The following is a 72,089-nucleotide window of genomic DNA, read 5'->3' on the forward strand; positions in this document are numbered from 1 at the left end:
TCTCTGTCTTTGGCATTAGTGGCGTGAGCCCAGAGCAGATGAGGTTAGATAACAGTTACACCTCTACCTACCATATTGTGCCGATAGCGCTCTCTGTGAAGCTATATACTAATTTTCCTCTCTTCATCAAGAGCCTTGTGGTTGGGGGTAAACTTTTTTTTTTATTAAATGGAATGAAACTCGGTTAATATAATTAGTCATTGAAACAGTGATTGGTGGCCTTCAAGAAGTTGGAGAAGGTTTCTCATTTTAAGTTCTGTTGATTAGTGTATTTAACAAATGAACTAAAGGTTTCGGGGTGTCTGCTAGTATGATTGTATGTGTTCATCCATCGGAAGCTTTATGAAACGCATCGTTGTGCAGTACTGCCATCATGCAGAATCAACACAAATCAATAAGTGGGTGCCCAGAATACTGTATGTCCCTTCTCTTAAATAGTAATTATTGTACTGTATCGGTTTTCTTACCCGGGCCTTGTCTTTCTCATAATCTATGGTCATGGAAATGATGAGATGGTGAAATTAACTTTTTCATAGGGGTGCTCTTGGGTTGAAGTTGTTAGAAGTAGACCTCTTGTCTGGTTCTTGGCTGTCTCTCTTAGTGTCCTTTTCTGTCATCCCTGCTCTCATCTCCAATGAGTGGACACACAGATAATATAAAATTTCTTTAAAAACAAATCAGCAGAACATAATCAAATCCACTGAACGACAAACCCATTATCCCTTTGCGAAGAAAATGCATATTTCAAGAAAAATTTCAATTGAAGTTTAATTTAACCGAGTAAAAATTAATAGCATTACTTAAAAGCATTTTCGCAGTTTAGGAACAATGGTTTCTACCCACAGTATGTGTTTGATGGGAAATAATAGTAGCCGTGAGCTACACATGGTATTCGCAGTTGCTAAAAATAGTTATGGTAAATGCTTAGTGTGTATTTGTGTAGTTAAGCGAGCAAGTCTGACATCAAGGGGAAATCAATTCTGAGGTGAAAAACTGTCACTTAACTGTATTCATTTCTGTTCTGAAGAGTACATATGCAAGTGTTTGACACCAAAAAATATGGGATTTACTTTGTTTCATAACAATTTTGTTTAAGTGTACTTAAAATGAAGACTTTAAAACCATTGCAAATAACTATGATTTTATATATGTATAGAAAATGGATTACTATATAGTAATGATGATAATGGTATGGTTGTTTTATTTGGTTTTGGTGTTTGTTTGTTTTCTGAAGCGGAATGTCTTCATTTTCATGAAAGGGAGATCCCTTTCAAACCAGTAATCATCATGTGTGTGAAAGGACATATGACACTATTGTTTTTAAGATAAACCAATCTGTCTAAAGCAATTACTATCAGAATGTCAAACAGGTTGCTGTCATACTTTTGTCCCTCATTTATTTAGTTATATTTGGAATATTTTTCACTGTTATTAATTGGACAACAAAAAAGGAAGGTTGGTTGCCAAATAATTTCAATAGAAAATAATATATCTGTCTTGTTTAGTGCAAGCTGTGTGACATTGATGGAGATTACTTAAGATTTTGACAATGAAATAAAAAAAGTTACGTGAAATCATTTGTGTGCATCTGGATATATTTTTTTGCCATTTGGATCAAGCTTGATCTTAATATACCTGGTCCCTCAGTCTCAATCTCTCTCAGGGTGTAGCCCCGCCCTTTTGTTTGTTTCACAGCGTTTCAACTGATGGGTGTTGTGCTAGTTGCATTAAAACCATTTGCAGTTATTATGAGGAAGACAGCGAATGTTGGTACTGTTCAAATGGGTTGGATGCTGGGATGTGTGATGTCAGTCATCTCTGCTCATACACTAATGATTGTTTGTGTTGTATTCCTCACGCTATTTTTCAAGTCTCTCCGATTACAACTGACCTGAGAATCGGATATCCCCCCTCCATGGTCTGGTGGTTGGCAAAAAAGCTATTTGTTTCTATTTAATTTTATTGAACGTGATTATAGTAATTAACTTGATTTGTACGTCTTTTTAATTCAAGTCACTGTCCAGAACCTTTAAAAACAACACTTGATTGAGACACCATTTATTTAGAGGTGTGTAGCCTTTGCAAAGATAAGTTATCACTAAAACAATTTAATTCTTCAGAATTAACTGTGTATGACTATTCTCTATTAATTCTCATTTTACAGGCTCACACCTCTGTCTTTATATTTAAATGACATTTTATGATAAGGCTAGCAATCTCTCCCGACGTGTACTATACAGTATGTAATTCTGGCCTCTGTCAATGCCAATGGAGCAGATTTGCTTTGAGCCAACATTTGAAAGGGCTGACTGGAACCTACCATCCTATACATTGTACAGTGTGTGAGACCCTGCTTGGCGAGGGGCTTTGGAGCAGGCTGACTGGACAGAGCCGTTGGGACCGAGGCTGTGTGAAAGGAAGGGTGGAGTTTCCACATCGCATTGAGTACACACTGCTGTCTGCATCACTGTGCAGTACCGCCAGTCAACTGGAGAGGAGTGTCATAGAAGGGGGGGGGGGGGGGTTGCACAACAGCATACAGGCCGGCACAGGCTACATTACTATTGAGAGGGAGGGATGAGAATGCTGAATCAGTGAAACTGCATGAAAGCCTGGGAGAGGGTGAACCGCAGGAGAGAGGGAAGGGAGAGATAGCCGCAAGGGTAAGAAGTGTGATATATCCTTAAAAAAAAAGAGTAGTTAAATGTATCGTTGTGAAGGACAAATCTAAACGCAGTTTTACCTTGCATCTAAGGTTTCAATATCTGTAAATCTCAATCAAGGTCCAGACATTCAGTTCATTTCAAACCATTCAGTGAAGGTGTGTTTGGTGATTTTGTTATAGGCGAAAGTTCAAAGGTTAAACGTTCACGGTGAGCTTGAGGTGGCCGTACACCTTGCTGCAGACCAGGAAAGGAAGCCAAGGTAAGAATTTGACAACATGATTTCTTATGGATTTCTGCAGCAATGGTGTTTACTGGTATTGTTTACCTCCTCTCTGTCAGCAACCGGAAGTCTTTCATACCTCCAATTAGAGAATGGATGAGAGCTGGGAATTACAACTAGAAGTCACTATGGGGTGTGGGTACAATATGCGTCAAGGCAGCCACGTTTTTTTTTTAACTCGTCATACTGTTAACGCTAAGCTAGTGAGCTACTATATCAAGAGACAGAATGCTAGTACAGGTGACATTTCTACGTGTGTGATACTGTTAAAATGACATACTGTTATGCTGTAACTCGGATTGCCATCCCATAGATGGAAGGAAGGGAGGTGGTGTTGCCGACTGTGTCCCGCGTTGCACTGTGTGGTGGTACCCATGGCAATGAGCTGTCAGGAGTGTACCTGGTGAGAGAGCGGCTGAAGAGGAAGGTGGAAGAGGAAGACCACTTCTCCGTGGTGACCGTGATGTCCAACCCGCGTGCCGTCCAGCAGTGTCGGAGATACACAGAGACAGACCTGAACCGCTGCTTCACCCATGCCACCCTTAGGTCTGATGATGATGATTATGATGATAAAGTATAAGGGAGAAGGTATGGTGGTGATGATAGTGATTATGAGTTAATGTAGTAGAAAAGAGACATGATGATGATGACATTTATGTCAAAAGGTATCATGTTGTTGATCATGATGATGGTCTAGGGGTCTTATGTTGGTAATGGTGAAAGTAAGGATGGAGATGGTGAGAATGAGCGGGATAAAGAGCATGATGATGAAGTCGGAGACAAAAGTTGTATTAGTGATGGTGGTAATGACCATCCATTCATCCTTCTCTCTCTCCCTCTTAGTGGGCCTGTGACAGACAAAACCCCCTATGAGATAGTCCGGTCCCAGGAGCTGAACACCCTGCTAGGTCCTAAAGGTAGTCCAGAGGCCATGGACCTGGTGTGTGACCTCCACAACACTACCGCTAACATGGGCCTGTGCCTCATCGCCTACTCCGACTGCGACTGGATCTCTCTTCACATCTACAGATACCTGCAGGCAAGACAAAACGATCCTCACAGAGACTCATTATTTTGGATACATTTTCTCATTAGAGTAGATCTGCGCTGATTGAATATATGGGATAGTTCAATTCTTAAAGATCAATATGGATGAAGGAAAGTTAACGAGGTATACAATGATTTTTTAGATTTTCAATTAATTTAGGAACTCAGTAGGGTAGAAAATGAGGTTGGACTTAACTAGTCTGCTTCCAACAAGTTGGAATGATCTTTGAATAGTAGCCTAAATTATGCTAAGAACTTTGAACAAGATATATTTTGAGGATACACACAATCATGGTGGAAAAAAGATCTGAGATGCCTATGAATTTTACCCACATTGTTATCTTGAGATGATTTCTGTCAGGTTACCACTGGGGTATTGACAATTTATTTTGTTTTCCAGAGACAAATGTCTGACATACCTGTGAGGTTCATTCACTTCGACCTTCCCCTCAATGAAGCATATTCCCTCGATTCGGTAGGCAAACATGGCTTTGGTGAGTTAGTAGGGAGGTGGGCTTCTTTACTACCAGTACATTTTTCAGTTTTTTTGCCATGGTAGTCAAACATGCTTAGTAGTCCGAGGATGCACATCTCTCTGCATTTAGATTTCTTTCATACTTTTAAAATGGAACCTTCTTTTCCATTTTTAACGGTGCTTAGTTGATTGAGTTTGTTTTGACAATTTAAAAAACACATATACAGCCAGTACATACTGTACATAAACAAATATATACCAAGGATAACATAATAAAGTCAGTCACGTATTTCCATCACAATGGAAATACGTGACTGACTTTATTGTGCTATCCTTGGTATATATTTGTTTATGTGTCTCTCCAGAGAAAGATTAAGGCAGGAATTGTAAAACGAATGTTGCAATACATGCTATAATTGCATACGATGTATTGAAATCATACTATGTCATATGTGTATTTGAAATGCAATTTATGTACATGTGTCTTTTTTCCTCTGCAGCAATTGAGATTGGTCCTCAGGCCCATGGAGTAGTCAGGTCCAATATTTTATCCACAATGCAAGAAGGGGTCCAGCACATGCTAGAATGGGTCCACCTCTTTAACTCAGGTACATGGCCTACAGAATCCTTTCCAACATTCAATTCAGCACTGCTTTCAGATTGAAATAGTTCACTGTCCCACATGCTTGCATTGTAAACCCTCATTCAGATTCATCCCACAGAGCTTTCTCTCCCCCTCTTTCTCTCCCCCTCTCGCTGTCTCTCTCTTTCACAGGTACCCAGTTTGAAGGAGGAAAAGTGGATGTGTACACCATGGTGAAAAATGTGGACTACCCAAGAGAATTTGAGACCCACGGTATTACAGCCGCCATTCATCCTCAACTCCAGGTATACAATGCCCTTGAAACATGAACAACTGGACACTCACTCAGTATGGGATGCACAATGGTTCCTTGCTAAGTAACAGCAAAGCAATCTCTGGGTCAGGATTTGGTATAGCCACACTCCTCCACTCTTTAACTCCTCTGTCTCTCTCTCCCCCCTCTCTCTCAGGATCGGGACTTCTGCCTCCTCCGCCCCAATGACCCTGTGTTCCAGACTTTTTCTGGAGAGACACTAAAGTACAAAGGGACTGAGCCACTCTATCCATTCTTCATTAACGAATGTGCGTACTATGAGAAGGGCATAGCTCTCTCCCTTGCAAGACAAAGGAGTGTGGGGATACCATCCATCCGATCGGAGAGAGAAGGAGAACAGGGAAAGAGGAAGAGTTCAGCAGAAGAAATGGAGGAGGAAGAAGAAATTAAAGGGGAAATGGAGGAGGAGGGCTATCAGAAGCTAATGGAATATGGAGAGGAGAGTGATTCACTAAATGGACAATACAACTGAGAGCTCATTTCAAATTCTTGATATGAATAGTGGATAAAAATAAATACAAATATGTAAAATGAGACACGTTGATCAAATGTAATGAACTTCAAATAATAATAAAAAATCCTTTATTGAAATGACAGCATTTGCTGATAAATGCTTATACACACACACCTCACCTTGTGAGGATAACAGCACTGAGCCTTTCTAAAATGTTTTATGAGTTGGAGAACACATTGGGAGGGATCTTATATTATTCCTCCATACAGACTCCTTCCAGATCCTTGATATCCTTCCTCTGCGCTTATGGACTGCCGTTTTCAATTCAAGCCACAGGTTTTCAACGGATTTCAAGTCTGGAGACTGAGATGGCCATTGCAAAATGTTGATTTGTGGCCAATTAACCCCACTGACATGAAAATATAATTATTTAGCCAGACACCAGTGGTGGGTTTGTTATCATAATGAGAATTCATAAGCAGAAAATAACCCTATACCTACTGAAAAATATGGTGGTGAATCTTTGATGCTATGGGGCTATATTGCTTCCACTGGTCCTGAGGCCCTTGTTTAGGTCAACGGCATCATGAACTTGGCAGCTCTGCTTCTAGCTCCTAAGCAACTTTGCAGTATTTTTTTGTGTGTACTTTCTTACATCTCTAGCCTAGAGCGTTTTCTGTGTTATTACATACAGCCGGAAATAACTTTTGGATATCAGAGCGTCGGTAACTCACCAGAATTCTGACCAGAAAAACAACTTTGCCCAATTGGATCCTTTGTTCGTACCCCCCAAGGCAATTGAACTTATCCCAGAGGCTGGTCCAAGACGCCGCTGGAGGAGCAGATGTATTCGGAGTGGACTTCTAGTCCTACTCAGGAGGTGCACACCATCCACTGCTTCTGAGTATATTACTTGCTAAAGTTCAGTCCCTGGACAATATAGTAGACGAGCTCGGGGGGAGGACCTCCTTCCTGAGAGACATCAGGGACTGTAACATACTCTGTTCCACCGAATCATGGCACTCTCCGGATATACTGTCCCCGTCCATACAGCCAGCTGGGTTCTCAGTACATCCCGCAGGCAGGAATAAAGAACTCTCCAGGAAGAAGGAAGGCGGAGGTGTATGTTTCATGATTAACTACTCATGGTGTGGCGTACAGGAACTCAAGTCCTTTTGTTCACCTGACCTAGAATACCTCACAATCAAATGCCGACTGCATTAACTCCTGTGCAAAGGTCTATTCAACGCTGGTCTGACCAATCGGAATCCATGTTCAAGATTATTTTGATCACGCGGACTGGGATATGTTCCGGGTTGCCTCTAAGAATAACATTGACATATACACTGACACAGTGACTAAGTCCATTGGGAAGTGTATAGGGGATGTTGTTCGCAACATGACTATTTAAACCTACCCAAAACAAAAACCGTGAATAGATGGCAGCATTTGTACAAAACTGAAAGGGCAAACCACCACATTTAACCACGGCAAGGTGACTGGGAATATGGTCGAATACAAATAGTGCAGTTTTTCCCTCCGTAAGGCGATCAAACAGTACATAGTAAAAGTGGAGTCGCAATTCAATGGCTCAGACACGAGACATATGTGGCAGGGACTCCAGACAATCGTGGATTACAAAGGGAAAACCAGCCACGTCGTGGACACCGACGTCTTGCTCCCAGACAAGCTAAACACCTCTTGAGAATAACACAGAGCCACTGACGTGGGCCGCTCTCGAGGACTGTGGGCTCTTGTTCTCCATGGCAGACGAAAGACATTTAACCCTCGCAAGGCTGACGGCCCAGGCGGCATCCTAGCCGTGTCCTCTGTGCATGCTAGAGTGTTTATGGACATTTTCAATCTCTCCTTATCCCAGTCTACTCGCACCACCTGCTTCAAGATGTCCACCATTGTTCCTGTACCCAAGAAAGCAAAGGTAACTGAACTAAATTACTATAGCCCTGTAGCACTCACTTCTGTCATCACACTGCCCTATCCCATCTGGACAAGAGGAATACCTATGTAAGAATGCTGTTCATTGACTACAGCTCATTCTTCAATACCATAGTACCCTTACCCTCTGAGCTCATCATTAAGTTTGGGGCGCTGGGTCTGAACCCCACCCTGTGAAACTGGGTACTGGACTTCCTGACGGGCCGTCCCCAGGTGGTGAACACCGACACTACGCTGATCCTCAACACAGCGGCCCCACAAGAGTGTGTACTTCCTGTCCCCATCCTGTACTTCCTGTTCACCCATGATTGCGTGGCACTCCAACTCAATCATCAAGATTGCAGACGACACAACAGTAGTCGGCCTGATTACCAACAATGACGAGACAGCCTACAGGGAGGAGGTTAGGGCCCTGGCTTAGTGGTGCCAGGAAAATAACCTCTCCTTAACGTCAACAAAACAAAGAAACAGTTTGTGGACTTCAGCAGAGGGAGCACGACAGACCGCAGTGGAGAAGGTGAAAAGCTTCAAGTTCCTCGGCGTACACATCACTGACAATCTGAAATGGTCCACCCACATAGACAGTGTGGTGAAGAAGGCACAACAGCGCCTCTTCAACCTCAGGAGGCTGAAGAAATTCAGCTTTGCCCCTAAGACCCTCACAAACCTTTACAGATGCACCATTGAGAGCATCCTGCCGGGCTGTATCACCACCTGCTACGGCAACTGCACCGCACACAACCGCAGGACTCTCCAGAGGGTGGTGCTGTCAGCCCAACGCATCACTGGGGGCCCACCGCCTGCCCTCCAGGACACCTACAGAACTCAAAGTCACAGGAAAGACAAAAAGATCATCAAGGACATCAACCATCCGAGCCACAGCCTGCAACCTCGCTTTCTGGATGATGGCGGGGTTCAGTACAGCTGCATAAAATCTGGGACCGAGAGTCTGAAAAATGTCAAGGCCATCAGACTGTTGAATTAGCCATCACTAGCCGGCCTCCACCCAGTACACTGCCCTGAACTTAATCACTGTCACTAGCCGGCTACCACCTGGTTACTCAACCCTGCACATTAGAGGCTGCTACCCCATCTACATAGTCATAGTCACTGGTCACTTTAATAATGGAACACTGGTCACTTTAATAATGTTTACATACTGTTTTACTAATTTCATATGTATATACCATATTCTAGTCAATGGCATCCTATTCAACAATTCTATACTATTATATATTATATATTATTCTGACATTTCACATTCTTAAAGAGACATGTCATGCGTTGTCTGGGCTGTGTGCTTAGGGTCATTGTCTTGTTGGAAGGTGAAGCTTCACCCCAGTCAGGTCCTGAGCACTCTGGAGTAGGTTTTCATCAAGGATCTTTCTGTATTTTGCTCTGTTCATCTTTCCCTCAATCCTGAATAGTCCTTGCTGCTGAAAAATATCCCCACAGCATGATGCTGCCACCACCATGCTTCACTGTAGGGATGGTGCTAGGTTTCATCCAGATATGACGCTTGGCTTTCAGGCCAAAGAGTTCAATCTTGGTTTCATCAGACCAGGGAATCTTGTTTCTCGTGGTCTGAGAGTCTTTAGGTGCCTTTTGGCAAACTCTAAGCATGCTGTCATGTGCATTTTACTGACGAGTGGCTGCCGTCTGGCCACTCTACCTAAAAGGCCTGATTGGTGGAGTGCTGCAGAGATGGTTGTTCTTCTGAAAGGTTATCCCATCTCCAGAGAGGAACTCTAGAGCTCTGTCAGAGTGACCATCGGTTTTTGGTCACATCCCTGACCAAGGCCCCTCTTCACCTGATTCCCTAGTTTGGCCGAGCGGCCAGCTCTAGGAAGATTCTTGGTGTTTCCAAACTTCTTCCATTTAAGAATGAGGGAGGTCACTGTGTTCTTGGGGAGCTTCAATGCTGCAGAATTTTTTTGGTACCCTTCCCCAGATCTGTGCCTCGATACAATCCTATCTTGGAGCACTCCGGACATCGTCGCCGAAGGAACCAGAATGTAGATCGTCGCCGGGGACTCCGGACCGTGGATCGTCGCCGGAGGCTCCGGACTGCCGACCGTCGCTGGAGGCTCCGGACTGCAGATCTTCGCTGGAGACTCCGGACTGCCGACCGTCGCTGGAGACTCCGAACTGCAGACCGTCTCAGGAGGTTCCATACTGCGGACCGTCTCAGGAGCTCAGGACTGGAAACTGTCGCCGGAAGCTCGGGACTGTGAACTGTCGCCGGAAGCTCTGGGCTGGGAACTTGTAGAAATATCTCAAGGATGATCAATGGAAACAGGATGCAAATAAGCTCAATTTCGAGTCTCATAGCAAAGGGTCTGAATACTTATGTAAATAAGGTATTTCTGTTTTTTATTTTTAATACATTTGCAAAGAAAATATTTTAAATACTGTTTTCTCTTTGTCATTATGGAGTGTTGTTTGTAGATATTATTTGTAGAAAATATTTTATTTAATCCATTTTAGAATTAGGCTGTAACGTAACAAAATGTGGAAAAAGTCAAGGGGTCATACTTTGGGAATACTTTCCAAAGGCACTGTATTTGACAAATTGATGCAGAAACTATAATGTAATTGGATGACAAAGCTATCTTCTGTCACGCCCTGATCTGTTTCACCTGTGATTGTCTACAACCCCTCCAGGTGTTTCTTATTTTCCCCAGTGTATTTATCCCTGTGTTTCATGTCTGTCTGTGCCAGTTCGTCTTGTATGTTTAGTCAAGTCAACCAGCGTGTTTTTCCAGTACTCCTTTTGATATTCTCCTTTTTCTAGTCTTCCCGGTTTTGACCCTTGCCTGTTTCTGGACTCTGCCTGACCATTCTGCCTGCCTTGACCACTGATCTGGTTTTGACCTTTTGCCTGTCCACGACCATTCTCTTGTCTACCCCTTTGGATTATTAAACATTGTAAGACTACAACCATCTGCCTCCTGTGTCTGCATCTGGGTCTCGTCTTGTGTCTTTATATCTTCCTGCCCTTGGTGACACTGTGGCCCAATGTAGGCACGGTGAGACCACAAGAACACAGCAAGGTAAGTAGAAAAAGAAAGATGGACCTCTTGGAAGTACTTAGGAAGAAAATAATTATGCGCACCAAAGAAAAGTCTAGAGAGGACTCCAGCGAAGATGAACAAGTGGAACCAGAATGAAGCAGAAGACTAAGTGTGGGAAACAAGAATGTAGCCAGGAGCACTCGAGCAGTTGAGTTGGGATGGATCCATAACGGACAAACAGGTTCGGACCAGAAGTGGTGGAGGAATCACGATGGGGTTTAAAAATTGGTAAAAGTTGATTTTCTACAACAGCCATTCCACTAAACGGCCAGAAAGCGATTTCTCCTTCAAAGTCTGGGACATCAAAGAAAAGAGATGCCTCTTGGCAAGAATGTTGGCAACAAAAATTGATAAATTAATATTTTACTTGGCAACTGCAAAACCTTAATGCTCTTTTTCAATTGGTGCATCACTCAATTTGAGAGAGACACCTTTTCTGCTGCTGTGTGTGACGAAGATTAACAGCCAGATGTTCTTTCGAGAATGGGCAGCCATTCCATCCCAATTGAGTGAAACATGAAATAAGCCATAGTCTAGGTGGCGCTTAAGCAGCTGATCCAAGAACCCATGTATGCTTTGGACATGATGGCCACCACAGCCCGACCCACCATGAAGACCGCTCTAGCAAGTGTAGCTGACATAAAACACATGTATGCAGTGAAAAAGCCCACCAACAAGAACATGGTCGACTTACTCTCTGCCAACGTAAAAGATCCAGCTCAAAATCACTTAATGCAGTTCAGGAAGTTTCTGGTCAAATCACTGGACAGTGAGAGGATGACAAACATTTTGCAATTTGTCACTGGCTCAGATGTGGTGTGTGTCAACAAGTTGAATTCACAGACCTGAAGGGACTTCAAAGACGCCCTGTGGCCCATATCTGTGGGCCACTCCTGCAAGTGCCAAGTACCTATATAAACTACACAGCTTTCCGCCGTGAGTGCTCTCCCACAGGCATAGCAACACACCCTACATGTGGGCTATTTCCTTTTTGGTGAGACTTTATGCTAACATTTTGATAATTTAGCTGACTGGAACTTCCTATTCCTATATGAATGTACATTAACTATATGAATGCACATTAGCTGACTGGCGCTTCCTCTTCCTATATGAATGCACATTAACCAAATGTTAAGACACAGTGATGGAGGCTACACTAGGACAAACTATTAAAATCCAGGGTTCGAGCACTGTCAATGTTGAAAGATTGTGCGTCTGAATATGCCAGTATAGTTAGGAGGTACTCACTTTTTTAAATTAATTTAATAACAACCTCTATGTGCAGTGGACATTCTTCTTCATAAATTTATGCAAGGATGTAAAGACATGTTTGTTCCAACACTTTTATAAAGTGGTGTTTTTGCTAGTGTCTGTTGTCATTGCAGTCTCAAACAGTTAATAGAGGTAACTCCATTGGTGGTGCATTGGATGTTCTTGGCATATGAGGACGGAGAGATTTATATTCTGACACTTTAATAAAGGTGTGTTTTTGCTATTGTCTGTTGTCATTGCAGTTTTAACAAGCAAACCATGTGGCTGTAATTTGATGTAGGCTATTACTCTAATCTCATGTTATTATCATGTAACAGCTATTTTACACCGCTGTATCTCAGCAATTTGATAAGATGTGATATGAAAGAGGCTAGAATCAATGGCAGTTTAAGTTTATTTGTTAAGCTTTTGGTCTAAAAGACCTCATTAGAACATACAGCGTACGTACAGCACACCGCCACTTTCCCTGGACTCTATAACACCCGCGGCTATTTACTTTGTGTGTTTGGGATCAGTTTGAATGTGATATCTTACTATATGCTATTAGTACAGTAAACAGGAATGGGTTATTCCTTTTCAGTAGTTTATTCCATCAGTGCACTGGGCGTGACCTACAGGGTGTAACGGACGTCTAAGTCGTTCTCCTCCTCGGACGAGGAGGAGCAAGGATCGGACCAAAATGCAGCGGGTGATGAATACATGATGAATTTATTAGACAAGACGAAACACGAAGTACACTTGAATAAATTACAAAATAACAAAAACGACGTAGACCGACCTGAACATGAGAACTACATAAAACGAAGAACGCACGAACAGGAACAGACTAGACAAACGAAACAGTCCCGTGTGGTACAAACACTGACACGGAAGAGAATCACCCACAAACAAACAGTGAGAACAGCCTACCTTAATATGGTTCTCAATCAGAGGAAACGTCAAACACCTGCCCCTGATTGAGAACCATATAAGGCTAATTAACCATGAACCTAAACAAGAAACAAATAACATAGACTGCCCACCCCAACTAACGCCCTGACCATACTAAACAAATACAAAATCAAAGGAAAACAGGTCAGGAACGTGACACAGGGTGTCATTATAATCCTACAGATGGCAGTATTGTCTCAAGACCTAAAGGAGTGACTCCATACTGCTTTCTGAAGGAAGCTAACGAGATTCCAACATAGCATAGTACTCTATTACATTTAAGTTGGGACCAGCACACAGTCCAGTAGGATAGTGTCACAAGGCTACATAGTCAAAGACTTACATTTGACCACTGCTGGGGGGAATACACAGCCATCCTTGATTGCGAGCTAGAATGAAATGTTGAATGAAATATGTGATACAGAAGAGGTAAACAATGGTTTTCCATCAATAGAATCAATGTAGGGAGGTCATATGATATCAAAAGGGAATCGCTTAGACCACACTTACCGGTAGGACTAGTTATCTTGTGCTCTGGCAGAGAAGTAGCCTATGTGAGCGCTTTAACCGTAGCCTAAACATACAGTTAAAGTATCCATCACCAACAAATTAATGAACTTCAGAGATAATAGGCTGGTTTTTGCTGATATTGAACAACATGCTTTATTTTTTTGTTGTAAGATTTTAGTAACAATATTTTTTTAACAATACAAAACGTACGCATATGCAAACAACATACAGACACACACAAACATCCACAACATCACCCCTGCCCAGACCCACTTGCTCACACTCCAGCGCTTTTCACTTTTAAAACCTGCACACATTGCCCAGACTTGTTAGCAGTTGATGTTATTCAGTGGAAGAAAAATAGGTTTCTTCAAAGAGAACAAAACATAGTTGTTATGCTGGGAAGTAGATGGTCGATGTTCCTTCTTCCCTGTCCTCAATGATTCTCCACAGAACAAAGCGACAGGATGTAATTTATAACCCAACCCTAGCCTGTGGTTGACCAATTAGAATTCCATGCAGTAAAATTTCAGGCTCAATATATAGACCATTTGAACCAATGAGAACTTGCAACATGTAGCTATGAGTCCAGGACTGAAACCCCTACACAGATTCTAAACAGATGTTGAACTGAAAAACAACTATTTCCATTGATCATTAATTTCCTATTGACCTCTAGTCTTCTGTGTTGTGTTTAAAATATTCTTACAAGACTGTGCCACTACCAGTTGGGGAGAGGAAATCACGCGTAACCACCTCTAGCGATACGAAAAGTACAGTTGAAGTCGGAAGTTTACATACACTTAGGTTGGAGTCATTAAAACTCGTTTTTCAACCACTCCACAAATTTCTTGTTAACAAACCATAGTTTTGGCAAGTCGGTTAGGACATCTACTTTGTGCATGACACAAGTAATTTTTCCAACAATTGTTTACAGACAGATTATTTCCCTTATAATTCACTGTATCACAATTCCAATGAGTCAGAAGTTTACATACACTAAGTTGACTATGCCTTTAAACAGCTTGGAAAATTCCAGAAAATGATGTCATGGCTTTAGAAGCTTCTGTTACGCTAACTGACATCATTTGGGTCAATTGGAGGTGTACCTGTGGATGTATTTCAAGAACTACCTTCAAACTCAGTGGCTCTTTGCTTGGGAAAATCTAAATAAATCAGCCAAGACCCCCAAAAAATTGTAGAGCTCCACAAGTCTGTTTCATCCTTGGGAGCAATTTCCAAGCACCTGAAGGTACCACGTTCATCTGTACAAACAATAGTGCGCAAGTATAAACACCATGGGACCACGCAGCCATCAAACTGCTCAGGAAGGAGACGCGTTCTGTCTCCTAAAGATGAACGTACTTTGGTGCGAAAAGTACAAATCAATCCCAGAATAACAGCAAAGAACCTTGTGAAGATGCTGGAAGAAACAGGTACAAAAGTATCTATATCCATAGTAAAACAAGTCCTATATCGACATAACCTGAAAGGTCGCTCAGCAAGGAAGAAGCCACTGCTCCAAAACCGCCATAAAAAAAGCCAAACTACATTTTGCAACTGCACATGGGGACAAAGATCATACTTTTTGCAGAAATGTCCTGATGAAACAAAAATAGAACTGTTTGGCCAACATGACTATCGTTATGTTTGAAGGAAAAAGGGGGAGGCTTGCAAGCCGAAGAACACCATCCCAACCGTGAAGCACTGGGGTGGCAGCATCATGTTGTGGGGGTGCTTTGCTGCAGGAGGGACTGGTGCACTTCACAAAATAGATGGCATCATGAGGAGGGACAATTATGTAGATATATTGAAGCAACATCTCAAGACATCAGTCAGGAAGTTAAAGCTTGGTCGCAAATGGGTCTTCCAAATGGATAATGACCCCAAGCATACTTCCAAAGTTGTGGCAAAATTGTGGCTTAAGGACAACAAAGTCAAGGTATTGGAGTGGCCATCACAAAGCCCTGACCTCAATCCTACAGAAACTTTGTGGGCAGAACTGAAAAAGCGTGTGTGAGCAAGGAGGCCTACAAACCTGACTCAGTTACACCAGCTCTGTCAGGAGGAATATTCACCCAACTTATTGTGGGAAGCTTGTGGAAGTTAAACAAGTTAAACAATTTAAGGCAATGCTACCAAAAACTAATTGAGTGCATGAAAACTTCTGACCCACTGGGAATGTGATGAAAGAAATAAAAGCTGAAATAAATCATTCTCTCTACTATTATTCTGACATTTCACATTCTTAAAATAAAGTGGTCATCCTAACTGACCTATGAAAGGGAATTTTTACTAGGATTAAATGTCAGGAATTGTGAAAAACTGAGTTTAAATGTATTTGGCTAAGGTGTAACTTCTCAAATCAAATCAAATTGATTTATATAGCCTTTCGTACATCAGCTGATATCTCAAAGTGCTGTACAGAAACCCAGCCTAAAACCCCAAACAGCAAGCAATGCAGGTGTAGAAGCACGGTGGCTAGGAAAAACTCCCTAGAAAGGCCAAAACCTAGGAAGAAACCTAGAGAGGAACCAGGCTATGAGGGGTGGCCAGTCCTCTTCTGGCTGTGCCGGGTGGAGATTATAACAGAACATGGCCAAGATGTTCAAATGTTCATAAATGACCAGAATGGTCAAATAATAATAATCACAGTAGTTGTCGAGGGTGCAGCACCTCAGGAGTAAATGTCAGTTGGCTTTTCATAGCCGATCATTAAGAGTATCTCTACCGCTCCTGCGGTCTCTAGAGAGTTGAAAACAGCAGGTCTGGGACAGGTAGCACGTTATCTAGTCACTTTTACCCCTACCCACATGTACATACTGTATTACTTCAATTACGACAACTATCTTGTACCCCTGCACATTGACTCTGTACTGGTACTCCTTGTATATAGCCACATTATTGTTTTTATTGTGTTACTATTTCCATTTTATATTTTTTATTTGTCTTACTTGTTATCTCTGCACAGTTGGGAATGGGCTCGTAAGTAAGCATTTCACTGTAAAGTTTCACTGTAAAGTTGTAAACCTGTTGTATTCGCTGCATGTGACCAATAACATTTGATTTGATTTGACCAGCATGCAAAGAGCCTTTTATTACACACCAGCCTTCAAGGCCCCTATTTACATTGACCAGCCTTGCTCGGAGCCTTTAATTATTGTCACGACTTCCGCCGAAGTGTGGCAAGCTGTCCAGATCCTGAGGCAGCAAAGCAGCCTCAAACCATGATGCTCCCTCCACCATACTTTACAGTTGCGATGAGGTTTTGATGTTGGTGTGCTGTGCCTTTTTTCTCCACACATAGTGTTATGTGTTCCTTCCAAACAACTCAACTGTAGTTTAATCTGTCCACAGAACATTTTGCCAGTAGCGCTGTGGAACATCCAGGTGCACTTTGCAAACTTCAGAAGTGCAGCAATGTTTTTTTTGGACAGCAGGGGCTTCTTCCGTGGTGTCCTCCCATGAACACCATTCTTGTTTAGTGTTTTACGTGTCGAAGACTCGGCAACAGAGATGTTAGCATGATCCAGAGATTTCTGTAAGTCTTATGCTGACACTAGGATTCTTCTTAAACCTCATTGAGCCTTCTGCTCTGTGCTCTTGCAGTCATCTTTGCAGGATGGCCACTCCTAGGGAGAGTCGCAACAGTGCTGAACTTTCTCCATTTATAGACAATTTTTCTTTCCATGGACTGATGCACATCAAGGCTTTTAGAGATACTTTTGTAACCCTTTCCAGCTTTATGCAAGTCAACCATTCTTAATCTTAGGTCTACTGAGATCACTTTTGTTCGAGGCATGGTTCACATCGGGCAATGCTTCTTGTAAATAGCAAATTCAAATTTTGTGAGTGTTTTTTATAGGGCAAGGCAGCTCTAACCAACATCTCCTATCTCGTCTCATTGATTGGACTCCAGGTTAGCTGACTCCTGACTCCAATTAGCTTTTGGAGAAGTCATTAGCCTAGGGTTTCACATACACATTTTTCTAACCTACACTGTGAATGTTTAAATGATGTATTCAATATAGACAAGAAAAATACAATTATTTGTGTTTTATTAGTTTAAGCACACTATGTTTGTCTATTATTGTAACTTAGATGAAGATCAGATCAAATTTGATGACCAATTTATGCAGAAATCCAGGTAATTCCAAAGGGTTCACATAAGGATTATTTTATTATACACTAGCCTGCGAGGCACCTAGTTATCCTTACCAGCCTGTGAGGAGACTTTAATTATACGCAAGCCTGTGAGGCAGTTATTTATCCTTACCAGCCTGTAAGTGTTAGTAAGATGAAAATACACTGAGTATACAAAATAAGAACACATTACATAGACTGACCAGGTGAATCCAGGTTGATGTCACTTTTTAAATCCACTTCAATCAGTGTATATGAAGGGGAGGAGACAGGTTAAAGAATGATTTATAGACATGGATTGTGTATGTGTGCCATTCAAAGGTTGAATGGGCAAAACAAAAGATTTAAGTGCTTTTGAATGGGGTATGGTAGTAAGTGCAAGGCGCACCGGTTTGTGTCATGAACTGCAATGCTGCTGGGTTTTTCATGCTCAACATTGTATCAAGAATGGTCCAACACCCAAAGGACATCCAGCCAACTTGACACAATTCTGGGAAGCATTGGAGTCAACATGGGCCAGCATCCCTATGGAATGCTTCCGACACCTTGTAGAGGCCATGTATATTTAAGCAATAAGGCCCTAGGGGGTGTGTTATGTGGCCAATATACGACGGCTAAGGGCTGATCTTAAGCAAGACGCAACACGGAGTGCCTGGACAATACCCTTAGCAGTGGTATATTGGCCATATATCACAAAACCCTGAGGTGCCTTATTGCTATTATAAACTACCAACGTAATTAGAGAAGTAAAAATAACTGTTTCGTCATACCTGTAGTATACGGTCTGATATACCACGGCTGTCAGCCAATGGGCATTCAGGGCTCGAACCACCCACTAATGATATATCATCTAGGTAAGATATAGCTTGCTATATTAGCTCATTGCTTCAGAGAAAATAGCTAGCTAAGCAGTTAGTAAAAGTAGTAGCTGTACTTGCTGCATTATGGAGTTAGCTAGATGAAAAACATTAGCTAGCTAAATAGCCAGTCTGTAACGTCCTGACCAGAGTTCTTATGTGTTTTGCTTGTTTAGTGTTGGTCAGGACGTGAGCTGGGTGGGAATTCTATGTTGTGTGTCTAGTTTGTCTGTTTCTGTGTCCAGCCTAATATGGTTCTCAATCAGAGGTAGCTGTCAATCGTTGTCCCTGATTGAGAATCATATATAGGAGGCTTGTTTTGTGTTGGGATTTTGAGACAGGATTGTTTCCTGTCTCTGTGTTTTGTCTGCACCAGATAGGGCTGTCTCGGTTTTCACATTTGTTATTTTGTTCCTTGTATTAGTGTTACCGTTTATTCATCTAATTAAACATGTTGAACACTAGCCGCGCTGCATTTTGGTCCTCTCCTTCAACCCAGGAAGAAAACCGTGACAGAATCACCCACCAAACCCGGACCAAGCAGCGTGGCAACGGGCAGCAGCGACAGCAGCAGCGGTACCAGGAGGAATGGTCATGGGAGGAAATGATGAACGGTAAAGGACCCTGGGCTAAGGTTGGAAAGGATCGCCTCCCATGGGAACAGCTGGAGGCAGCTAGGAGGGCAGAGGCAACCGGAGAGAGGAACTGGCGTTATGAAGGTACGCGGCTAGCACGGAAACCCGAGAAGAAATCCCCAACATTTCTTGGGGGGGGGGGGTGGCTAAAGGGTAGTGTGGCAAAGGCAGGTAGGAAACCTGCGCCCACTTCCCATGCTTACCGTGGAGAGCGGGAGTACGGGCAGACACCGTGTTATGCGGAAGAGCGCACGGTGTCTCCTGTACGTGTGCATAGCCCGGTGCGGGTTATTCCACCTCCCCGCACTGGGCGGGCTAGATTGAGCATTGAGCCAAGTGCCATGAAGCCGGCTCAACATATCTGGCCTCCAGTACGTCTCCTCGGGCCGGTGTACATGGCACCAGCCTTACGAATGGTGTCCCCGGTTCGCCTACACAGCCCAGTGCGGGTTATTCCACCTCCCCGCATTGGTCGGGCTACGGGGAGCATTCAACCAGGTAAGGTTGGGCAGGCTCAGTGCTCAAGGGAGCCAGTACGCCTGCACAGTCCGGTATATCCGGCGCCACCTTCCCGCCCCAGCCCAGTACCACCAGTGCCTACACCACGCACCAGGCTTCCAGTGCGTCTCCAGAGCCCTGTTCCTCCTCCACGCACTCTCCCTGTGGTGCGTGTCTCCAGCCCAGTACCACCAGTGCCTACACCACGCACCAGGCTTCCAGTGCGTCTCCAGAGCCCTGTTCCTCCTCCACGCACTCTCCCTGTGGTGCGTGTCTCCAGCCCAGTACCTCCAGTTCCGGCACCACGCACTAAGCCTCCTGTGCGTCTCCAGAGCCCTGTACGCACTGTTCCTTCTCCCCGCACTCGCCCTGAGGTGCGTGCCCTCAGCCCGGTACCACGCACCAGGCCTATAGTGCGCTTTGAGAGTCCAGTGTGCCCTGTTCCTGCTCCCCGCACTAGCCTTGAGGTGCGTGTCTCCAGTCCGGTACCACCAGTTCCGGCACCACGCACCAGGCCTACTGTGCACCTCAGCAGGTCAGAGTCGGCCGTCTGCCCAACGCCGCCTGCACTGCTCGTCTGCCCAGCGCCATCTGAGCCATCCGTCTGCCCAGCGCCATCTGAGCCATCCGTCTGCCCAGCGCCATCTGAGCCATCCGTCTGCCCAGCGCCATCTGAGCCATCCGTCTGCCCAGCGCCATCTGAGCCATCCGTCTGCCCAGCGCCATCTGAGCCATCCATCTGCCCAGCGCCGTCTGAGCCATCCGTCTGCCCAGCGCCATCTGAGCCATCCGTCTGCCCAGCGCCATCTGAGCCATCCGTCTGCCCAGCGCCATCTGAGCCATCCGTCTGCCCAGCGCCATCTGAGCCATCCGTCTGCCCAGCGCCATCTGAGCCATCCGTCTGCCCCGAGCCGTCAGAGCCGCCCGTCAGTCAGGAGCCGTCAGAGCCGTCCGTCAGTCAGGAGCCGCTAGAGCCGTCCGTCAGTCAGGAGCCGCTAGAGCCGTCCGTCAGTCAGGAGCCGCTAGAGCCGTCCGTCAGTCAGGAGCCGCTAGAGCCGTCCGTCAGTCAGGAGCGGCCAGAGCCGCCAGCCAGTCAGGAGCCGCCAGAGCCGCCAGCCAGTCAGGAGCTGCCAGAGCCGCCAGCCAGTCAGGAGCTGCCAGAGCCGACAGCCAGTCAGGAGCTGCCAGAGCCGCCAGCCAGTCAGGAGCTGCCAGAGCCGCCAGCCAGTCAGGAGCTGCCAGAGCCGCCAGCCAGTCAGGAGCTGCCCGCCAGTCAGTCAGGAGCTGCCCGCCAGTCAGGAGCTGCCCTCCAGTCATGAGCTGCCCTCCAGTCATGAGCTGCCCTCCAGTCATGAGCTGCCCTTCAGTCATGAGCTGCCCTTCAGTCATGAGCTGCACTTCAGTCATGAGCTGCCTTCCAGCCATGAGCTGCCCTTCAGTCATGAGCTGCCCTCCAGTCATGAGCTGCCCCTCAGCCCGGAGCTGCCATTAGTCCGGAGCTGCCCTTCAGTCCAGAGCTGCCTCTCTGTCCGGAGCTGCCCTTCAGTCCGGAGTTGCCCCTCTGTCCTGAGCTACCTCTCTGTCCTGAGCTACCTCTCTGTCCTGAGCTACCTCTCTGTCCTGAGCTACCTCTCTGTCCTGAGCTGTCTCCTCTATCTAGGGGGGACCTTTGTGAAGGTTCCTAGACCAGGGTCGGGGGCGAGGGTCGCCACTCAAAGGACGCTAAGGAGGGGGACAAAGACAGTGGTAGAGTGGTGTCCTCGTCCTGCGCCGGAGCCGCCACCGCGGACAGATGCCCACCCAGACCCTCCTCTTGAGTTTTAGGGGTGCGTTCGGAGTCCGCACCTCAGGAGGGGGGTACTGTAACGTCCTGACCAGAGTTCTTATGTGTTTTGCTTGTTTAGTGTTGGTCAGGACGTGAGCTGGGTGGGAATTCTATATTGTGTGTCTAGTTTGTCTGTTTCTGTGTCCAGCCTAATATGGTTCTCAATCAGAGGCAGCTGTCAATCGTTGTCCCTGATTGAGAATCATATATAGGAGGCTTGTTTTGTGTTGGGATTTTGTGGGTGATTGTTTCCTGTCTCTGTGTTTTGTCTGCACCAGATAGGGCTGTCTCGGTTTTCACATTTGTTATTTTGTTACTTGTATTAGTGTTACCGTTTATTCATCTAATTAAACATGTTGAACACTAGCCGCGCTGCATTTTGGTCCTCTCCTTCAACCCAGGAAGAAAACCGTGACACAGTCAATATGCAGCTAGCTCACGAGCTAAGTTAGCTCCTTTGAAAATATAACTAAAAAGCAAAGCTGTTTAGCGAATCTAGATGTCAGCCTGTATAATTTGGAAATAGTCTTGCCATTTCAGTGTTTTAGAGAGTTAGCCAGTATAATATGAAAATAGTGATTTATCTTGTGTTATTTTTGACGCAATTTGCTTAATTAACTTTTTGATGTGCTAAAGTTAGCTACCTGTGAGAAATGAGTTAGTCTTTCTCAAGCGTGGCGATGGCACGTTTGTTATTTGAATTTGATTGGCTGATGGGGAAGAATGGGCAGAGTTGCTGAAATATCAGCCTGTGAGGAAGCAGCTCCTCCCAGGCGTCATAGAAGGACCCTAAATCACTTGTGCGCTTGAGACAAACAGGATGGTGCTGTGTTGACCAATAAAAAAGGTCCATCTGGCACAAAGATCGGTGACCTAAATATTGACTGGCTTTCACCATGCTGCCCACTCAAGAAAAAGCTTCAAACTGTAACCAATGTCTACAACCTGGTTCAAGTTTTCAGCCAACCTACCAGGGTATTTACAAACAGCACAGGAATGAAATCCACATGTATTGATCACATCTTTACTAATGCTGCAGAAATCTGCTTTAAAGCAGTATCCAAATCTATTGGATGTATGGTAGCCATATCTAGGTAGCCATATCCAGTACAAAAAAAAAAAAGTATGAATGTATGTACTTGTAAGTCGCTCTGGATAAGAGCGTCTGCTAAATGACTTAAATGTAAATGTAAATAACCAAAGTTCCAAAGGCTGGACCTAATATTAAAGAGGTCTTACAATAGGTTTTGTAGTTATTCCTATTTTGATGATGTAAATAATATTTGCTGATCTGTGGTGTGTAATGAGTAGCAACCAGACACTGCACGTGACACATTTATGAAATTGCTTACACTATTTACTAATAAGCATGCACCCATTAAGAAAATGACTGTAAAAACTGTTAAATCCCCATGGATTTAAAAATGATATGTTTGAGAGGGATGAGGGAAAAGGAATGGCAAATAAGTCTGGCTGCATAACCAATTGGCAAACCTACTGCAAATTCAGAAATCATGTGACTAAACAGAACAAAAAACTATACTATGAAACAAAGATACATTATAAAAAGAATTATAGTAAAAAGCTTTGGAGCACCATAAATTAAATCTGACCAAATTATAAAAGACAAGCATTGTAATTTTGAATTCTGTAAAGTGAGTGTGGAGGAGGTGAAAAAAGTATTGTTATCTACAATGACAAGCCACCTGGGTCTGACAACTTGGATGGAAAATTACTAAGGATGACAGCGAATGATATTACCACTCCAATTTGCCATCTTTTCAATATAAGCTTACAAAAACGTGTGTGCCCTCAGGCCAGGAGGGATTTCAACATGCATAGCACTTACACAAATAACGGATGATTGACTTAGAGAAACTTATAATAAAATAGTTGTGGGAGCTGTTTTGTTAGAATTCAGTGCGGCTTTTGACATTAATTAACGATCATAATATTCTCCTGGAAAAAATGGTTTTGTCACGGCCGCCGTCTAGGTGGAAATGACCGGACCAAGGTGCAGCATGGTGAGCGTACATTTTATTTTATTAGAATGTCGCCAACAAAACAAGAAACAAAGAAACGACCGTGAAGCTTACAAGGGCTATAGTGCCACTAACAAAGTCAACTACCCACAAACACCAAAGGAAAAAAGGCTGCCTAAGTATGATTCCCAATCAGAGACAACGATAGACAGCTGTCCCTGATTGAGAACCATACCCGGCCAAAACATAGAAATATAACACATAGAATGCCCACCCTAATCACACCCTGGCCTAACCAAAATAGAGACTAAAACCCTCTCTATGGCCAGGGCGTGACAGGTATGGCTTTACACCCCCTGCTATCTTGTGGATTGAACGTTTCCTGTCTAACAGAGCACAGAGGGTGTTCTTTAATGGTAGCATCTCCAACATAATCCAGGTAGAATCAGGCTTTCCCCAGGGCAGCTGTTTAGGCACCTTACTTTTTTCAAACTTTACTAATGTCCTGCCACTGGCTCTGTGCAAAGCCCGTATGTCTATGTATGCGGATGACTCAACACTATACACGTCAGCTACTTCAGCGAGTGAAATCACTGCAACACTTAAAGAGCTGCATTCAGTTTCAGAATAGGTGGCAAGAAATATGTTAGTCCTAAATATTTCAAAAACTAAAAACATTGTATTTGGGACAAATCATTCACTAAACCTCAACTAAGTCTTGTAATGAATAATGTAGAAATTGAGCAAGTTGTGGTCAAAACATATTGATGCAACAGTAGATGGGGAGAGGTCTGTCCATAATAAACCGCTACTCTGCCTTCTTAACAACAATATCAACAAGGCAGGTCCTACAGGCCCTAGTTTTTCATACCTGGACTACTGCCCAGTCGTGTGGTCAGGTGCCACAAAGAGGGACTTTAAAAAAATTACAACTGGCCCAGAAACGGGCAGCATGGCTGGCCCTTAAAGGTACACATAGAGCATACAATGATGATCATATACATGTCAATCTCTCGTGGCTCAAAGTAGAGGAGCGATTGACTTCATCACTACTTGTTTTTGTAAGAAGTATTGACATGTTGAATGCACCGAACTGACTGTTTAAACAACTAGTGCACACAGCACAGACACCCATGTATACCCCACAAGACATGCCACCAGAGGTCTCTTCACAGTGCCCAAGTTCAGAACAGACAATGGGAGGCGCACAGTACTACATAGAGCTATGGGTACATGGAACTCTATTCCACATCAAGTAACTTATGCAAGCAATAAAATCAGATTTAAAAAACAGATAAAAATACACCTTATGGAATAGCGAGGACTGTGAAGAGTCACACACACATACAAACACACACAGCATACACACTGTACACACACGTATACCTGGATTGTGTGTTGTAGTAGAGTAATGGCCAGAGGGCACACATTTAACATATTGTGAAATCTGTTGTAAAATGTATTAAAATGTTTTAAAATGTTATTATATTATGTATTACTGCCTTAATTTTTGCTGGACCCCAGAAAGAGTAAATGCTGCCATCTTTATAGATGAAGAAATCCTAAATGTAATCAGCTGTTTATAATAATGTAACTGTAATACGGTTACATTTTTGGGGGGGTCGATTACACTAACAAATTGCTGTAAATTTACAATTTACAAATGGCAGGACTTGGGGTGTCACACTGACTTTGCAACCCTTGAGTGACGGGCAGGTTCTCCACTGCTAGGCAAGGAGAGACATCCACTAGCTTGGCGTTGTGGCACAGTGTGACCGGGTTCAGTGATGCGTTCAGGACTTTCTTTGGGACCCAGCGATCTCCCCACATGGGTGTTAGGTCTTTCCCTAACAGAATGTCCTTAAGGGCTGAGGATGCGGAGGTGGGCCTAACAATGACAGTGCTCCCAGGTGAAACACGAGCACAGTTTGGCAACTTCCCCCATACGAGGTACTCCTTCTGTGAAAGGAGAGTAACAGCTGGCCTAAGCTTTACCGTGCCAATCTTGCTTGTCAACTTGGGGCCTGCCCTGCCTGAGAAACCACTCAGGGGCTTGAGGAACTGCTCACACTCTGGTCAATGTATTTATGCACCAGTACCAGTTAAACGTTGAATGGAATGTTGGACTCAGGCTCGATGTCATGCACAAATCAGTGAAGAGGAAGGGTTGAGACTTAAAGCTGCTGGCGTTCTTCCTTGTTCTCAGCTAGCCCCCAGCAATGTGGAACTCGTCAGTTGTGGTGGTCTGACTACAAAGCCCAAATGTAAATATGAACCTGGAAATCTAAGTTTATGAATCAAAGTGAAAGCTCAATCAAATGAAAGTGACAGAATAAGATTACTTCCCAAGCAAAGCCAATGTTTTGTCTCCTCAACTATAGAGGGTTGTAGCTCAACCAAAGAAATGAAACATATCCCCATATGTATCGGATTCAAGTCTTTTCTGGGTATTTTACAGCTTTTTCTCTAGCATTATCGAATCCATTTTATTTTCTTAAATATTAACCTAACAAAAAGAAGGGATGTGATTACGAATTGACAAGGCTTTACATCAGTATAACAAATCAATAATTTAATTATTGGGAATTTATTGACGTCCCATAGTAACCAGCTCATGGTGCTGAAAGTAGGCATAACTCATTTCAACAGTCTTCATTTTCATTAGACTTACGAACAACAAGAGGGCTTGTGTTGGAGCCTATTTCTTCCTATTTAAGAAATGAGGTAGGTCTACCTGTTTGACAGACGAAATTAGGCTATGGGCTGCTATATCCATAGATTTGTCTGTCAATTCAAGACAGTATGACCCTTTATTAAAGAAATTGGCAAACAAAAAGTACATGCCTACCCATTGTAATTGTGCTATTCTACCCCCATTTTGCCATATATAAACCTCTGCATACTCGCACATGCGCGTTGGGCAATCTATCGAAGCGCGAGGACGGGTAGGAGAGCAGTACTAATGGCGGAGAACGTACGGTCGCCCTTTGACTACCGGGAGCCACCGACCCTCGACAGTGACGGGGATGGGAGCAAGCCGCCACCGCCGCAGCCCCGGGGGTGAGCTAAATAGCTTATTGGGAAATACATTTTTGTTGTGTATCTGGTCACTTGCTAACGTTACTTTGTTCGAAAGTGTGTGTTTGTTTAGTTCCAGGCTTCCATCCGCGTGATGATTCTGCTGACAAAAATGAAACACAGCAAAAGTGCTTTTTCGCTTCGGGATCACTAACTAGTTTAGTATGTGCAAGCATCCACAATTACGGTCACTCACTTCTCTTAACGCCGATTAAGCCGTATGATTTTGCTCTTTCGCTTGGTAGCTAGCCAGCTGTAATGCGATGTCTGTTATTTCAATAGCCAGCCAGCCAACTAGCTAGCCATTTTATCTTGTCCGGCCAGCTAACGCGTTACGTTAGTTATATCGGCAGAACAGTAGTCTTCGCTAACTGACTAGCTATCTAGATTTAATTGCATTTAAGATATGCCTTACTTGATTCTGATAACTAACGTTTGCTAACTAGCGAGAAATTATTCATAGATAATTCATTAATTGTGAATATTTCATTAAAACCACACCTGCATACCAGATGTGTTGGTAGCTAGTTAGATCATCTTTATTCAAACTGATGTTGTTGGGGGGGAAGCCCCAGTTAAATTCAGGCATCATTTTCACTGTGTTGATGATCTGACTGACTTGTGGTCTACTGTATCAGAGAGAACGAATGAGGGATACAAAGGTATCTCAGGTGTGTGTGGGGCGCATTTTATGTAGGTTTGCTATTAGGGTTTGTCAAATGTTTATTTTATAAAGCTATTATTTTGTGTCTTTATCAGATTATTTAGATTATTTATGGATTTGATTCAATTTGTTGATAGTATCAGTATAATTTTAACATCTGTCTATGTCACCCCAATTGTTAATGCCATATCTATTTCATTGCCGTTTTGAATTTAACTTTAGAAACAATATTAGAATAACATTGTTGTGATTAAATGATTCAATACGGTAGTAGAAAATGCCTTACTACGAGTGGCTGTAGACCTTTCTTGGGGTTGTTTGATAGCAAGAAATTGCCTATTCAGAATGTGGCAGATGTAAATGCAAGTTATTTTACATGGCTAAAAGTATGTTAACACCCCTTCAAATTAGTGGATTCGGAAATTTCAGCTTCACCTGTTGCTGACAGGTGTATTAAATTGAGCACACAGCCATGCAATCTCCATAGACAAACATCGGCAGTAGAATGGCCGGTACTGAGGAGCTCAGTGAAATTCAATGTGGCACCGTCATAGGATTCCACCTTTCCAACAAGACAGTTAATACAATTTCTGTCCTGCTAGAGCTGCCCCGGTCAACTGTAAGTGCTGTTATTGTGAAGTAGAATGTCTAGGAGCAACAACGGCTCAGCCTCACGGCTGAGTGGTAGGCCGCACAAGCTCAGAGTACAGGACCGCTTAAGCATGTAGCGCATAAAAATCATCTGTCCTCGGTTGCAACACTTACTAACGAGTTCCAAACTGCTTCTGGAAGAAACATCAGCACAATAACTTTTCGTTGGGAGTTTCATTAAATGGTTTTCCATGGCCGAGAAGCCTAAGATCACCATGCTCAATGCCATGTGTCGGCTGGAGTGGTGTAAAGCTCGCAGCCACTGGACTCTGGAACAGTGGAAACGCGTTCTCTGGAGTGATGAATCCCGCTTCACCATCTGGCAGTCCGACGGAAGAATCTGGGTTTGTTCGGATGCCAGGAGAACGCTACCTCGATCTAGAAATGTAATTATTGTCATGCACAACATAAATCTGTCTCCTCTATGCAGTACATTTTTAAGATGAAATGTTCTTAATCTGAAGGGAACCCTAGCCCAAGATGTACTCTTAAGGAGCCTGCCGTTACTCCTTAAGGTCCAAGGACCTTATACGATATCTTCAGAGGTAGACTTTCTCTGGCAGCCAAATACTCAAGCTAAACGTGAATGGATTATAAATTGCGATACAGTTTCTAGAAACATAAAGCCCCTTTTATATCACATCAAAAGTAATTTCACAAATGCAAAATATACACTTACCCTTATACACTGTTTTATACGGCTTTATCACAGTTGTGTTCAACAGTATGTTTCTGGGGACCTTCTTCCGTTACACACAGGTGTTCGGTGCATGCTACATAGCTAATAAGCACAGGTAGTCCCTCTGTCTTCCATCTGTCTGCCGTCAACACTCGCTGTAATGGCGATATGGCCACGTGGGAACAATAACCCTATAAAGGTGTGTATCAATGCAACCTTTTTATTTATGTATTATTTCTCGCTGATATGAAAGATACGGTCCTTATGCTCCCAAAACCTGTACCGCCAGCGATGCATGTTACTATTCAGACTGAGCGTTTGGGCACTTAACAAAACTCCCACGTACAGAAGACTCCTTTGTCCTATGACTCTTATGTGTAATGGAACTGAGAGTCATGGACAAGGGCTAAAGGAACCCCGCGTGTGTTTTGTAGGCGGGTGTGTGGGAGAAAAAGGAAGGGTACACCTGTGAAGGTGTGTGACCGGGCCTACGTGACCGAGGATGAAGAGGAGGAAAGTCTGTCTGAACACAGCTACAGTCCGGGTAAACACACGCACAGACAGACACCCTATCACGTGCCGTCAGAAAGTATTCACACCCCTGGACTTTTTCTAAATGTTGTATTACAGTATGACTTTGTTACTGGCCTACACACAGTACCCCATAATGTCAAACTGGAATTATGTTTTTGAAGTTTTTACAAACTCATAAAAAAATGTAAAGCTGGAATATCTTGAGTCAATAAGTATTCAACCCCTATGTTATGACAAGCCTAAATAAGTTCAGGAGTAGAAATTTGCTTAACAAGTCACAAGTTGCAACAATAGTGTTTAACATGATTTTTGAAAGACTACCTCATCTCTGTAGCCCACACATAATTGTCTGTAAGGTTCAGGAGTAGAAAGTGTTGCAGTGAATTTCAAACACAGATTCAACCAAAAAGACCTGGGACGTTTTCCAATGCTTTGCAAAGAAGGGCACCTATTGATAGATGGTTAAAAGAAAGCAGACATTGAATATCCCTTTGAGCGTGGTGAAGTTATTAATTACACTTTGGATGGTATCAATACACCCAATCACTACAAAGATACAGGCGTCCTTCCTAACTCAGTTTCCGGAGAGGAAGGAAACCACTCCGGGATTTCACCATCAGGCCATTGGTGGCTTTAAAACAGTTAGTGTTTAATGGCTGTGATGGGAGAAAAACTGAGGATCATCAACTTTGTAGTTACTCCGCAATACTAACCTAATTGACAGAGTGAATAGAAGGAAGCCTGTACAGAATAAACATATTCCTAAACATGCATCCTGTTTACAAGGCACTACTGTAATACTGCAAAAAATGTGTCAAAGCAATTTAACTTTTTGTCCTGAATACAAAGTGTTTCGTTTGGGGCAAATCCAATACAACACATTACTGAGTACCACTCCCCATATTTTCAAGCATAGTGGTGGATGCATCACGTTATGGGTATGCTTGTAATCGTTAAGGACTTGGGAGTTTTTCAGGATTAAAACAAACGGAATGGAGCTCAGCACAGACAAAATCCTAGAGGAAAACCTGGTTCCTTTCAGTAAGATAATAACCTAAAACATAAGGCCAAATCTACACTGGAATTTCTTACCAAAAAAGACAGTGAATGTTCCTGAGTGGCACAGTTACAGTTTTGACTTAAATCTACTTGGAAATCTATGGCAAGACCTGAACAATGACCTCTAGCAATTATCAACAACCAATTTGACAGAGCTTAAAGAATTTAGAAAATATCAATTGCCAAATGTTACAAAATCCAGGTGTGGAACGCTCTTAGAGGGGGCTCCCGAGTGGCATAGCGGTGTAAAGCAGTGCATCTCAGTGCAAGAGACGTCACTACAGTCCCTAGTTCGAATCTAGACTGTATCACATCCGGCCGTGATTGGGAGTCCCGTAGGGCGGTGCACAATTGGCCCAGCGTCGTCTGGGTTTGGCCAGGGTAGGCCGTCATTGTAAAGAACAAATTCTTATTAACTGACTTGCCTAGTTAAATAAAGGTTACATTTTAATAAATAAAAAATAATAATAATTGAGACTTACCCAGAAAGACTCATGGCTGTAATCACTGCCAAAGGTGTTTTTACAAAGTACTGACTCTGCGTGTCAATGCTTAGGTAAATTACATATTTCTATATTTCATTTTCAATGAATGTGCAAAAATGTCTTAACATGTTTTCACTTTGTCATTATGGGGTGTTGTGTGTAGATGGGTGAGCAAAAATGTATGTGTAAGTACAGTGCCTTGCAAAAGTATTCATCCCCCGTGGCGTTTTTCCTATTTTGTTGCATTACAACCTGTAATTTAAATAGATTTTTATTTGGATTTCATGTAATGGACATGTTATAATATTACATATTATGGGCATGTAATGGAGATATTATAATATAATATTACATATTATGGACATTTGAGACTGGGACAGAGGTTCACCTACCAGCAGGACAATGACCCTAAGCATACTGCTAAAGCAACACTCGAGTTGTTTAAGGGAAAACATTTAAATGTCTTGGAATGGCTTAGGCAAAGTCAGACCTCAATCCAATTGAGAATCTGTGGTATGACTTAAAGATTGCTGTACACCAGCGGAACCCATCCAGCTTGAAGAAGCTGGAGCAGTTTTGCCTTGAAGAATGGTCAACAATCCCAGTGGCTAGATGTGCCAAGCTTATAGAGACATACCCCAAGAGACTTGCAACTGTAATTGCTGCAAAGGTGCCTCTGCAAAGTATTGACTTTGGGGGGGTGAATAGTTATGCACACTGAAGTTTTCAGTTTTTTTGTCTTATTTCTTGTTTGTTTCACAATAAAACATATTTAGCATCTTCTAAGTGGTAGGCATGTTGTGTAAATCAAATGACACAAACCCCCCAAAAATCCATTTTAATTCCAGGTTGTAAGGAAACAAAATAGGATAAATGACAGGGGGGTGAATACTTTCGCAAGGCACTGGATACATTGGGTTAAATGTGTGCTGTTGTTCTTACCTGTGTGTAACTCTCCTAGGTGGTGGGCAGTACCCAGAGGGAGCGGAGGACAGACTGCCTCCACCCGGAAGCCCTTACTACCTTGCTGACCCCTCCCAGCTCTGGTGAGAGAGACAATAGGATTACTCAATTACACTTTAAAAAATGTGTTCTTCTGAAACAGACAGCCAATGTCTGATAATGAGAGGTAGAGGATATCAAGCTTGATGAGAAATAAATTAAATGTTTCTGGTCTTATCTAGAACTTGCTCAATGAAATGTTGATGCAATCACATTGTTTTTGTAGTTGCATTTTTGGTTTTGATTTATTTGATAATTAAAAACCTCCCAGAAACAACCACATGTGGATAATGCATTTAAAATCATGAGTATTACACAGTTTGAAAACCTAATTTTGGTCCTTCTACACTGAACAAAAATATAAAGGCAACATGCAACAATTTCAAAGATTTTACTGAGTTTACAGTTCATATAAGGAAATTAGTCAATTGAAATACATTTATTAGGCCATAATCTATGGATTCCACATGACTGGGAATACAGATATTCATCTGTTGGTCACAGATATCTAAAAAACAAAAAAAAGTAGGGGCGTGGATCAGAAAACCGGTCAGTATCTGGTGTGACCACCATTTGCCTCATGCAGCGCGACACATCTCCTTCGGAAAGTGTTGATCAGGCTGTTGATTGTGGAGTTTTGTCCCACTCCTCTTCAATGACTGTGCGTAGTTGCTGAATATTGGCGTGAACTGCAACACACTGTTTTACATGTCAATCCAGAGCATAACACACATGCTCAATGGGTGACATGTCTGGTGAGTATGCAGGCCATGGAAGAACTGGGACATTTTCAGCTTCCAGGAATTGTGTACAGATCCTTTCGACACGAGCCGTGCATTATCATGCTGAAACATCAGGTCATGGCAGTGGGTGAATGGCGTGACAATGGGCCTCAGGATCTTGTCACTGCATCTCTGTGCATTCAGTTGCCATCAATAAAATGCAATTGTATTCATTGCCCGTAGCTTATGCCTGCACATACTATAACCTCACCGCCACAATGGGGCACTGTGTTCACACTTCTTCAGCGTGCCAGTGGCCATCGAAAGTGAGCATTTGCCCACTGAAGTCGGTTACGACTCTGTACTGCAGTCAGATCAAGATCCTGGTGAGGACGACGAGCACGCAGAAGAGCTTGCCTGAGACGGTTTCTGACAGTTTATTCAGAAATCCTTCGGTTGTGCAAACCCACAGTTTCATCAGCTGTCCGGTTGGCTGGCCTCAGACGATCCCGCTGGTGAAGAAGCCGGAATTGGAGGTCCTGGGCTGGTGTGGTTACACGTTGTCTGCGGTTGTGAGGCCGGTTGGAGGTACTGCCAAAGTTCTCTACTTCGGCTAATGGTAGAGAAATGAACATTCAATTCTCTGGTAATAGCGATGGTTGACATTCCTGGAGTCAGCATGCCAATTGCACGCTCTCTCAACTTGAGACATCTTTAGCATTGTGTTGTGACACAACTGCATATTTGGCCTTTTATTGTCCCCAGCAGAAGGTACACCTGTGTAATGATCATGCTATTTAATCAGCTACTTCATATGCTAAACCTCAGATAGATGGATTATTTTGGCAAAGGAGAAATTTTCATTAACAGGGATGTAAACAAAATTGTGCACAACATTTGAGAGAAGCTTTTTGTGTGTGTGGAACGTTTTGGGGACTTTTTTTTCGGCTTCATGAAACACGGCAACAACACTACATGTTGTGTCTTATAATTTTGTTCAGTACAAATAAATGGTAAAAACATTAACAAACATAAACACATACATAAGTAGGCCTAGGCTACACAGTACACCTAGCGTAGTAGGCATACTTGGGTTACACATAACCAGGGGTTGGTATTTAGGAACAGAACCGGGAATGAAAGTGAACTGTTATTTTAAAAGCATGGGAACTGGTTAATAACGTTATTTTACGTTTAGGGACTCTTTTTTTTCAGTCCCACAAAAAAACATTACAAGGCACCTATGCAAAGCCCTCAATCTGTCACACAAACGTATTCCAGTGTCTGCCTGCCAGCTGAAAATCTTTCTGTCCATGTAGGCTACCTGCTCCTCCCACCTCCGAAGCATAGGCTACTGTAGCCTACTGACATTACAAGCGTGATTTGGAAATTATTCACACTCCTTTACTTTTTCTGCATTTTGTGTTACAGCCTGAATTAAAAAGGGATTAACGCTGCAAAATGTACTTTTTTGGCGATCCAACCAAATTCACATAGAAATGTGAGTGATAGATCTGTTGTTCTCATTGAAAGCAGGTCTAAGATGCTGTAGATATTTTCTATGCGCGCTATTTCTAGGCATCACGTTAAGTTAAATTTTACTTTTACTTTCGGTTTTGTACACCAGCTTCAATAATATATCCAATATTTTTGCTTATTGAAAGATTATAAAATAGAGCACACAGCCATGCAATCCCCATAGACACACATTTGCAGTAGAATGGCCATACTGAAGAGCTGTGACTTTCAATGTGGCACCGTCATAGGATGCCACCTTTCCAACAAGTCAGTTTGTAAAATTTCTGCCCTGCTAGAGCTGCCCCAGTCAACTGTAAATGCTGTTATTGTGAAGTGGAAATGGCTCGGAGCAACAACGTCCTCAGCCGCGAAGTGGTATGCCACACAAGCTCATAGAACGAGACCGGTGAGTGCTGAAGCGCGTAGTGCGTAAAAAATGTTGTTTTCGGTTGCAAAACTCACTACTGAGTTCCACACTGCCTCTGGAAGCAATGTCACCACAAAAACTGTTTGTATGGAGCTTCATGAAATTGTTTTTTTCCATGGCCGAGCATCCGTACAGAAGCCTAAGATCATGCGCAATGCCAAGCGTCGGCTGGAGTGGTGTAAAGCTCACCGCCATTGGACTCTGGAAAGGGTGGAAATTCTCTGGAGTGATGAATTATGCTTCACCATCCAGCAGTCCGACAAACGACTCTGGGTTTGGCTGATGCCAGGAGAACGCTACTTGTCCGAATGTATAGTGCCATATGTAAAGTTTGGTGGAGGAGGAATAATGGTCTGGGGCTGTTTGTCTATGGTTCAGGCTAGGCCCCTTCGTTCCAGTGAATGAAAATCTTAACGCCACAGCATACAATGACATTCTACATGATTCTGTGCTTCCAACTTCGTGGCAACAGTTTGGGGAAGGCCCTTTCCTGTTTCAGCATGACACTGCCCTCGTGCACATAGCAAGGTCAGTACAGAAATGGTTTGTCGTGATCGGTGTGGAAGATCTTGACTGGCCTGCACAGAGCCCTGAACTCAACCCCTTCAAACACCTATAGATGAATTGGAACGCCGACTGCGAGCCAGGCCTATTTGCCCAACATTAGTGCCTGACCTCTCACTAATGCTCTTGTGCTTGAATGGAAGCAAGTCCCCGCGGAAATGTTCCAACATCTAGTGGCAAGCCTTCCCAGAAGAGCGGAGGCTGTTATAGCATCAAAGGTGGGACCGGCTCCATATTAATGCCCATGATTTTGGAGTGAGCTGTTCGGATAGCAGTAGACTACAGTACTGAGTACAGCACAGGAAACACACACGCTAGCCCACACACTGTACGTTTTAATATTGTTGTATGGTGGTATTGTACATTTTGTGCTGTGGATATGTATTGGTGTGGTGCCTTGGCAGCAGCTAATGGGGATCCAAAAAATAGCTTACATCTTTGAATTTTAATTCGGAGCAGATAATTAGGAGTTTTTGGAAATGTGGTCGCATAAACCTGAGGGAGATTTTACATTAAATTCCATGATCAAAGTTTGCATCTGCACAATCCTTCCACTAAATTCGTTTTAGAAAAATGTTCAATGGAAATTGTCACAATTAGTCCTTTTGCATAGCATTGTATGGTTTGTTCAACTTTTGAAATCAATATTTTTTGTTTGGCATACATTTTTTAAAGTAAAAAAACTGAGTCAAAGCGCAAATCCGTTACCGTAGAATAGCCCACACCTCACCAAGACCTTGATCAGTGAAATCCGGTGTGTCAGCGCTGGAATAGAGCAAAAGGCAGCACACCGTGTATCTCTCCGGGACCGGGCATGGTGACGACCAATCCAATGGTGAGTGGATGGTATGTAACGTTACTGTGTTTCTCCGTACAGTGTGTCGGAGCTGGGTGAGGAGGGGGCGAGTGGGGTCCGGGGGCCAGTGCTCTTCCACCCCCCGCCCAACTGCAGAATCCGAGAGGTGCACTGTGGAAGCCAGGTGCGACTGGTCGTTATAGCGATCCACGACATCGCCAAAGGGGAGGAGATCACGGTGGACTACAGCCTGACGGACTGGGGAGAGAACGCCATGGTGATTGACTTGCTGATAACATCACCAGCTTGCCTCATCGCAAACCCATTTCGTCCATTCTTAAATATACTTGGGGAATGAGTTGTTAGAGGTCATGACGTCTGACTAACAGCAACCTTATACACATCAAAATTGACGTTGTTCATCTGTAGGCATTACTAGTTGCATTCATGTTGTCTCCTTGTTCTAAGAAAAAACATTGCAATGCCCAGTGTAATTGTTGTGGCACTCCGATAATAATGCTCTGAATCCATATTGAAGCCTGTTGGTTGTGTTATGAATATTCTAGGGATTCCATAGCTCTGTGTCTTCGCGAGGGTTTGACTGCAGCTTTAACCCAGACAATAACATTAAGAAGGTAATCAAAACGGTCGTGACCCTACCTCAAGTTCATTTAATCTATTGGTTACAGAGGGTATTTACAAAGTCTCTTTTGTCTTGTTTTGGGGTTTGTCTCCGAAAAGGAGGAAGAGCCCGGCCCTCACCCTCTGTCTCTCTCTGACTACCTCACCCCCTCCTGGTCCCTCTCCCCTTCCTCCTCCCCGCTCACCCACTCTGAGCCCAGCGACTCGGACCGAGAAGAAGATGAGGAAGATGACGAAGATGATGATGACGATGAAGAAGAAGAGATGGAGGAGCTGAGGGGCCGTATGCTCCGTCGCCGAAAGAAGCGCAAGATAGCTGTCACGGTCACCACCAAGAAGAACAGCGCCGCTAACCCCAGGGCGGGACCCGGCCTCCCCTGCTCGTTGTCGTCCTCCCAACTGGCCGCCTCCCCGGCCCAGACCCAGTCTCAGCTCGCCACGACCCTGGCGCCCCCCACCACCAATATCAACAACAACATCAACATAAACATTGGTAGCTCCAGTGGGGCTACGGTCAGCCGACAGCAGCACTGTTCCTACTGCGGCCGCCACTACCGTTCGCTGGCGCGCCACCTGGAGAAACACCATGCCAACCAGCCAAAGGTCAGGGCGGCCATGGATCTAGCCACACGCCACACACACTCCTCCTCTACCTCCTCCCATCCTCACTCCTCCTCTACCGCCTCCTCTCATGGCCACAGCTTCGCCTCCCCCCAGCCCTCCTCATCCTCCGCTACCGCCCCTCCCCCTCCTTTCTCCAGGGAGAGAGAGAGGGATGCGCCGGCCACTCGAAGTTCCTCGGGGGCGGTCTCCTTTTCGCTCTCACTGTCTGCTCAGTCGGCCGTGGCCAAGAAAGGCTCCAACTTATCGGTGCAGACGCCAAAGCAATGCTTCGCCCCTGCAGTGGCACCGGTTAAAAGTCTGCCCACACCAGCCAGGAGGGGTCGCAGGCCGAAGAGAGCAAAGGAGGGGCAGCAGAAAACAGAGGAGTGCTTCAGGAGCAAGGAGGAAGAGATACCTCCACGTTCTACCCCCGAGCCGGAGGAAGAAGAGCCGGGTGAGGAGCTGGAGCTGTGTGGAGCTGGGGAAGGGGAGAGTCCTGAGAATAAGAGTGCCGAGATGGCTAGGTATGTGATGGATAATATGGTTCTGCTGCATTGGGGAGAAAGTCGGGCCTAACTGAAATGTGAAATATGAAGTTCTGAATCAAAACTGCTTGAGAAATGACAGCATATTCTGCAATTCTATCATTATTATTGTGATAAAGATAAAGTAAAAATATTACTTTTTGACATGTTATTGTTTTTACTTTCTCTCTCTCCCTCTCTGCTTCTCTCCTTTTTCTAGCTCTCACAGACATCACATGCCCCCTCTCCTATCCTCCCTCTCCTGCCTGGTGCTCTTCCTCCGCCGGCAGCAGCACTCTTCCTTCTTGTCCCTATCTCGCTCCTCCAGTTCGGCCGAGGCCTGGCGCCTACTTTGCCACTCCAGCCTGGCGCTACTTATCCTCTACAACCGGCACCGTGAGTGCGAAGTGGCCAAGCTCACCACCCAGGACTACCACAACCGCACCACCACACTGAGCCCGACGCAGGCTAACTTGGCCAACGACCCCCCCACTGGCCTAGAGGCCATCCTCTCCCCCTTCGAGCGCCAGGTACTTTGCCACCTCCCCCGGGCAGGTGTGCTGGGTAAGCGGGGGTGTATCCAGCCCCTCATCCTGCCCCCGCACTGCGAGCCCTGCATGGAGCTGCTCCTTCAGACCTCTGCCAATGTGGGCGTGGACCCCCACAGCCCCTACGTCTTCTCCCGGCCCTTACACTCGCCCGCCACGCCGCTCCGGGGCACCGACCTGCTGCGCAACCTGGCACGTGCCAGCGGCGCCAAGAACCCCGGAGTGCTGACCCAAACGCGAGTGCGCCGGCAGGTGGCCATCCTTACCCAGTTACTGCTCCTGGAGGAAGGTGAGGGGCAAGGCCTGCCGGACGGGGCGGCTGGCAAGCGCCTGGAAGACTTCCTGCAGCGGGAGTACCACGTAACCCAGAGCTGCACCACGATAGGCAGAGACCCTGCATTGATGGGACATGTGGGCAGGGTGGTGCTTTATGGGGAGCGGCAGGGCGTGCTGTTCAGAGGGATGAGCCTGCAGCACATTTGTCTGGAGCTGGATGGTAAGGAGACACTGCCGGGAACTCGGCTCTGGTATGACGAAACTAGCACTCACTACTAATTCATGACAGAACGCCATCCCTAAAAAAATTAAGTTTCTGTTCATGAAGGGTTTGCACCAGTTACCTTCAGAAGGGAATACAAGAGAAAAGTTGCATTTAGGTTTGAAGTATTAATCTCTCCAATTTTCTCTCATTGTGATGTTGGAGGAGAGGAGGAAACAAGGAGGTTCTGAGATGGATCAGCAGTAGAGTAATTGATAGCTTTGTTTAATATGAGTATGCTTGTCATGCTCACTAGGGGTATGTTTACTTGTTGTAAGTTGTTAATAAAGCAGTAATACGGGAGGCTTTACACTGAGGGAGGTGACACAAGGGCAATTCTTCTCTCGCTATGACACAGCCGTGAGCAAACTAATCATATCATTTTAAATAGATGAGAGCTCTTAATACTGCACCTTGCGATTTTGTTGCCTGCAGTAAAACAATCTGTCCTTATCAGACATTGTTAACGGACAATGTGATATGTTACTGTTTGCTCATTACAAGTGTGTAAATTCCAGAGGAAAACGTTGCCCTGAGTCTCCAAGTCCTTTACATTGTAAACTCAGCAAAAAAAGAAATGTCCCTTTTTCAGGACCCTGTCTTTCAAAGATAATTCGTAAAAATCCAAATACCTTCACAGATCTTCATTGTAAAGGGTTTAAACACTGTTTCCCCATGCTTGTTCAATGACCCATAAACAATTAATGAACATGCACCTGTGGAACGGTTGTTAAGGCACTAACAGCTTACAGACAGTAGGCAATTAAGGTCACAGTTATGAAAACTTAGGACACTAAAGAGGCCTTTCTGCTGACTCTGGAAAAACACCAAAAGAAAGATGCCCAAGGTCCCTGCTCATCTGCATGAACGTGCCTTAGGCATGCTGCAAGGAGGCATGGGGACTGCAGATGTGGCCAGGGCAATAAATTGCAATGTCCGTACTGTGAGACGCCTAAGACGGCGCTACAGGGAGACAGGACGGACAGCTGATCGTCCTCGCAGTGCCAGACCACGTGTAACAACACCTGCACAGATCGGTACATCTGAAGATCACACCTGCGGGACAGGCACAGGATGGCAACAACAACTGCCCGAGTTACACCAGGAACGCACAATCCCTCCATCAGTGCTCAGACTGTCTGCAATAGGCTGAGAGAGACTGGACTGAGGGTTTGTGGGCCTGTTGTAAGGCAGGTCCTCACCAGACATCACCGGCAACAATGTCGCTTATGGGCACAAACCCACCATCGCTGGACCAGACAGGACTGGCAAAAAGTGCTCCTCACTGACGAGTCGCGGTTTTGTCTCACCAGGGGTGATGGTCGGATTTGCGTTTATCGTCGAAGCAATGAGCGTTACACCGAGGGCTGTACTCTGGAGCGGGATCGATTTGGAGGTGGAGGGTCCGTCATGGTCTGGGGCGGTGTGTCACAGCATCATCGGACTGAGCTTGTTGTCATTGCAGGCAATCTCAACGCTGTGCGTTACAGGGAAGACTTCCTCCTCCCTCATGTGGTACCCTTCCTGCAGGCTCATCCTGATATGACCCTCTAGCATGACAATACCATCAGCCACACTGCTCGTTCTTTGCGTGATTTCCTGCAAGACAGGAATGTCAGTGTTTTGCCATGGCCAGCGAAGAGCCCGGATCTCAATCCCATTGAGCATGTCTGGGACCTGTTGGATCGGAGGGTGAGGGCTAGGGCCGTTCCCCCCCAGAAATGTCCGGGAACTTGCAGGTGCCTTGGTGGAAGAGTGGGGTAACATCTCACAGCAATAACTGGCAAATCTGGTGCAGTCCATGAGGAGGAGATGCACTGCAGTACTTAATGCAGCTAGTGGCCACACCAGATTCTGACTGTTACTTTTGATTTTGACCCTCCCTTATTTCAGGGACACATTTTTCAATTTATGTTAGTCACATGTCTGTGGAACTTGTTCAGTTTATGTCTCAGTTGTTGACTCTTGCTATGTTTATACAAATATTTACACATGTTAAGTTTGCTGAAAATGAACGCAGTTGACAGTGAGAGGACGTTTCTTTTTTTGCTGAGTTTGAAAGGCAGGTGTTGGTGAATGAACAAAGCATGTTGTATCTTATATTCCTGTTGACATATGTGCCCTCTCCCTCTTCTATCCCTATCCAACAGTGATGGTGGGTAACTCTGCAGACTCCTTCTCAGGTGACTCCGACGGGGAGGCAGAGAAGGTGGCGGTGGTGAAGAAGCGACCAGGTCGACCCCCCCGCAAGAAAAAAGGACCCCCTCCCTCTGTCAACCCTCCGCTCCCTGGTGCCCACAAAAGGAGAAGCATCCAGCCCAAGTCCGGTATGTACCGTTGTATTTTTCGGCCTCCCAATGCTTTATGTATTAATGCATATTTTGGTGAATTGTTTTGAACAATAGCCTATTTTTGTGAGCCAGTGTGTGCTAGCGTCAGACAAATTTGATCAACAAGGGACTCGACAAGCGACTCGATTACTTCCTAACACCTATCGATCTTTTCAAATCTAGAAATCTTAGTCACATTTTAGTCATTTCATCCTTTGTTAGTTTTTGTTTTCAGTCGACTAAAACTCTGGACAATTTTTGTCTTGTTTTAGTCACAGCCATTTTAGTCACATGATGTGTGACATGATGATGAATGTTTAGGCAACCTCTAACTTCCATCATGTGCCGTGTCCAGCTAGGCCTACTATTCCCTCTTATACCTTAGCTGGCAACATTGATATTGTGGCAGATGGTAACCAATGCCAGACATAATTAAGCATATAGGCTATAAAGCCTTGGCTACAGGTTAAACAATTTACAGCTCTGATTTTCTCCCCATCATAACCATCAAGGGGGGAAATAACAGTGGTTTCCTTGAAAAGGTGAGAATTTGAGCTTTCCGAGTATTACTTTACTCCTAATATTCAACAAATGGCATATGTTTTTCCAATCGGAAAAAGTTAACTGCAATTCTCATTTGAGGACCGTGGTGCGAGAGCGGCAACGCAGATTAATGAATAACAGCGCACATTGTGATCAAAGCAAAAATAGCCTACATGAAAGTGAGAGAGTAAACATAATTGAGGTTAGTTACAAGTGAAGTGTCCTGGCTTCGCATCAGTTCAAAAGATTGACGAGTGACTGAAGTGACCGCCTGGGAGCTGTGTGGGAGAACCGGGCAGATCAGCTCAATCAGACCACGCAACTGAAAGATGTAAATTCTGCCAATGAGAGGATTGCATAAGATATTTTGCATGCATGCTTATGGTTGGACAAAAAAATTGAAAAGGAGCTTCATGTCAAATTAAATGGCACATGGAATTCTCATCTGGTCACATTTTCGTACACTAAAATTAAAAGTAATTTGTAATAGTTATCGTTTTTCCCCCCCAGGGCGTCTCGTTATCGTCAATAGATCGTTGAGTATTTTTCATCATAAAAGCTATGCATGAACCTCTTTAGTCAGAAGTCACACATTTGACAGATATTTAGGACACCTCATGAGCTTCCCTAACCAGTCAAGTATGTACCAGCAGCTATCTTGATAATAGAAAAATGCAGGGAATCAGTGGTTGCTGCGCCACAAGCAATTTCTATGGAGTTGTTACATTTTTTTTTTGATAATTTATGGATTGATCATATAATTATCTACATGCAACAGTGTCTCTTGTGCCTTTCACAATAATTTCACAAGGCTTATTTCACATGATATGCCTAAATACTTATAACAAATGAGCTAACAAATAAAGATGTTTTTCTATCGGTTTATTGTATTACTACCTACATTGTATTATTGGAGCGCAATATCACATTGTTAAAAAATGCAGAGGTCGGGCATGTCTAAGTTGGGCAATTGAAGGCATCTAGAACTTTTGTTAACTTTGATTGTGTTCGATGAAAATGAGAGACCTTTCAAACATTGTATGCAGCGCTGTTTGCAACATTATCGTCAAGTGACTTGAGGCCGACTGTGCCAAAGCGATTTAGTTGTTAAATGTGAGTGACTCTTCCTAGAGCTGGCCTCACCAGCCAAACTGAGCACTCGGGGGAGAAGGGCCTTGGCCAGGGAGGTGACCAAGAACCTGGTGGTCACTCTGACAGAGCTCCAGAGTTCCTCTGTGGAGATGGGAGAACCTTCCAGAATGACAACCATCTCTGCAGCACTCCACCAATCAGGCCTTTATGGTAGAGTGGCCAGACGGAAACCAGTTTGCCTTGTAGTTTGCCTAAAGGCACCTAAAGACTCTCAGACCATGAGAAATAAGATTCTCTGGTCTGATGAAACCAAGATTGAACTCTTAGGCCTGAATGCCAAGCGTCACGTCTGGAGGAAACCTGGCACTATCCCTACAATGAAGAATGGTGGTATCATGGCAGCATCATGCTGTGGGAATGTTTTTCAGTGGCAGGGACTGGGAGACTTGTCAGGATCGAGGCAAAGATGAATGGAGGAAAGTACAGAGCGATCAGGACCTCCGAACTGGGGCGCAGCCAGAGCCTAGACTTGAACCTGATCTAACATCTCGGGAGAGACCTGAAAATACTGTGCAGCAATGCTCACCATCCAATATGACAGAGCTTAAGAGGATCTGCAGAGAAGGATGGGAGAAACTCCCCAAATACAGATGTGCCAAGCTGTAGCGTCATACGCAAGAAGACTCGATGCTGTAATCGCTGCCAAAGGTGCTTCAACAAAGTACTGAGTAAAGGGTCTGAATACTTATGTAATATTTCCTTTTTTTAAATAATAAATATATTAACACTTTTTTGGGGGGCTTTGTCATTATGGTGTATTGTGTGTAGATTGAGGGGACAAAAATTAACAATTACATTTTAGAATAAGTCTAACGTTACAAAATGTGAAAAAAGTGAAGGGGTCTGAATACTTTCCCAAAGACAGAATGTGTGTGTATATTATATATCAGCAAAAAAAGTAACCTCTCATTTTTAACTGTTTATTTTCAGCAAACTTAACATGTGTAAATATTTGTATGAAGATAAGATTTAACAACTGAGACATAAACTGAACAAGATCCACAGACACCTGACTAACAGAAATGGAATAATGTGTCCATGAGCAAAGGGGGGGTCAAAATCAAAAATAACAGTCAGTATCTGGTGTGGCCACTAACTGCATTAAGTACTGCAGTGCATCTCTTCCTCATGGACTGCATCAGATTTGCCAGTTCTTGCTGTGAGATGTTACCCCACTCTTCCACCAAGCTCACTGACATTTCTGGGGGGAATGGCCCTAGCCCTCATCCTCCGATCCAAAAGGTCCCAGACGTGCTCAATGGGATTGAGATCCGGGCTCTTTTCTGGCAACACTGACAATCCTGTCTTGCGGGAAATCACGCAAAGTACTGGAGGGTCAAGATGAGCCTGCAGGAAGGGTACCACATGAGGGAGGAGGATGTCTTCCCTGTAACACACAGCGTTGAGATTGCCTGCAATGACAACAAGCTCAGTCTGATGATACCATGACGGACCCTCCACTTCCAAATCGATCCCTCTCCAGAGTACAGGCCTTGGTGTAACGCTCATTCCTTCGACGATAAACTCGAATCCGACCATCACCCCTGGTGAGACAAAACCACGACTCGTCAGTGAAGAGCACTTTTTGCCAGTCCTGTCTGGTCCAGCGTTTGGTGGGTTTGTGCCCATAGGCGACGTTGTTGCCGGTGATGTTTGGTGAGGACCTGCCTTACAACAGGCCCACAAGCCCTCAGTCCAGCCTCTCTCAGCCTATTGCGGACAGTTGTTGTTGCCTTCCTGTACCTGTCCCGCAGGTGTGATGTTCGGATGTACCGATCCTGTGCAGGTGTTGTTACACGAGGTCTGCCACTGCGAGGACAATCAGCTGTCCGTCCTGTCTCCCTGTAGCTCTGTCTTAGGCGTCTCACAGTACGAACATTGCAATTTATTGCCCTGGCCACATCTGCAGTCCTCATGCCTCCTTGTAGCATGCCTAAGGTGTTTTTCAGAGTCAGTAGAAAGGCCTCTTTAGTGTCCTACGTTTCCATAATTGTGACCTTAATTGCCTACCGTCTGTAAGCTGTTAGTGTCTTAACGACCGTTTTACAAGGTTTAATGTCAGGAATTGTGAACTGAGTTTAAAAGTATTTGGCAAAGGTGTATGTAAACTTCAGACTTCAACTGTATATAGAATTTATTATTAGAATAGATGTTATAATTTTTTTAGTGTGTATTGTTAGATATTCCTGCACTGTTGGAGATAGGAACACACGCATATCGCTACACCTGCAATAACATCTGCTAAATGTGTATGCGACCAATAAGATTTGATATTTTTACTGCACACAGAGTGAGTCCACTCAACTTATTATGTGACTTGTTAGACACATTTTTACTCCTGAACTTATTTAGGCTTGCCATAACAAAGCGGTTGAGTACTTATTAACGCGAGTCATTTCAGCTTTTCATTTGTAATTCATTTGTAAACTTAAAAAAAGAAAACATTATAATAATTAAATCTGCTTTTACACTATGCAGTGTTGTATTTAGGCCAGTGACAAAACATCTAGCTGTAATCAATTTTAAAATCAGGCTGTAACACAACAAAATGTGGGAAAAGTAAAGCGGTGTGTACACTTGCTGAAGGCACTGTATCGATTAGGGGTTCGGTGCTCTGTGGGGATGGATTTGGAATTGGGTAATTGATACACATGAGTCTGTCCTGTGTTCCCAGGGAAGCGTGGGGTGCTGAAGCGGCCCTGGTCGGAGGCGGAGCGAGTCGCCGTGGAGACGCACCTGAAGAGGAACATCATGGAGCTGCGCGTGCCAGCCAAGGCAGACTGCGAGCGCTGCTTGCACCTCTGCCCTCTTCTGGTCAGCAACCAGCGCGACTGGAGGGCCATCAAGTTTTACTGCCACAACCGCATCCAGCTACTGAAGAAACAAGGTCGGAAGGAGAGTGCAGGACGAGGCACACTCTGTTAGATAGGGATGGGGAGAGCGAGAGAAAGGAAGTGAGAGATGGGTGAGGTCGAGAACCGACTGCTACGATCTGGAGTGACCTGTTTCTGGTCCTGGCGACGTAAGTGCAGTCTACTGGTTTTCTACTGAATTAACCTGACCTCTGACTTCATTTTAAAGTCTCGTACCTGGGACTAGAAGTTCAATATTAGTCCATATCTGTAATGCGGTGTTGACTTAATCAAGAGTCAAAACGATAACTAATTGAGATTAGTTGAAATGTCTCCTGTAACCCGGGGCCATATCCACAAAGCGTCTCAGAAAAGGCCCAAGGAACCCTGTTAAAACCTGTTGTAAAAGAACTCCTAGCTCAGAGTAGGTTTTAGGATGTTAAGTCACTGCTCTGACAAACTCAATGTCTTATCTTGTTATCACAACAGTTTGAGGTACTCCAAAGGAAAGATAGTGATGGCGCTTTTTGACATTGTTGCAAATGATTAATCGTTATGAGGCATTGCCAGCTGTGAACTCTATAGCACGCTTCAGACGTGACTGTATGTTGCAATAGTGTAGTGTTTGACATAATTTTTGCCCGACACGGTCAGCCTTCTCTTAATTCTTGCCTAATATGTTGGCATGCGAAATAGATATATTTTTTTACCAATTCTGATGGTTGTTCAAATCTAATTAGGATAATAGAAAAATACCCATCAAATTCTGTCTTTTAATTTTTTTCCAGTAAGGAGCAGTTTTTGGCATAGGCTGTGTCTCAATCCACCGCATCCTACAATGTCGCCCTTCCACATTTGCAGTGAAAGGTGGCAGAGCTAAAGCGGTGTTTGTCAGGCCATGAGACATCCCGAAAGTTGGTCTTCTCACAAACGTCTGTAGCGTATTATGACCCCCCCCCCCCCCATGTCGATTTTAGGTGCGACTCATCACTAAAGAGGCTTCATGCAAAGCTTTTATTTTTACCCATACGGTCGTTCCATATGAATTCACTTTCTGCACCCCTTTAGATTTGAACGAAACCTTCCAAACATGTTTGTCCATGGTAGAAGTTGTCTGAAAGTGACTTTTTGGACCTGAATGCCAAAACATTCAGGAGATAGAGTTGCGCAAAGTTGACCCATTTTGCATCACCCGACCGTAAGACATCCATGTCTTTATGACTGAAAAATATAACTGTTGAGTTTGATATCATTTGAAAGCTTTCAAACAGGGTTGTCTAACTATTTGATAATGTTTTACAATATACATATATATATACATGCTTGCCCGTGGTCAGAAAGTGTCAAACTAATAATTTTGGAAAAATACCTTAATACAAAGGTATTTAAAAAAACAAACACATAATTTCTCAAAAAATGTTAAAACAAATAATTAGTTTGACAACCCTTTTTATAAGCTTTCAAGTTCAACCATTTATCTTTTTCAGTGATGACATACATGTTTTCATGGTCGGGTATGCAAAATGGGTCAACTTTGAGCACCTCTTATCTCCAGAATGTTTTGTCATTCAGGTCCGAAAAATCACTTTCTGACCACTTCTACAATGGGCAAGCTTGTATTGAGGGTTTCATTCCAATCAAAAGGGATGCAGTCAGAAAGTGATTGAGATTATATGGAACGACCCCATAAGAGTAGGAGTAAAATGTCTCTATTTTCGGTACTTAAGACCAATTTTCTACTCTGACGCTTTATGGATACGGGCCCTGGATTGGGAATCATTGGTTCTAGAAGTGCGGAAGAGTATCCGAGTTTTAAAGACTCAATTTCAATGTGAGCGAGTTCAGGATCGGAGAATGTTTGGAAGTCTAGCATCCACCTCCATTGAAAGCTGAAGACGAAACGTGAATGTTATTTTGTCTTTACAAAGATGGAAGAAGAAACATTATGGTTTTAACCCATAAGATCCACCCTAGAATTAGCCTACATGTCATATGGACTGGGACACCTATGAACTGTAAAGTTTTTGTGTTTGATATCGATAACTGACTGGCTTGTACCCCAACCATTGCTTTCATGGTCAACTGTATTGATCAAAGTATTGGACTGTGATGCACCAGTGAACTTGTTCACATGTACCTTTGTACCCCGGTCTTAGTCAAACTAGTATGAAACATGGCACTCATTGTTCAAATTGTTTATCATGTGTTTTTTTTTATTTTTTTTATTCAACTATCATATGGTCTTATTCGTAACAAATGTAAATGTGTACTAATCAACAATGAAATTGGACATAGTAGGGGTTATAAAGGTCTTATTGTGCTTTGGTGTACATAATGTAAATACTACTTATTAAAGTGTATCACATTTTGAAGTGTTTTCTTAACCACAATTGCAAAGTGAGATTTTGCACTAGGGTAACACATGCAACATAAAACATACAGTGCATTCGTAAAGGATTCAGACCCCTTGACTTTTTAGTTACAGCCTTATTCTACAATTGATTAAATTGTTTATTCTCTGCATCAATCTACACACAATACACCATAATGACAAAGCAAAACAGGTTTTTAGAAATTTTGCGCATTTATGAAAAAAATATATAGTTATGACATTTACATAAGTTTTCAGACCCTTTACGCAGTACTTTGTTGAAGCATCTTTGGCAGCGATTACAGTGCCGAGGCTTCTTGGGTATGAATCTACAAGCTTGGCACACCTGTATTTGCGGAGTTTCTCCCATTCTTCTCTGCAGTTAATCTCAAGCTATGTCATATTGAATGAGGATCGTAGCTTCACAGCTATTTTCAGGTCTCTCCAGAGATGTTAAATCGGGATCAAGTCCAGGCTCTGGCTGTGCCACTCAAGGACGTTCAGAGACTTGTACCGAAGTCACTACTGCGTTGTCTTGGTTGTGTGCTTAGGGTTGTTGTCCTGTTGGAAGGTGAACCTTCACCCCAATCTGAGGTCCTGAGTGCTCTGGAGCACGTTTTCATCAAGGATTGCTCTGTTAATCTTTCCCTCAATCCTGACTAATCTCCCAGTTCCTGCCGCTGAAAAACATCCCCACAGCATGATGCTGCCATCACCATGCTTCACTGTAGGGATGGTGCCAAGTTTGTTCCAGACGTGACGCTTGGCATTCAGGCCAAAGAGTTCAATCTTGGTTTCATCAGACCAGAGAATCTTGTTTCTCATGGTCTGAGAGTCCTTTAGGTGCCTTTTGGCAGAGTCCAAGCAGGCTGCCGTGTGCCTTTTACTGAGGAATGGCTTCCATTTGGCCACTCTACCATAAAGCCCTGATTGGTGGAGTGCTGCAGAGATGGTTGTCATTCTGGAAGGTTCTCCCATCTCCACAGAGGAACTCTGGAGCTCTGTGAGAGTGACCATCAGGTTCTCGGTCACCTCCCTGACCAAGGCCCTTCTCCCCCGATTGGTTAGTTTGGCCAGGCGGCCTGCTCTTTACCACAGGTGGACTCCAATCAAGTTGTAGAAACATCTCAAGGATGATCATTGGAAACAGGATGCTCCTCAGCTCAATTTCAAGTCTCATTGCAAAAGGTCTGTAAATAAGGTATATATTTTTTTAGACATTTGCAAACATTTCTTAGCCTGTTTTCGCTTTGATTATGGGGTATTGTGTGTAGATTGAGGATTTTTTAAATTTAAGGCTGTAACGTAACAATGTGGAAAAAGTCAAGGGGTCTGAATACTTTCCGAATGCACTGTATTAGCTACAGTAATGCAAAATATAATAATTTCAGAATAGTCTAATGAATAAGAACAAGTGTTAGAACAACATTCCAAACTGTTTCAAGAAAACAAAACTTAGCTCTAATACTTTAAGTCACAAATACATTATTTGAATACATAGTCACAAAAGGTGTTTATCATATTAAGAATATATTAAACATCTTAGGTTGGGTTTCTGCCTTTAGTAAATAAGCAAGGTCTTACCTGGGTTGAACAGGTAATACAGTATGAAGTCACTTCTGCAGATACAGCAGGAAATTTACTCGCTAGATTCTTGTTGCAGGTTATTGCCTTGCTGGAATATCCAGTTTGCGGCCGTGTTTTAGCCTCCTGTCCATGACGCTGTTGACCTTAACAAGGGCCCTGGGACCAGTGGAAGCAAAATAGCTCCGTAACATCACCATCATATTTTTCAGTCGTTTTTGGGTTCTTTTCTGCTTATACATTCTCATTTCAATGCCAAACCGGCCACTGGTGTGCATGGCCAAAGAGCTCTTTACTTGTCGACTGACCAAAGCACCGGTTCCAGTCCAAGTGCCAATGCCGTTTAGCAAACTCCAGGCTTTTACATTTGTTGGATGACATGAAAATAGAGCTCTTTGGCCACGCATACCAGTGGAGGGTTTGGCATCAAAATGAGAATGCATGAGCAGAAAATAACCCCATACCTACTGTAGTGTTCTGAAAGTATGAAATGTACTTATTCATGTCACTGAGGGGGGACTGTATAACGTTTACATTCTGTCCGGATATATTATTGTTACCCATCGGGGATCCTATGGGAGGAAAAGAGACCGTCTGGTACAAGTCAACATGACAGCTGTGAGTTGGGGAGGAGTGAGCACTTTGGTGCAAAGGTCAGGTCAGATGAAGTGAGGAAGAACCGATATCACACTGTAAAATATGGTGGTAGATCTTTGATGTTATCGGGCTAAATACTAACCTATTTAGTATTTATTAGGATCCCCAATTAGCTGCTGCCGAGGCAGCGGCTACTCTCCCTGTGGTCCAAACAGGAAACATCACCACAAATAAAATGCATAACTACATACATAGCACTACATTTACATTACAATTTAGCCTTTCAGAAGACGCTCCCATTAGGAGTGACTCACAGCTCGTTCATTCATCTTAAGATAGCTAGGTGAGACAATCACATTTCACAGTCATATCCCAACCATGTATCACATAGATAATACAAAATGCATAAAAATGTCTGTCTTCTCACAGTCCTAGGCTAGCTTGAGTTACTTGGGGTGGCAGAGTTCAATTTAATCATGTCGCTATTTAATGCTGTGTGTATCCCAGCCTTTTCTGGGGACTGTGAAAAGACCTCTGGTTGCATGTCTTGTGCTATGCCGATGAGTGTCCGAACTGTGTGCCAAAGGCTTGAACAATCAATCAATTGTATTTATAATGCCCTTTTTACATCATCAGATGTCACAAAGTGCTATACAGAAACCCTGCCTAAAACCGCAAAAGCAAGCAATGCAGATGTAGAAGTACTAACTAGGAAAAACTACCTAGAAAGGCAGGAACCTAGGAAGAAACCTCGAGGAACCAGGCTCAGTATTCACCCCCTTGGCATTTTTCTTATTTTGTTGCCTTACAACCTGGAATAAAAATTGATTTTAAAAAAATCTTTATTTACTTTTTTTGGGGGGGGGGGTTTGTATCATTTGATTTACACAACACACCTACCACTTTGAAGATGAAAAATATGTTTTATTGTGAAACAAACAAGAAATAAGACAAAATAACAATTTGAGCGTGCATAACTATTACTTTGTAAAGCCACCTTTCGCAGCAATTACAGCTGCAAGTCTCTTGGGGTATGTCTCTATAAACTTGGCACATCTAGCCACTGGGATTGTTGCCCATTCTTCAAGGCAAAACTGCTCCAGCTCCTTCAAGTTGGATGGGTTCCACTGGTATACAGCAATCTTTAAAGTCGTACCACAGATTCTCAATTGGATTGAGGTCTGGGCTTTGACAAGGCCATACCACGACATTTAAATGTTTTCCCTTAAACCACTAAAGTGTTGCTTTAGCTGTATGCTTAGAGTCATTGTCCTGCTGGAATGTGAACCTCTGTCCCAGTCTAAAATCTCTAGAAGACTGAAACAGGTTTCCCTCAAAACTTTCCCTGTATTTAGCACCATCCATCATTCCATCAATTCTGAACGTGTTTCCCAGTCCTTGCCGATGGATAGTATTCTCGGGGTGATGAGAGGTGTTGGGTTTACGCCAGACATAGCGTTTTCCTTGATGGCCAAAAAGCTAAATTTTAGTCTCATCTGACCAGAGTACAGTCTTCCATATGTTTGGAGAGTCTCCCACATGCCTTTTGGCGAACACCAAATGTGTTTGCTTATTTTTTATTGAAGCAATGGATTTTTTCTGGCCACTCTTCCGTAAACCCCAGCTCTGTGGAGTGTATGGCTTAAAGTGGTCCATGGACAGACACTCCAAACTCCGCTGTGGAGGTTTGCAGCTCCTTCAGGGTTAACTTTGGTCTCTTTGTTGCCTTTCTGATTAATGCCCTTCTTGCCTGGTCTGTGAGTTTGGGTGGTTTTGGTGCCTCTCTTGGCAGGTTTGTTGTGGTGCCATATTCTTTCCATTTTTTAATAATGGATGTACTGGTGCTCTGTGGGATGTTCAAAGTTTCTGAGATTTTTTATAACCCAACCCTGATCTGTACTTCTCCACAACTTTGTCCCTGACCTGTTTGGAGAGCTCCTTAGTCTTCATGGTGCTGCGTGCTTGGTGGTGCCCTTTCTTAGTGGTGTTGCAGACTCTTGGGCCTTTCATAACAGGTGTATATATACTGAGATCATGTGAGAGATCATGTGACACTTAGATTGCACACAGGCAGACTTAACTAATTATGTGACTTCTGAAGGTAATTGGTTGCACCAGATCTTATTTAGGGGCTTAATAGCAATGGGGTTGAATACATATGCACGCACCACTTTTCATTTGTATTATTATTATATATTTTTTTGTGTATGTCCATTACATGAAATCCAAATAAAATCCATTTAAATTACAGGTTGTAATGAAACAAAATAGGAAAAACGCCAAGTGGTTGAATACTTTTGCATGGCACTGTATAAGAGTACATATCCATTAAGGCTAGATTGTTCCTCAAAATGTTCAAACTTTCATAGATAACCAGCACGGTCAAATAATAAATATAGTGGTTGCACAGGAGGATTACACCAGATATAACAGACCGAACCTAGCCCCCCGGCACATAGTCTATTGCAGCATAGTTACTGGAGGCTGAGACGGGAGGGGGGGACTTTGGATCCATCCGACGATACCCCCGGACAGGACCAACCAGGCAGGATATAACCCCACCCACTTTGCCAAAGCACAGTGCCCACAGCACTAGAGGGATATCCACAGACCACCAACTTACTACCCTAAGACAAGGCTGAGTATAGCCTACCAAGATCTCCTCTACCGCATGAGCCCGAGGGGGGCGCAAAACCGGACAGGAAGATCACGTCTGTGACTCAACCCACTCAAGTGACACACCCCTCCTAGGGAAAGCATTGAAGAGCACTAGTAAGCTAGTGACTCATTCCCGGTAATAGAGAATTATTAACTCAGAGGTAGAGAATCCCAGTGGAGAGGAGCTGGCCAGGCAGAGACAACAAGGGCGATTCGTTGCTCCAGTGCCTTGCCGTTCACCTTCGCACCCCTGGGCCAGACTACACTCAATCATAGGACCTACTGAAGAGATGAGTCTTCAGTACAGGTTTAAAGGTCGAGACCGAGTCTGCGTCTCTCACATGAATAGGCAGACCATTCCATAAAAATGGAGCTCTATAGGAGAAAGCCCTGCCTCCAGCTGTTTGCTTAGAAATTCTAGGGAAAATGAGGCCTGCATCTTGACCGTAGCGTATGTGTAGGTATGTACGGCAGGACCAAATCGGAAAGATAGGTAGGAGCAAGGCCATGTAATGCTTTGTAGGTTAACAGTAAAACCTTGAAATCAGCCCTAGCCTTAACAGGAAGCCAGTGTAGAGGCTAGTACTGGAGTAATATGATCAAATGTTTTGGTTCTAGTCATGATTCTAGCAGCTGAAGTTTATTTTGTGATTTTTCCGGGTAGCCGGAGAGTAGAGCATTGCAGTAGTCTAATCTAGAAGTGACAAAAGCATGGATTAGCTTTTCCGCATCATTTTTTGGGACAAAAAGTTTCGTTTTTTTGCAAAGTTACAAAGATGTAAAAAAGCAGTCCTTGAAATGTTCTTGATATTTTTGTTAAAAGCGATCAGGGTCAAGAGTAACGCCGAGGTCCTTCATAGTTTTATATGTCAGTCGACTGTACAACCATCAAGATTAATTGTCTGATCCAACAGCAGATCACTTTGGTTCTTGGGACCTAGAACTAGCATCTCTGTTTTGTCAGAGTTTAAAAGTAAATAATTTGCCACGATCCACCTCCTTATGTCTGAAACACAGACTTCCAAGGTAGGCAATTTTGGGACTTCACCGTGTTTCATCGAAATGTGCAGCTGTGAGTCGTCCGCATAGCAGAGAAAGTTGACATTGTGTTTCCGAATGACATCACCAAGAGGTAGAATATATAGTGAAAACAATAGTGGTCCTAAAACGGAAACTTGAGGAACACTGAAACTTACAATTGATTTGTCAGAGAACAAACTATCCACAGAGACGAACTGATATCTTTCTGACAGATAAGATCTAAACAAGGCAAGATCTTTTCCGTGTAAACCAATTTGGGTTTCAATCTCTCCAAAAGAATGTGGTGATCGATGGTGCCAAATGCAGCACTAAGGTCTATGAGCACAAGGACAGATGCAGAGCCTTGGTCTGATGACATTAAAAGGTAATTTACCACGTTCACGGGTGCAGTCTCAGTGCTATGATGGGGTCTAAAACCATACTGAAGTGTTTCATATATATTATTTGTCTTCAGGAAGTCAGCAACAGATTTTTCAAAACATGTTGAGAGGAATGGGAGATTCTATATGGGCTGATAGTTTATAGACTTCTCCATGTGAATACTGAAGTCACCAAAATATTATCTGCCATGACTACAAGGTTCGATAGGAATTCAGGGAACTCAGGAGGCCTGTAAACAGTAGCTATAAAAAGTGATTGAGTAGGCTGCATAGATTTCATGACTAGAAGCTTAAAAGACAAAGTTTTTATTACATTTTTTAAAATTTACTTTCAAAAAGGTTAGCGACATTTGCAGGATGCGTGGGGGATATGGTCACTAGTGTAACCAGGAGGAGAGCCCTCATTTAACACAGTAAATTCATCAGGCTTGATTCATGATCCATGTTTCAGTCAGTCCAATCACATCAAGTTTATGATCAGTGATTGGTTCATTGACCTTGGAGATATGAGATATCACAATCTCTTTCAATAATGACAGGAATGGAGGAGGTATTTATTCCAGTGAGATTGCTAAGGCGAACACCGCCATGTTAATTTTTGCCCAACCTAGATCGAGGCACAGACACGTTTCTGAATGGGGATAGCTGAGCTGACTACACTGACTGTGCTAGTGGCAGACAGTTCGGTACCTTCAAAACCTCATTGGAAACCTGTGGTTTGAATTGGAACAGGGCAGTCCATAAGCGCAAAGAATATCAAGGTTCTGGATGGATTCTGTGGAGGAATGGTCTAAGATTCCGCCCAATGTGTACCCCAACTCATAAAATATCTTTAAAAAGGCACAGTGCTGTTATCCTCGCAAGGTGAGGTATTGAAAACGGGTGTCAATAATTGTGACACCTACCTTTTTTGAGATTTTTTTAAATGATTACTTGTTTAAGAAAATCCCTTTCTCTTAGCAATTGTATTAGTATAAAATAGTTTCCCATTTTTTTCCAATATTTTATTATTTTTTTGTGTCCTTTTTGCTCATCTATATCAAGGGTATCAATAATTTCTGACCCCACTGTACAGTTGAAGTCGGAAGTTTACATACACTTAGTTGGAGTCATTAAAATTCGTTTTTCAACCACTCCACAAAGTCAGTTAGGACATATAATTTGTGCATGACACAATTCATCTTTCCAACTATTGTTTACAGACAGATTATTTCATTTATAACTCACTGTAACACAATTCCAGTGGGTCAGAGGTTTACATATACACTAAGTTGACTGTGCCTTTAAACAGCTTGGAAAATTTCTGAAAATGATGTCATGGCTTCAGAAGCTTCTGATAGGCTAATTGACATCATTTGAGTCAATTGGAGGTGTACCTGTGGATGTATTTCAAGGCCTACCTTCAAACTCAGTGCCTCTTTGCTTGACATCATGGGAAAATCAAAAGAAATCAGCCAAGACCTCAGAAAAAAAAATGGTAGACCGCCACAAGTCTGGTTCATCCTTGGGAGCAATTTCCAAGCTCCTGAAGGTACCACGTTTATCTGTACAAACAATAGTACACAAGTGTAAACACCATGGGACCACGCAGCCGTCGTACGGCTCAGGAAGGAGACGCAGTCTGTCTCTTAGAGATGAACGTACTTTGGTACGAAAAGTGCAAATCAATCCCAGAACAGCAGCAAAAGGACCTTGTGAAGATGCTGGTGGAAACGGGTACAAAAGTATCTATATCCACAGTAAAACGAGTCCTATATCGACATAACCTGAAAGGTCGCTCAGCAAGGAAGAAGCCACTCCTCCAAAACCGCCATGAAAAAGCCAGACTACGGTTTGCAACTGCCCATGGGGACAAAGATCATACTTTTTGGAGAAATGTCCTCTGGTCTGATGAAACAAAAATAGAACTGTTTGGCCATAATGACCATCGTTATGTTTGGAGGAAAAAGGAGGATGCTTGCAAGCCGAAGAACACCATCCCAACCGTGAAGCATGGGGGTGGCAGCATCATGTTGTGGGGGTGCTTTGTTGCAGGAGAGACTTCAAAAAATTAGATGGAATCATGAGGAGGGACTTTTATGTGGATATATTGAAGCGACATCTCAAGACATCAGTCAGGAAGTTAAAGCTTGGTCGCAAATGGGTCTTCAAAATGGACAATGACCCCAAGCACACTTCCAAAGTTGTGGCACAATGGCTTAAGGACAACAAAGTCAAGGTATTGGAGTGGCCATCACAAAGCCCTGACCTCAATCCTATAGAAAATTTGTGGGCAGAACTGAAAAAACGTGTGCGAGCAAGGAGGCCTACAAACCTGACTCAGTTACACCAGCTCTGTCAGGATTCACCCAACTTATTGTTGGAACCTTGTGGAAGGCTACCCAAAACAATTTAAAGGCAATGCTACCAAATACTAATTGAGTGTATTTAAACTTCTGACCCAATGGGAATGTGATGAAAGAAATAAAAGCTGAAATAAATAATTATCTCTCTTATTCTGACATTTCACATTCTTAAAATAAAGTGGTGATCCTAACTGACCTAAAACAGGGAATTTTTACTGGGATTAAATGTCAGCAATTATGAAAAACTGAGTTTAAATGTATTTGGCTAAGGTGTATGTAAACTTCCGACTTTAACTGTATATGGTGGTGAACCTGCATGACTTCCCTCTGTGTGTCTCGTGCGCTTCTATTTGTTTGGTTTGCAAGTTTTTTTTCTTCTTATATTAGTTCCAAATACTCTGGAAATGTTTTGACATAGCGGAGAAAGCAATACCGGAGAAAGCAAACGGATATCAATCGCTCTGGTGCCATTGCTGAAAGCTTCTCAACCACACACCTATCTGGTTGAAAGCATCCTCTCTTACACATCCTCCACGACACAAGCCTCTCCCAAGTGGGTGTGATACCTAGGCTTCTCCTGTGGCGATTACATAAATATACAATGAAGGTTGGTGCGTAATGTGGAATTGCTTCAATTGATGTTTATATGTACTAGCTGAAGCAAAACTTTCTTAGCAGAGGAAGGATTTCAACTATCAACCTATGGGTTATGGGCCAGCACGCTGGGACTCGAACCCACAATCCATTAAGCCTGTGTGCTGTGTGAAATAGGGACATATTATATGAACTGACAGAACAAGGGATACTTGTGAGAATTCAGCATTGAAGCGGCAGAGACCTGCCCATGAAACTATACTTTTTTTTTCATTCCTGTTTGCACTTCATAGCTAAAATCCAACTAAATAGCAGAGGATGATTTTGATCCATCAACCTCTGGGTTATGAGAACATCCATTATGGTTCACGTCTCATGTCTTCCTTCCAGGAAGGAGGCATATAGCAGGGATGTTGGGTGCGTAATGTCGAAATGCTTCAATGGATGTTTATATGGACCAGTTGATTCAAAACTTTCTTAGCAGTGGATGGTTTAGATCCATCAGCCTCTGGGTACAGCACACTTCCGCTGTGCCACTCTGCTTCCCATGTCTTCTGCTGAGGAAGGTGGCATATAGTAGGGATGGTGGGTGCGTAATGACGATACACTTCCAGGATGATTTCGATCCATCGACCTCTGGGTTATGGGCCCAGCACTCTTCCGCCACTGCTTTCAGCCACTCCAGATGGGACTCAAACCCACAATCCATGGCTTAGGAGGCCAGTGCATTAATCATTAGGCCACTGGGGCTGTGTGAAGTAGGGTCAGACTATATGAACTGACAGAAGCTGGGAAAATTGTGGAAAATTCAGCATTGAAGGGGCTGAGACCTGCCCCAAAAATGTGTATTTTTTCCATCCCTGTTTGTTACTTCATAGCTAAAGGACAACTGGATAGCTTCGATCCATCAACCTCTGGGTAATGGGCATGCTTCCATTACCCAGAGGATGCTTCCACTTCCACCTCTCTGCTTCTGTTGTTTTCTCCTGAGGAAGGAGGCATATAGCAGTGAATGTTGTCACATAATGTCAAAATTCTTCAATGGATGTTTATAAGGACTAGCTGAAGCAAAACTTTCTCAGCTTAAGATGGTTTTGATCCATCAACCGCTGGGTTATGGGCCCAGTACACTTCCGCTATGCCAATCTGCTTTCAGCCACCCCAGATGGGACTCAACCCAGACCCACAGTGTCCGGTCTGGAGCATGAAGTCAGGAGCTCTGCTGGTCGGCTAGAAAGCCTATATAAATTACGATAGCCAGAACGGCCAAACCCAAATATTTTTTACGGACATTTTGGTGTCTCAAATGTTGTCTTTCAAAAGTTCGATCCCCATTGTGAATTATTTAAAATTACGCTACAAATCAAGATATTTAATTAAATAGTGATCCATTCTGACTGCTACATTTGTCGTCACACAGGACCACATGCTGACACAGACCAATCACGGGCCAGCAGGCTAAGAGGAGGCTCCATAGTTGACTCTCGGGCAGGATGAAAACAACTACATTGACCATGATCCTTTTGTATTTACTGCCACTTTCCGTCGCCATCAGAAGTTTTCCACAGTAATATGTGGATGACGTCAGTGCTACCACTATCTACTGGTTTTAATGTCTATGACTCAAACCCACAATCCATGGCTTAGGAGGCCATTAGGCCTTTGCGAAATAGGGTCAGACTATATGAACTGACAGAAGCAGGGAAACTTGTGGGAGATTCAGCATTGAAGGGGCTGAGACCTGCCCGTGAAAAGTGTATTTTTTCGTCCCTGTTTTCACCTCATATCTTAAAGACAACTGGATAGAAGAGGTGGATTTCGATCCATCGACCTCTGGGTTATGGGCCCAGCACACTTCCACTGCGCCACTCTGATTTCAGCCACCACAGTTGGGACTCAAACCCACAATCCATGGCTTAGGAGATGCCAAAGCTGGGGAACAATAGTATGTTAATAAGGATTTTAAAAAAAAGGGGAGAAGAAAAGGGAGGGGAAAATATAGAAAGAATAAGGAAACAGGAAACATGTATGGTTGTTCGTTATTTATTATGATTAGCTGAAAAACATTTTGTTTTTTCCTGTGTTTGAGGAAGGGGAACAGGTCCCCAGTTCGAATCCTGCCTCAGCCAGAAATAACATTTCTATACAACCACTATATTCTCCAAAAGGGTCATTTTTCACATTGATTAATTTACGATCACCTGAGTTAATGGAATGATTATGGTAGTATAATCATAACATATAGAAGTGTTGTTCTAATGAGATTGGTTTATTACTGTATTATACTCCCGTTACCTTGTTTATGCAATTAGTATCTTAAATGATCAGTTATCTGTTGCAGTTTCTTGTGTACTGCATATTTCCTGATATAATTATGAACATTCTAGGGCTCGATTCAATCAGAGTAGTGTTGGTCGACACCATCAATAGCGATTGTTTTTGCGTGTCAGAGGTGGTCAAATCTGCAAGCGGCTCCTTGCGTTACCTTACCGCCTATACTGCCACTGGATGCAACAAGAGTTTGCATCCAGTGGCCAACCTTAGATTGATTATAAACATCGTTTGACATGTTTCTACAAACTTTATGGATACTATTTGGATTTTTCGTCTGCCTGTGACTGCGTTTGAGCCTGTGGATTACTGAAGAAAACGCGCGAACAAAACGGAGATTTTTAGATATAAAGAGAGACTTTATCAAACAAAACTAACATTTATTGAGTAAATGGGAGTCTTGTGAGTGCAACCATATGAAGATCATCAAAGGTAAGTGATTCATTTTATTGCTATTTCTGACTTTTGGAACTCCTCTACTTGGCTGGTAAGAGTCTGCAACACCACTAAGCATGGGGCACCACCAAGCAAGCGGCACCATGAAGACCAAGGAGCCCTCCAAACAGGTCAGGGACAAAGTTGTGGAAAAGTACAGATCAGGGTTGGATTATTAAAAAATACCAGAAACTTTGAACATCCCACGGAGCACCATTTAAATCTATTATTAATAAATTGAAAGAATATGGCACCACAACAAACCTGCCAAAAGAGGGCCGCCCACCAAAACTCACGGAATAGGCAAGGAGGGCATTGATCAGAGAGGCAACAAAAAGACTGAAGGAGCTGCAAAGCTCCACAGCAGAGATTGGACTATTTGTCCATAGGACCACTTTGAGGCTTACACTCCACAGAGCTGGGTTTTACAGAAGATAGGCCAGAAAAAAGCCATTGCTTAAAGAAAAAAATAAGCAAACATATGGAAGAAGGTATTCTGGTCAGATGAGACTAAACTCCATGTCTGGCTCAAACCCAACACCACTCATCACCCTTAGAACACCATCCCCACAGTGAAGCATGGTGGTGGCAGCATCATGTTGTGGGAATGTTTTTCATCGGCAGGGACTTGGAAACTGTTCAGAATTGAAGGAATGATGGATGGCGCTAAATACAGGGCAATTCTTGAGGGAAACCTGTTTCAGTCTTCCAGAGATTTGAGACTGGGACGGAGGTTCACCTTCCAGCAGGACAATGACCCTAAGCATACTGCTAAAGCAACATTCGAGTGGTTTAAGGGGAAACATTTAAATGTCTTGGAATGGCCTAGTCAAAGCCCAGACCTCAATCCAATTGAGAATCTGTGGTATGACAAAGATTGCTGTACACCAGCGGAACCCATCCAACTTGAAGGAGCTGGAGCAGTTTTGTCTTGAAGAATGTGTAAAAATCCCAGTGGCTAGATGTGCCAAGCTTATAGAGACATACCCCAAGAGACTTGTAGCTGTAATTGCTGCAAAGGTGGCTCTACAAAGTATTGACTTTGGGGGGGTGAATAGTTATGCATGCTCAAGTTGTCAGTTTTTTTGTCTTATTGTTTGTTTCACAATAAAATATTTTTTTGCATTTTCAAAGTGGTCGGCATGTTAAAATCAAATTATAAAAACCGCCCAAAAATCGATTTTAATTCCAGGTTGTAAGGCAACAAAATAGGAAAAATGCCAGGGGGGTGAATACTTTCGCAAGCCACTGTAAATATAAGAACACTTATTTCAATCCATGCATCAACCACTGTTTGAGGAGCATGCTCTTGCTGCCCGACAGGTGATATTCCGCCCAAACTCTTTATGCCATGGGCTCTCCAACCTTGTTACTGCAGCTACTCGATGCTTAATTTGGGAAACCAAGTGAAATCTATAGTAACATGTTTTTTGCAACGAAACATTTTTCACTAAACTGTTGACAGGCTGACTGTGCTCGAGAAAATAATAAAGGATGGAGAGGAGGAGATGAAAACGCAAGATGGTATGTCACCCAATTAATTATGAAATATTTAAATATCCCTATTACTAGGCTATTCAAAGTCAAATTCCATTTTTAAATTTGATTTATTAGGATCCCCATTAGATGACGCTAATGGCAATAACTGGTCTTACTGGGGTCCAACACATAACGATAAAGACATTACAGACAAAATACTTTACAATTTACATACACTTAAAAACATGAACATGTATTGCGTGTGTGGGTGCATCTATTCAGTTACACATACATGTCAGTACATACACACAACAAGTAGGTCACATGGGGCTGAGGGGTTGTGCCATGAGGTGTTTGCTGTACACTTGCACTATATAAGATGGGAGTTCCATGCACTCATGGCTCTGTATAATACTGTACGTTTCCTTGAATTTGTTCTGGACCTGGGGACTGTGAAAATTCCCCTGCTGGCATGTTTGGTGGGGTAGGTGTTTGTGTCAGTGCTGTACAAATGCAGTAATTGTAGGCTAACTTTAAGCCGCCCTGCACAATCAATGAACCAACAGCATCGCCTAAGGCTGTACTTCTCTCCCACTCATGGATAGAAATTTTGGAGCATAAGGTAACCAGTCCATCCAGTATGCATAATAAAACTGTTCACACTCAAATATGATTACTCTAATTTATTTAATTTTGAAGTAGAGGCTAGACCAATTATGTACCAAAGGCATCTTAAATCAGTTTTGTTTTGTTTTTCCGCCATGCGTAATATGCGGTAGGCTATGTATTGTTTAACAGCACAATCATAACTTAAATTCAGGTTTTTCTTTCTTGCTTGGGCTCATAAGCCTATGCATGAGCTCAAATATGCTATGGGTGTTTTGAATTAATCACCTTAGAAAGCGCTGTCCATTTTGCTGTTAGGCTATGAAACAACAGCCACACTTTCATCCTGCTGTTGAACTTCTTTATTCAAATTGATCATCACAGTGAGGTGAGTTTTAAAAGTAAGATAGGCCAACTGTTTTGATAAGTATTTGATGTGATTTTCAATTACATTTGCATCGTTGTTAGAGGCACAATGGAGCCCGGAGTACCAGGCCATTAGGACTTGATGGTAGTTAGCAGGTTGGGTACTACCAAAGCATGTCCAGAGTTAAAAAAATAAGATTACCGTGACTCAACTGTCAAGTGGAATCTTACTTCTTTACCTGCTGGATGAGCCATTCCCACACACCGCTATGGTGAGCACCATGAGGAGGGTTAAATCTCCACTTTATGCCACCCTGTAACAGAACCTTTCAAATGTTGTCTTGGTTAAGCTCCTTCAGAGCTTCTCTTAGCTCAAGGTTAGAGCTGTTAGATCTGTTCCATTGTCTGATCTGATCTCTTTCACTTGTCCTCTCCCACAAATGAACCGCCGATAGCGACTGATGCATGAGTCGGTGTCAAGGGAATGAGCCATTTTAAGATGGATGGCTCGGCAGGTCAGACTTGAACATCACTCTATACCTCTTTACATTAGTCCGTCCTCTCTTAACCTCGATAGGTCCGAAGTGGTCGATGCCTACATGAGTGAAAGGTGGTAGATCTGGAGAAATTCTGTCTTTAGGGAGATCAGCCATTTTCTGCTCTCCTACCTTTCCAAATCAAATTTGATTGGTCACATATACATATTTAGCAAATGTTATTGCGGGTGTAGTGAAATGCTTGTGTTCCTAGCTCCAACAGTGCAGTAGTATCTAAAAACGAGTTACAACAATACACACACATCTAAAAGTAAAAGAATGGAATTAAGAAATATATAAATACTAGATTGAGCAATGTCGGAGTGGCATTTACTAAAATACAGTAGAATAGACTACAGTATATACATATGAGATGAGTAAAGCAGTATGTAAACATTATTTACTACTTAAACATTATTAAAGTGACTAGTGTTCCATTATTAAAGTGGCCAGTGATTGTGATAGAAAAATTACAAGATTATGCTTTAATACTGTTAATGCATTGAATGATTGTTTTATGCAATAGAATAGGCTTTCTCAGTACTGTCATCTGTGTCTGTGTGAACTCAGTTGAGCCTCTGAAGCTTGGGCTGGCAGCTGACTTATGATGGTCTTGTCCTCTCTCGGAGCATGCATTTCATAGAATGAATTGATGTTTGTGTATTATGAGGTACCAGGGAGAGATGGCTTGGGTATGGATAATAATGAGAGCAACCTCGTCTTAGGGGCCAAACTCTGGTTTCTGTACAATAAGAACAGTCTTCACGGCCAATGCCATCTGGTTGGGGGATACTCCTTTCTCACATATCAAGTCTCACCTTGTGTCCCATTCAACAAATCTGTTTGTCATGAACATTCAGGAGGATGTACTTTGCTATAAAATGCTGTGGCTCAAATCCGCTCGGGCTCTCAATGGATCATCTATGGGTGGTTCGTCGACCAGCTTCATTATTGTAATAATTAATCGATGTTATTAATACGTTTTGAATAAAGTAATTTCTTGATTGGTCATTGACCTTGTCTCTCCTCATTATTGATTCGAATTTCCACGGCAATTTTGTCGACCAGGAGGTGATCTGCAACTTCACATGTTGACCGCTCCTGAAGATCTGGGTAAACTGCACAGGGGGATCAGAAATTGGGATCCCAAGGAAAGCCACACTCGTTATTGAGCAGCTGGAGCCGCCTATCATCTGATAAAGAAGCGTGCACGGGTGGATACCAGATCCCGAACTTAGTACTGAGAGGTGAGCGTGGATAATCTATCAATAAGTGATGAAAAATTAAAATAATAAAAACATAAAAGCCCCTGTTGAGGGTATGCTCAGAGCGATGTCTTCCTTAAGAGGGCCACAGCTGGGGTAACTAGCAGGACTGAGTTGATAAGAGTGTTCTTACGTGAGGTGTCCTTGGACATGATTGTTAAAAGTTCAGATCCTTCGTACTGGGTTGATCACAGTAGGACTGGTGAGGTTAAGGTATTGAATGAGGAACTAGAGTGCAGGTGACGCCTTGCGAGGGCATCTGGCTTGGTGAAGTTCTAATTCTAACTTGTCATGTTTTGATGAAATGTTTTGATAAATGAGGTAAACAGGTATGCCCTGGGTTACTATTGTTAGAGGCTATTGTGAGTGTTTAGTTTTTTTGTCACCACTAATTAAGCAATATTTTGATATTGGTATGGGTTTCCCTGTTCATATAGACAGGGTTTGAAATCTAAAAACAGCACTAACCGGTTTTCCTCGTCTCTCATTCCCCTCTATGTTTGTGTTTTCTGTGAATGTGATATGAGATTGTGTGAGGGTAGAAATATATTTGAATCTTAAATTTGGATAATAAGATATAGAAATGTGCATAATAAGATGATTGAAATGTGGATATTAAGTTTTGAGATAACGTTATCTTGGGGTTCCGTCCATCACTGCCCATCAACGAATATCATGGGGTGGTATTGAGAGCGGGAAGTTATTTTAGACAATAGCGGCAAGTCTATCATTTCTGGAAGTCTAGAGAACCATTGAGGATACGTGAAGAGCGTTATTGCTATGACCCGCCGGCCAGCGTCCAGGAAACAAAAGTTTTTTTTTGTTCCGCTGGGAGTATGTTTGAAAGGCTGCTTTGTGGCGATGGAGAGTCGTTGAAAACGCAAATGGTTTGGTTGAAGTACGTAAGAATTTCGAAAGTTCTATGTGGATTCTGTGAAGATATGAAAATATTATTAATTGTTTGTGTCTATAATCGATTACTAGAGATTTGATGAAGTAATGATGAAACTAAACGATAATAATATACTAACTTGCGCACCCAAACCGATGTAACTATAAAAACGCTTATGGGATTTTACATATAAAATTAAACTGCCCATAAGGCTTAAAAATTTGTTTTTCCCTCCTCGCAGTATGAAAGGAGTTGCTATATTTATTGAATAAACCCTTTTTTCTATACAGTTAGAGCGAATTAAGGTGGAATCTCGACATAACTTATTGTCGTAGCACAAAGCCTAACTTATTGTTTTTCATCAAGATAATAATAATTACGGGGCGAATGTGATGTAAAAAAGGAATTTCATTATGTCACAAGGGAAAAGATCATCCGTTTTTATTCAACTCGCCAGATCTGTTTCCAAATCAATGGATGTTGATTGAATCTGTTTGACTGCTAAATCCCCTTTGCGCATGTGAATATCTTTGCAAAGAAACACTTGAACAAACTTTAAGCATTTTTTCTTGTAATTTGCGTCGTTATTATGTGCCAGATGTTAAGACTACAAACCATTATCCTTGGGTTAATTGCGTAATTTCTTTGTCATTTCAATAGCATTCGGTCTATGGTATTGCCTAAAATCGTAGTTTCTGATTTATTCAACAAGAATGGAGGAACCTACAGAGAATGGTGTTGTAATTTAAATCACTGAATCAAATATTAATAATATGAATCATGAACTGAATATATGCTTGTCAACCATAGTGTTTGTTTTATTACCTGTAGCCTAATCAGAAAGGACAGTTACCTAAAACGAATGAATTCTAATAATAGTGGATAGGCAATTGCGATAGTGCTGTGACCATAATTGATAACTAAACATGGGTATTAATTATTGCATGATAAAACAAGGCTACAGTTGAAGTTGTGGGTAGTAAGGGGCTGTAGTATTGTGCCCACCGAAATGTATCTTTTCCTTATGAATTGAATGATGTATTTTATACATTTGGTGCATTACAGGTTAATCATAATATAATAGACGTTTAATAAGTGTGAAGCAGAGGTTGGTATTAAAATATAGAGTAATATTGTTTGGGTAGACTGAAATGAAAACAATGCCTTCTAATAATTTTTATGGAAATATGCTATTAGTTATTGTTTGTTTTTGGATAGACTACTAATGCCATGTTTTAGTATGCGGGAGTCAGCGACAGGTGTTGCTGAACTCGAGCGGGCTGTAAGAAACGAAGTGGCTTAGTTTGGTGTAGAGAGATGACTAAGTTGAATGGGAGATGTTATTTGACAAATTTGAATTATTATTACTCAGTTCTATAGTTTATCCTGTCTAGGACTGGGCCAACAGCCAATGAAATTGCAGGGCGCCAAATACAAATCAACAGAAATCTCAAATCAAATTTCTCAAACATACAAGTATTAGGCACCATTTTAAAGATACAATTCTCGTTAATCCAGCCACAGTGTCTGATTTCAAAAATTCTTTACAGCAAAAGCTCCACAAACGATTATGTTAGGTCACCACCAAGTCACAGAAAAACCCAGCCATTTTTCCAGCCAAAGAGAGGAGTCACAAAAAGCACAAATAGAGATAAAATTAATCACTAACCTTTGATGATCTTCATCAGATGACACTCATAGGACTTCATGTTACACAATACATGTATGTTTTGTTCGATAAAGTGCATATTTATATCCAAAAATCTCATTTTACATTGGCGTGTTATGTTCAGTAGTTCAAAAACATGCCGTGATTTTACAGAGAGCCACATCAATTCACAGAAATACTCATTATAAATGTTGATGAAAATTCAAGTGTTATGCATGAAACTTTAGATAATTGTCTCCTTAATGCAACCACTGTGTCAGATTTCAAAAAACTTTACGGAAAAAGCATACCATGCAATAATCTGAGCACGGAGTTCAGAGCACAAAAACCAGCCAAAATAAATATCCGCCATGTTGGAGTCAACATAAGTCAGAAATAGCATTATAAATATTCACTTACCTTTGATGATCTTTGTCAGAATGCACACCCAGGAATCCCAGTTCCACAATAAATGTTTGATTTGTTCCATAAAGTCCATAATTTATGTCCAAATTCCTCCTTTTGTTAGGGTGTTTAGTAAACAAAAAACTCACGAGGCGCGGGCAAATCCAGCGGAAATGTCGGACGAAAATTCCAAAAAGTTATATTACTGGTCGTAGAAACAAATCAAACGATGTATAGAATCAATCTTTAGGATGTTTTTATCATAAATGTTCAATCATGTCCCAACCGGAGAATTCCATTGGCTGTAGAAAAGCAATGGAACGAGAGCTACCTCTCATGTGAATGCGCGTGACTGAGACCGAGGCTGCTGGCAGACCTCTGACTCATTCCCCTCTCATTCAGCCCCCCTTCACAGTAGAAGCCTGAAACAACGTTCTAAAGACTGTTGACATCTAGTGGAAGCCTTAGGAAGTGCAACATTACCCATATCCCACTGTATATTCAATGGGGCTGAGTTTAAAAACTACAAACCTCAGATTTCCCACTTCCTGTTTGGATTTTTTCTCAGGTTTTTGCCTGCCATATGAGTTCTGTTATACTCACAGACATCATTCAAACAGTTTTAGAAAATTCAGAGTGTTTTCTATCCAATACTAATAATAATATGCATATATTAGCATCTGGGACTGAGTAGGAGGAAGTTTACTCTGGGCAAGCTTTTCATCCAAACGTGAAAATGTTGCCCCCTAACCATAAGAAGTTATGTAACACCAGTGAATTTGAGCAAGAAGGTAATGTCATTTTTTTTAAATGATCTGTTTCCATTACGTGGAACAGTGTCCAGTCATTAAAGTGGATTGCAGTTAGTTTTGACCATTACGCTGATGAGACAGGATCCACTTTTTTAAGGTTCTAGATTTTCTAAAGGGTAATGAATAAATAAATACTCCTTGCAAACTCAGAAAACCTTGGGTGTTTTAATCTCATGAGAGATTTGATGTCTTATTCTGAAATAGATTTATAGAATGGACCAGTGGTGATTTTAGCATGTAAATCTTACTGGGGTATACAAAAAAATGTGGGATGCATGCCAGCAAAGCAACAACACTAAACAATTCATTAATTGCACTATAACGGTGACAAACGGTGCCCACAAACTGTTACGGCCTACATAAAGCTGTCCCAACAGCAGGGTCGCAACAGCAGTCGCATCACCTTACCACTGCTCCAGTTCATTCAGCCACATTTACTGCCTTTTAAAAAAACATAGCTGATATGGCTCACTTGATTAAACAAATGTGGTTTCTACTGACAATTGAGATGTACAAACTGTGGCCTAAAGGGACGATAAGAGGCAATCCGTAATTTTGATTAAGACATTAATGAGCGAGAGACGACGGACGTAGTCAATATAACTATTTGTTCAGCACTTTTGAAATGTACAGCGACATAATTCAGAACATGGGCCGTTCTTACATATAAGCTCTTACAATATTAGATGATTACATTTCTCTAAAACGGGTTATAGGCAAACCAGCACACACCGGCCACGAACGAAGTGTTTACAATACCGCATTGGTGAAAATAGACCAAATTACTTGGTAAAGTAAAGTACATTACTACACAATGTACACTTAGTTTTACTTTAGCTACAGTATACATATCGCTCTGGCATCCTATATAATTTATGAAGCAACGTAAGACATTTTTGGACGCACGTTGTGATGTGCTTGGACAGGAAAGTGGTGCGGCGGTCCTTCGTGGGCAATTTTTGTCATCAAAGAGAAAGATGCTAGATTTACAATTCCGAGTTAAATAACCATTCAAAACGTATTTTCCCAGTTGTAGCTCGTTTCCCAGTTGTCTTGAACTCACAGTTAGCCACGGATTCCTTCCCAAACCACTCATTGTTGAATTTGCGATTTCCAACTTGTTGTGTAATGTTTATGTCCCACCTGCAGTATTTTCACGTCCGGATGAAAAGCGTGCCCAAAGTAAACTGCTTGTTACTCAGGCCCAGAAGCTACGATATGCATATCATTAGTATATTTGGATAGAAAACACTCTGAAGTTTCTCAAACTGTTGGAATAATGTCTGTGAGTATAACAGAACTGATTTGGCGAAATCCCGAGCACAATCCATCCAGGCGAAAACATTTTCAAATGCTTTTCTATGGGAATCCTGATTTATTAGGGCCCAGATTGCAGTTCTTATGGCTTCCACTAGATGTCAACAGTCTTTAGAAATTGGTCGTTGTTTTTCTTTTGAGAAATGAAGAAGTAGTGCTGTTCTTTGTACGTGTCACTCTGAAGGTCTCTAGTATTTTGGTGCGCCTGAACAGGAGCGCGCTCCGTGTTATTTTTCTTCGGTATTGGAAACAGATTATCCCGTCTTAAATTTTATCGATTATTTACATTTTAGGATACCTGAGGTTGGATTAGGAACGTTGTTTGAAATGTTTGGACCAAGTTTACAGGTAACTTGTTAGATACTTTGTAGTCATGTTGGGAGAGTTGGAACCTGTGTATTTCTGAATCAAATGTGCCAAATAAATGGACATTTTGGGGATATAAAGAAGGAATTTATCGAACAAAACGACCATTCATTGTGTCACTGAGACATTTGGGATTGCAAAAAGAATAAGATCTTCAAAGGTAAGGCATTTATTATATCGTTATTTCTGACTTTTATGTCGCACCTGCCTCATTGAAAAATGATTTTCATGTGTTTGTATGCGGGGCGCTGTCCTCAGATAATCGCATGGTGTGCTTTCGCCGTAAAGCCTTCTTGAAATCTGACACAGCGGCTGGATTAACAAGAAGTTAAGCTTTATTTTGATGTATTACACTTGTGATTTTATAAAAGTTGAATATTGATATTTCTGTAGTTTGAATTTTGCGCTCTGCAATTTCACCAGATGTCCCACCTGCCCATAAGAAGATAACCTCTTTAGTATCCACCCCTTTTTTTCAATTTTCGACTAAAATGACATTCCAAAATCTAACTGCCTTTAACTCAGGCCCTGAAGCAAGGATATGAGACCTGAGTCCGAGCTATCAACCTGTAGAGGGCATCAAGTCGCTATCAACTGCCTTTTGTCTCATTCCTTTTCTCTCAGGAGTGCGACATGAGTCCACGTGGAGTGAGCATGGAGGAGATCCCATCCAAACTTCTCTCATGCTGCTGGTGTACTGGTAGGAAAATGGACAAAGACATAATGGACTGTAAAGAACATTGTAATAACTGACATTTTGATATATCCTGTGAAATATGTAATTGCATTGAAAGTGCATTGTAATTACACTTATAGGTGCTGTAACAACAGTTATACTACTACATTTAATTGTATTTTTCCAATGATTGTAATAAAAAGTTTACCCTTCTGTGTTTCATATTTCTTGAAGCTGCTTGCTCATGAGTACCTACATTAAAATTATACATTATATTATTTTGAACAACATTTCACTTACATTACAACTTTGAAGCCAGATAAAGGCAGGTACATAGTATTTACAAAAGTTATACCATTATGTGTTTCATTTTACATTCATTTGCTTAAATCCTGGGTAGGTACCTAATAGTTAGATGCCCTTCTTTGCAAACAGGACAGGGACAAAGTTGTGGAGAAATACAGATCAGGGTTAAGTCATAAAAGAATATCAGAAACTTTGAACATCCCACAGAGCACCATTAAAACCTCTTACAGCTACCCCCCCTTCTTTCAATTTCTGCCTGAAGACATACCCAAATCTAACTGCCTCTAGCTCAGGCCCAGAAGCAAGGATATGCATATTCTTGGTACCATTTGAAATAAAACACTCTGAAGTTTGTGTAAATGTGATTTGAATGTAGGAGAATATAACACAATAGATCTGGTTTAAATAATACAATGAAAAAACCATACGTTTTTTCTTTTTAATTGTTGTATCATCATCTTTAAAATGAACAAGATAAAACGAACATTCAGATATGAATATGGGGACAATTTCAGTGAAAAACATCAGAGGGCAACAGTACTTGTGCAAAGTTTCAGAATGATAACTTCCAAAATGAGTGTGCTACATGACATTTATCATGAAGTCACCCAGGTGTCCCACACAAGTAGCCCAAATGTACTCAAGTGGCCAAATTGGTGAAGGTATACATTTTGAAACAAATAACTATATACAAAATACCAAAATGGTATTCTAACACACCCCCCCAAAAAATGGAGAAGAAAATATGGAAAAAAAAATATGAAGAAAAAAAATATATAAATTTACAAAATAACATGGATAACTATTTACACACTTTCAATATTTGGAAGACCCTCAGTCCTCTATCAAATCAAATCAATTTATATAGCCCTTCGTACATCAGCTAATATCTCAAAGTGCTGTACAGAAACCCAGCCTAAAACCCCAAACAGCAAGCAATGCAGGTGTAGAAGCACGGTGGCTAGGAAAAACTCCCTAGAAAGGCCAAAACCTAGGAAGAAACCTAGAGAGGAACCAGGCTATGAGGGGTGGCCAGTCCTCTTCTGGCTGTGCCGGGTGGAGATTATAACAGAACAGATTTTCCAGCAGGGTCAGACACTAATAATCACAGTGGTTGTAGAGGGTGCAACAGGACAGCACCTCAAGAGTAAATATGAACAGTTTAGGGTTCCATAGCCGCAGGCAGAACAGTTGAAACTGTAACAGCAGCAAGGAGTCAGCAGGGGTCCAGCTGGATGAACCAGCTTCAGAGGGGGATGGACACGTTGGCACTGGGGGCTCCCAGTCGGAGTCAGTGTCACTGTGAAAGAAAATGTTCAGTTAGAATAGTTTCACATATGAGCCCTGTATCAACAGGTATAATAAACAGATATATAGAGTACAGGGAACATAAAGTGCTGTTCCATTCCACTTTGGCCATTGTTGTGGGCCTGCCTCAAATAGGCTATTTCATGTGGGGGTGGGGTGGAGCGGCAGACACACGCACCTCGACCATGCTCCCTCTAATCCATAATATGTAGACTGAGTGGAGGAAGCATGGTCGCTGTGTTGAGATGTGTGGGTTTGCTGTTACATTCTACTCCATTCCATTTATATATATATACATATATATATATATATATATATATATACACACACACAAACATA

The 72,089-nt window shown here is 42.7% G+C and overlaps 2 protein-coding genes across 2 annotated transcripts; both read left to right on the top strand.

Annotated features, from left to right (window-relative positions):
* Positions 1-3,259: 3,259 nt before the first annotated feature.
* On the top strand, positions 3,260-5,857 carry LOC120030135 (N-acyl-aromatic-L-amino acid amidohydrolase (carboxylate-forming) B-like). The gene is made up of 6 exons (XM_038975455.1): positions 3,260-3,492; positions 3,790-3,985; positions 4,394-4,487; positions 4,969-5,076; positions 5,244-5,356; positions 5,522-5,857. The coding sequence occupies exons 1-6, from the start codon at positions 3,260-3,262 to the stop codon at positions 5,855-5,857; spliced, it is 1,080 nt and encodes a 359-aa protein (XP_038831383.1).
* A 20,612-nt stretch (positions 5,858-26,469) lies between these two features.
* LOC120030456 lies at positions 26,470-46,531 on the top strand. The gene is made up of 9 exons (XM_038975868.1): positions 26,470-26,581; positions 29,028-29,137; positions 31,633-31,717; positions 35,782-35,977; positions 36,267-36,335; positions 36,442-37,469; positions 37,690-38,513; positions 40,706-40,882; positions 45,255-46,531. The coding sequence occupies exons 1-9, from the start codon at positions 26,484-26,486 to the stop codon at positions 45,503-45,505; spliced, it is 2,838 nt and encodes a 945-aa protein (XP_038831796.1). The 5' UTR covers positions 26,470-26,483; the 3' UTR covers positions 45,506-46,531.
* The last annotated feature ends 25,558 nt before the right edge of the window (positions 46,532-72,089 follow it).

This window comes from Salvelinus namaycush, chromosome 36 (genome assembly GCF_016432855.1).
Source record: "Salvelinus namaycush isolate Seneca chromosome 36, SaNama_1.0, whole genome shotgun sequence".
Classification (NCBI taxonomy): Eukaryota; Metazoa; Chordata; class Actinopteri; order Salmoniformes; family Salmonidae; genus Salvelinus; species Salvelinus namaycush.

Excerpts from the sequence above, each read along its gene's own strand:
- LOC120030135 (XM_038975455.1), top strand. The coding sequence starts at position 3,260 with ATGGAAGGAAGGGAGGTGGTGTTGCCGACTGTGTCCCGCGTTGCACTG. Across the intron at positions 3,493-3,789 it reads TTCACCCATGCCACCCTTAG|TGGGCCTGTGACAGACAAAA; the intron begins GTCTGATGATGA and ends TCTCCCTCTTAG. Across the intron at positions 4,488-4,968 it reads GGTAGGCAAACATGGCTTTG|CAATTGAGATTGGTCCTCAG; the intron begins GTGAGTTAGTAG and ends TTTCCTCTGCAG.
- LOC120030456 (XM_038975868.1), top strand. The coding sequence starts at position 26,484 with ATGGCGGAGAACGTACGGTCGCCCTTTGACTACCGGGAGCCACCGACC. Across the intron at positions 26,582-29,027 it reads CCACCGCCGCAGCCCCGGGG|GCGGGTGTGTGGGAGAAAAA; the intron begins GTGAGCTAAATA and ends TGTGTTTTGTAG. Across the intron at positions 40,883-45,254 it reads AAGCATCCAGCCCAAGTCCG|GGAAGCGTGGGGTGCTGAAG; the intron begins GTATGTACCGTT and ends CTGTGTTCCCAG.